Raw genomic sequence first — 72,089 nt, forward strand, 5'->3', positions numbered from 1 at the left:
TGTGAAGAAACATTGCTAAAAGCAAAATCTCAAAAGCAAAGTGTCATAATAAGTGTATTTCTTATCAAATCCTCAAGGGATTCAAATACATGAATGATTCAAATGCAAGTCCATGAAAGGTTGAAAGAGCCTGAAGCTCACTCATGGAATCAAAGAGTCTAAAGCTAGCTCATATGTACTCATTTCGTTCTAGTCAACGAGATCTAAATTGCCTTAATGAGTACTATGACGAGACTACTATCAAATTCGAATTATGATTATAATGTTGCAACATATTCTAACTTTCGCAAAGTTATGAATTATTTAGAGCTCTTGAAGAGCTTATATGAGACATATCAATACACAAAGATATTGATGTGTATGGCTAGGCATGCCATAATGATTTTCAATGTTTTAAGCTATACAAAGTTAAATGTGTCAATTTCTTTATATTGTTTAGCTATTACTCAGTGAATGAATTTGAGCATATGAGATTGTTTCTAACCTTATTATATGAGGTAAGACTTATTGAAAATCGTCTAGCTTTGTTGGTATTGCTTAAACTTTGCAGGTATGAAAATTTGTGATGAGCCCCTATATGCAAAGCACACATGGTCTCACTTCAGTGATAGACACATCAAACCACTATACATGGTACATGTAGCTTATCGCATACATAATTAAGGCTTGCAACAATCAGGGGAAGATTCTCATCAGGGGGAGCATCCAGAAGCATGCTACCTAGGACATATGCGCGTTGTGCTCTTTTTGTCCTTCGACCAGGGTTATTTTTGTCCCACTGGGTTTTTGTTACCTGGCAAGGTTTTTAACGAGGCAACAATAAGCGCATCCAATATCATCATTCATTAGTGGACATCCAAGGGGGAGTGTTGTAAATATTATTATTTATATGGCTGTCCACGTAAATACTCATTAGTTATGTACTTTGATGCAAACCCTACCTCTATATAAAGGAGGCTAATGAGACTGAATGAGAACACTTCTACTTCCTCCCTACTATTCTCTCTCTATCTTCTCCCTACTTTATAACAAAAACGTATATTGCCCTCCAATAGATGTCTATTACCCCTAATAGACATTTAAAACTTTTTTTTCTCTCCTTCTTTACTCATTACCAAAAAAAAGAAAGAAAGAAAAACATTGATTTGGGCACCTAGAAAATGATCTGGGCACCTAGAAAATGATCTGGGCACCCACGTTTGCAGGGACATGGGCGGGTGTGCTGGAGGTCGAAATGGACAATTGGACGGTGCCCATGTTGAGAGAAGAGATTGCCCAACTTGATTGAACCTCCGAGAAGCTCCTGCACTCGAAGCCGACGAGCCTGACCTGAAACCAGCGTTGGAGAAGGAAGGCTGGCTTCGACGCCCGCGACATCGGATCTCAGATGCCAACCTTTATGCGGCAGGGCCATGACCTTCACGATCGGCCTCGCTGGAGACGGCTTCCAATACGACAACGGCAGGGAAGCTGATCATAGAGGTCAGAGCTTGAATTTTTCTCGCCGGGTTCGGAATCCGGCAAGGGGGAGAGAGAGAGAGAGAGAGAGAGAGAGAGAGAGAGAGAGAGAGAGAGAGAGAGAGAGAGAGAGAGAGAGAGAGCTGTGAATCGTGACTGGAGAGAGGGGAGAGAGAATTGCATGGCAGTGTTGTAGTTTATTAAATAAGTTGAGGGTATATTTGTCATTTCTCTTTAAATTATGTTAATGGGAATAAAAAGCTCTTACTTGGGCAAGTGAGATAATTTTCCCTCATTTTAGTGGTTTACGTCAAGGACCCAATAACAAAACTATCAAAACATTGCAGCCTGTAATTAAAAAACAATCAAAGGGCAGATGCGAAATTGTACGTGGTGGAAGACCAAGGGTAAAATCCTCATTTTACTGTTACACAAACAGTTGTGAATAGTGTACAGTTATAATATAATATAATATGCAATAATTTTGTGGAAACATTTTATAGTTGGCCCCAATAATTCATATATTACCGTACTGGACTAGTAGAATGCATGTGCTGGAATGAAGAAGCCTACGGAGGAGACTTAGGAGAAGACCAGCATTAATAATTCCTCCATAGAAATCATTGACAGACATGAATAATTGTATATATATATATGTACGACTTGTCTTTTCATGTGCAAGAAAAATCCAGTATATATGTTAGGTAATAGTAATGTGTTTGTATCTTTTGTGGAATTAGCTAGCTAGATAGTAATATGTTTGTATTCTTTGTGGAATTAGCTAGCTAGCTTGCTATCTAGTCAACATTCCTCTGCGAATTAGTGTACCACTCGATCTATAAAGATGGCACATGTAACTCGCAAGTTGGGAGGCATTACACTTAATTGCTTCTTTTCTTAGCTTAACGACTTCGCTGTACAATGGGAAAGGCAAATATACTTGCCAAAAACTCTTCCATGCTTTCAAAAATGCTACTTTTTGGAATACTAGTAATGGCTCATATAGCAGCAACTACAGGTCTCACTCTCTCTCTCTCTCTAATATATATACCCCTGTTTTATACACTTCAAGTTACGGAATTCGCAATCATTAAATAGTATATCTTTCATTGTATCTGATGCAGGTTCCAAGATTGGTGTTTGTTATGGAACCTTGGGAAACGACTTACCGCCAGCACAGGAAGTAATATCTATGTTCGACCAGTATAGAATTCAGAAAATCCGTCTCTATGATCCTAACCAAGGAGCTCTCCAAGCCCTTAGAGGCTCCAACATCGAGGTCATGCTTGGTGTTGAAAATGAACGCCTTCAAGACATTTCTTCTAGCCAAGACAAGGCTAATTCCTGGGTCCAAAGTAATGTCCTAAACTATGGCAATGTCAATTTCAAATACATTGTTGTAGGAAACGAAATAGATCCTACAGGTCCACAAGCATCGTTTGTTGCCCCTGCAATGGAAAACATTCAAAAAGCAATTACTTCGGAGAATCTTGCCAGTAAAATTAAAGTCTCCACTGCCATTTCCACTGCCGTCCTCAAAGAACCCTCTTACCCTCCATCAAACGGAGCATTCCGTATCGACCATTTACCATTTCTTAATCCCATCATCGCCTTCTTAGCACGCAACCAATCTCCACTGCTTGTTAATCTATACCCTTATTTTACTTACGATCAAAACCGTCAGATTAATATCGAGTATGCTCTTTTTACATCTCCATCACCAGTAGTGCATGATGGCCAGCTTGCGTATCAAAACCTGTTTGATGCTATTCTCGATACAGTTTACTCGGCACTAGAGAGAGCTGGCAGCGGTTCCTTGGGAATCGTTGTATCGGAGTCTGGTTGGCCCTCTTCCGGTGGGGACGGAGAAGTGACTACAATTGAGAATGCAAGAATTTACAACTCCAATTTGATCAATCATGTGAAGGCTAATGGGACTCCAAAGAAACCTGGAAGCACTATAGAGGCTTATGTGTTTGCCATGTTTAATGAGAATCAAAAGAAAGGTCCAGAGATTGAGAGACATTGGGGGCTCTTCTACCCAACCAAACAGCCTAAATATCACATTGACTTCAATTAAGCCAAAATTCTAGTGCTTTCTGGAATCATGGGTTCTTTTCTTATGTAATTCAGTAACTATAATAAAAGGCCAACTAGTAGCAATGATAGATCTTTTATCATTTATGGCCTTGCCACTGTATAATTAAATCCAGATTAATGCGGAATTGTGGATGACATGTTCTAGCTCTAAGGACTCATCTAAAACTCGTGCCACCGTGGCGCTGTCACCTGTGGTGTCTTTCTCTTGGTTGGATTGTGGCTTGGGTAGTGTTTGTTTGGGCGTCGTCTTTCTTGCCTTCTGCTTGTCATGGTTCACGTTTGATGCTTTCTATCAATATAAACTTCTATCCGGATTCTGACTTTGGCTTGCATACAGAGTTTATTATGTTGAAGGATATCGACATAATGTGTGCCTCTACAAACTAGGGTTTAGAGTTGTAATATGAATGTGTTCTAGGTATTCAATTGTAATCTGATTCTATTACCTTTTTGGGTACCTTGTAACTCCCTATTTAAAGGACTCCTATTATCAATAATATACACAATTCTATTCTCCTACAACACGTTATCAGCACGAGTTCTAACCCTAGCCGAAAAAGAAAAAACCCTAAACATCAAAATCTGCCGCAGCCTCCCTGCCAAAGCTTTCCTGCCGAGCCTGCAACCCTCCCCTGCAGCCTCCTGCTGCATCTTCTTGCAACCTGCTGCACACCACACTGCTGCTCCCTGCACACCACGCTGCTGCTCTCTGCGCACCCTCCTGCACACCCACCTGCACACTGCAGCACAAGCCTCGTTGCTGCCTGCTACTGCCCGCGTGTTGTTGCTGCTGCACCAGCCCACGCACACCTGCTCACCAACCCTCCTAGGGAACGCCCGCAACGTGCACAACGTGCACCTCAATTAAAGGGAGGCAACCACAATGATGAGTGTCATCGATGTGGATCAATTGAGCATTGGTTCAAGCAATGCAAGGCAAGCGAGGAACTAGCTGAAAGATACAGGGCATACAGGGACCTGAGAGAGCAAGAAGTGTACCTTGCAGAAGAAGAAGAAGATGGTGGAGATGTCAATCTCACCATAGAGGACTTCAAAGCTGAAGATGAAGCGCACAAGGATGCAGCAGACTTTGATTAAATTAGTCCTTTTATTTTTCCAAGAACTTTTGTAATGGCAATTTGCCTTAGTCAATAAATGACAATTGTATTAACTCTTTCTTATGTGGCGGACCCAATAAAATGTGATGTCTAGGAAAGTCATTGAGATTATTGGTACTTAAGAGAGTCTCGCTCCACCAACGTCTCTCTCTACTTTCCTGGTCATATTTGATTGGAGATTACCAAACGGATAGAGTGACTACAATGTGTCTTACTTTGATTTTATTTTGGATTAGATGTAATCATTGGCTATTAATAAAGTGTCAATTCTTTTACTTAATGACTTGGACATACCTTAATTCGAACTTTATAAGAGCCAATGGTTTTCATGTGGAAACACATTATGAGAATGGACAGAGTTCCTTTGCATCACCTCTAATGACTACGGACATAAACGAGTATTAGAGAAACTTATGTGTCGCTCTAGTGGGTTGTATGCAACCACTATTTGAGTTATTGAATCCAACCATGTCATGAGAGACGACTTATGGGATTTTGACACATATAGGCTTTGACATGATGATCCGTGTATTAAAGACTTTACACGGACATCCATTTTCAGAACGAAGAAAAGTAAGAACCAAGAATTGGTTCGATGAGCTGCACATGCGCCTCATGGCGCCATGATTGTGCAAAGACCGGCCATACATGGCCGGCGCCGCCTACCCCCTGCGGCAAATACATGGCATTGACGCCATAAACTCCTCTCTCTACTTCTCAAGTCTATTGTGACATTATGGCTTAACCAAAACCTTCATTGGTTGATTATAAAGCCCATGTTTCGTTCTGTAAAGCCTGTTATTTAGGATTGAGACCATCCTATGCAAAGGAGATTGAGGAAATAATTCCATTCTTACAAAGAATCTAAGGGAATTCTATGGATTTGATCAACCAACTTGCGGATCGTATAGATGTTTTATGGTGTTGGTTGATACGCAAACACGCTGGTCACGTGTTGTGCCATTATCCACTCGTAATGCTGCTTATACTACACTCCTAGCACATAACATATGGCTACGGGCTCACTACCCAGATCATCCCATTCAGTCAATTTGACTTGATAATGCTAGAGAGTTTACATCGACAATTTTCGATGACTATTGCATATCATTGGGTATTGATATCAAATATCATATTCCCATGTACACACCCAATTGGTCTCGCGGAAAAGCCACCATTAAACGACTACGATGGTAGCCTGAACATTGGTAATGCGCACCAATATTTCCGCTTGGGTTATGCAATATCGCATGCAGCTATGCTAATTCGTCTACGACTCATAGCAGCCACTCAACTTTTATTTGCGTTACAGCTAGTGACTGGGTTCGAGTCTAATATCTCGTATTTATGCATATTTGAGTGTGCGGTTCATGTGCCAATTGCGCCGCCACAGCGCATCAACATCAGTCATTGCAACTGACAGGACCAGCCCCGGATTTCACCCTGAAATCAGAAGAGGCCCTGTGGGGCCCACTTTAGAAGAAATTCTACCAAAAATTTGACAGAACTTCCCCTAAAAATGGACAACCCAAAACCTGTAGAAAAACATCCACACTTCTAAATCATCCATTCTTATTCTCCTGGAGCCACCCTGCTCCCTATATCACAACATCTCACATCTCTCATTTCATAAACAATTCTGAATTTAAGAATATTAATCTCATAGGTTATCAGAGCAATCTAATGTACAGGCGTACAAGAGAATAGAAAACAAGATAAATGACCGATGCTTTTATAATGCTGAAGCTATGACAGCTATGCCTCAACCCCAAGTACGCTCGACCTCAAGCTAAACTGGCCTGCAAACTGGGCATTTAAAACCGAAGGGCCCAGGGGAAAACATTTAAAATCCGTTAGAGTGAGTGGACGAAAAATAAGTACTTTCAAATGTATAAGTAAAACTTAATGTTTTCCCAAGTTATTCTCTAAAATCTCGCATGCAGTAACAATCTTGAAAACACTCTTAATCATCCTCTTTACTGAAATCTCAATCACGTAACAAGAACATCTTGAAACCTCTTAAAATCTCATCCTCAATCCTTATAAAAACATCCTTTTCATGAGGCTCGTTTGATGACTAGAAAGAACTGCTGTCTAGTCACCTCATGCCATCTAGGAGGGACTGCCACCCAGATGACGCATCGGAAGGGACTGCCAACCGGAATAGGAGGCGGTGGATAGAAGGGACTGCCAACTAGCCACAAGTAGTAGACGGGACTGCCGACTAACCACAGGTAGTAGACGGGACTGCCGACTAACTACCTCATGTCATCTGGAAGGGACTGCCAACCAGGTGACGCATAGGATGGGACTGCCAACAGGGCTGTAGTCTGGAAGGGACTGCCAACCAGACTATTACCTAGAAGGGACTGCCAACTAGGTAAGATATGCATGCGCCAAAACTGGCCTCCTTAATAAACTGAATAGCCTCCTCAAGAAACTGAAAATAACCTCAAAATCTCAATAAATCCTCGAAAGCATCCTCGAAAGCATAAAATCAAATACTCTGTAAATCAATAATTGCTTTCGGAAAGAAATCTCCATCTAACTCAAGTCTGATAAGTGCGGAATTCAAAACCCAATAAATCTCGATAAATCAATCATGCTCAAATATTTGCTAAATCCTTCGCACTCGTATATCTTCATAAAAACTGATATTCGAAAACAATAATTCTCATAATATTTTCTGAATCAGTCACTTCCCGAAAATCATCCCTCAACTCAATAACTCATGAATGACTATCTCAAAAATCTACTAAAAGCCCTCGGGAAGGAATTTCAATACTAACCTCGTAATTCATAAATAAATCTCGATAAACTAAATCTCATAAAACCATAAAACTCAATAATTCAAATTATAAATTAAATCTCAATCGGAAAATGCTAATATACTGCATGCACAATTAATTTAAAATAAATGTCCACTCACTGTACTGTTTAGGCGACCATGCATACGAGTTCCTTCGTCGAGCAATAGCTCGGTACGACGCCCTGTACACAATTATTTTCCGTGAATAACTATTCAACAATTAAATACGATTCTCAAAATTAAATCCTCATAAATCATCTCGCCACTTCTTCTCTGATTCAACCCAAATTTTACATCTAATACCAATTCCTTATCTTAAAGGTTCCAAGTCAGAACCAAGAGATATCCGACGGTCGGATTCTCGTAAATCGATAATCGAAATCCTAAATTCCCAGAAATTCAAAATCAATTAAAAACTTCTCCAATTCCAACCAAATTCACATATTCAACCTCTACAAAAATTATAGGATTTAACTAGCTAAAAAAAATAAAAAAAAACATAATATAAATCACTGTTCATACACCGCACTATTCACCGTCGCACTATTCATGCGGCGGCCAACTCCTCCTCCGGCCACCAAATTTCATCCACAGCATCATCTCAACATTTCCAATAACTTTCTCAACTGTGACAAAGTCAGAAAATACCTTGAAGTGGCCGAACAATTAAGCACTCCGAAGTACAGTGAAATTTTCCAATTATGCTTTCTTCCTCCATGCTTCGATCTGGGTTCTGAAACTTGGTGAGCATGAAGAGTGGCTCAAGGCGCTTCTAATGGACCTGACTTTATGACCGGAGATGGCCGGAAATCGGCGTTGACCAATTTGCTACAGTAAAAATGTTGGCTTCGATCTCCACATTTCCGGCCAAATCGTCGCAAACAACTCCCACATGCGTGATAAGGAGGAGGAGACGAGTCTATCGATGCTCGCAGCTCGCCATTTGGTGGCCTAGAGGTGGTGAAAGAGGAGGTTGCAGAAGAGAGAAAGAGAGAGTTGCAGAAGAGAGACTGAGAGAGCACGGGGGAAGGAGAGAGAAAAGAAAGAAAAGTTACCCGGCCACAGTAACTTTTCAAATTTATACCAATCTACCATAAACAGTAACTTCCTTATTTCGCTTATAACTTTCGTATACGAACTCCGATTTTTACGTACCACATATGCACGTGCTCGGCTTAACGTCTTCTACAACTTTCATGAAGGAAATTTTCTCAAATTTTGACCCGAACAAAAAGTCAACTTTTAGGGCCCCTTAAAAGCATTGAAACGACAGTAAAAGTGAAAGTAAAAGTCGTTTACCGTCCAAATGACTAGTAAACCGGTGAATTCGGGTTCGGGACGTCACAGCAACGAATGCATATATATATATATATATATATATATATATTTGTTGGACATGAGTCTCCAACTATAAGTCCGCTATGTAGAACCCTTGCCAGGCGATCTCTATTTCGCTGGATTTGCGAATTGTCACTTTGATGAGACAGTCTTCCCGTCGTTAGGGGGAGATTAGAACGTCAATGTTCAACAGGAATGACAGGAATTGTCGTGGTCTGTCCCCACTATGTCTCATCTTGATCCCCTAAAAGTAACGAGATCACATATACCTGCAGCAAACATGCCTGCAAGGATTGATGTCTCCACAAGAGGACATGGTGCCACCCAGAGAAGATGGGTACTGCACCACTACCATGGATGGTGGTATGGTGAAGCCACAAAAGTGGCATAATGGCGTCATAGGCCATGGGTTTTGCTAGAGAGAGTAGGAGATCCATAGGTTCGATGGATTCTCGCCCTAAGAAGAGAGCGAGTCTGGCACAACTTGATCCATTGATCATTGATACTCAAAATCCGTCTCATGAGAATATTTTGGATTGTGGTTATGTCCAAGAGACATCGTTGGGGGACGCCTCAATGTTAGAACCAATTCCTGAAATATAGATATCTCTACGAACTACACTAGTGTACATGAGGACGTGGAATTATTGAGACCAATGACATCGAACCTTACTCCGTTGAAGAATGTCAACGTAGAGAAAATTGGCTTAAATGGAAAGATGCGATCCAGGTTGAATTGGATTCACTAACGAAGAGGCGGGATTTCGAGCTTGAGATGCCAACACCTCCTAACATAAAACCTATTGACATTAATAGGTCTTCGTTAGATAGCGTGATGAGAAAAAGAGATGGTAATCTCGCCTTATGGCGCAAGGTTTCTCACAACGCCCTGGAATCAACTACGAGAAGACATATTCTCTCGTAATGGATGTCATTGCACTCCACTACCTTGTCAGTTTGGTAGTTTCCAAATAACTAAACATGCAGCTTACTAATGTGGTCACTACGTATCTCTATGGGGATCTAGATACGGAATATAATGAAGGTTCTTGTGGACTTCATTTACCCAAGTCAAGTGGCTCTAGACCACGGAGCGCATTTGCAACAAGGTTGAAATGCTCACTAAAATGACTACTTGATTGGGAAGGGAAACGATGAACTATGCCCACGCGTTTCCATGACAAGTTCCGGATTTGCAATTGTTGCTGTTTATGTTGATAAACATAATTGGAACCCTTGAGAGTTAAGGGAAACCGCTGAACACCTGAAATCCAAGTTTGAGAGGAAGGACCTTGGGAGAACACGGTTTTGTCTTGATTCAGAACTTGTATACCATGTCAATAGATGCTTAGGCATTTTGATAAAGTCAAAAATGTACTCCCATGGTCGTCTGTAGTCTTGGCCCTAAAAAGGGATCCGTTTCGTCCCAAGGATGATGACGAAGACGTGTTAATAGCGGAAGTGCTTACTTATGTACAATAGGCGCATTATTGTACTTAGCACAATACAAGACCGGACACCTCAATTATTATGAACTTGTTGGCTAGACATAGCCTTGCGCCAACGCAACACCATTAGATTGGTATAAAGACAATCTTTCGATATTTGAGAGGTACGATTGATATGAGCTTGTTCTATCCCTACAGAGAAAAGAGATGACGGAAGTGTGGGATCGGACCCCACAAGGCAAAATGCCACCTTCCGTGCTCCTCCTCCCCTCCATCAAAATGACAACAAGCACTTCTAAATATTGAAGTGAACCAAATCCGATCAGAGGATAATGTAGCGGACTTATTTACTAAGTCGTTACCAAAATCCACCTTCGAGAAACATGTGAAGAGCATCGGATTGAGAAAGTTATCCGAACCCCCATGATTGTAGTAATCAGGGGGAGATATTGACATCCCTGATGTCTACATGTTCGATCTCGAAGAGTGAAGGACGTGTTGTGCTCTTTTTGTCCTTCGACCAGGGTTATTTTTGTCCCACAGGGTTTTTGTTACCTGGCAAGGTTTTTAACGAGGCAACGATCAAAGCGTCATCACCAAGTTTGAGCAGCACAAGGGGGAGTGTTGAAGGATATCGACATAATGTGTGCCTCTACAAACTAGGGTTTAGAGTTGTAATATGAATGTGTTCTAGGTATTCAATTGTAATCTGATTCTATTACCTTTTTAGGTACCTTGTAACTCCCTATTTAAAGGGCTCCTATTATCAATAATATACACAATTCTATTCTCCTACAACATATTATTATTATTATTTTTTTTTTAGTCACTAAAAGTAGCTAGATTGACCACTTCATATCAAAAGAAAATATGAAAGAAACTTATAGCTATCACCGTCTGAGGTGTTTTATTTTTTTATTTTTTATTTATTTATTTATGTATTTTTTAAAGAAGATATCACCGTTTGAATATATAACGGGAGAGAAAAGGAAATAAACATAGGGCTCCTTGCATTCAAGTCCTTGTTGCATAAGGAGATGAATGAAATACCACTTTTCAAGAACCCAAGATGTTAAGAAAGGGAGATCAATTTCCAGTCCCCGTATGAATTCCAGCTAGAAAACATCTATAGCAACCGCACCACTGTCAGGTACAAGTATAAAACACCCTCCACAATGTTTCTAGGAATTAGGAAACAAGAAAAACCAATTCTCTAATTGCGTTCTTTTGCTCTATCTTCCTTCCCAAACCCCAAGGAAGACATGTTCATGTTGGGGCGGGGAAAAGCTTCCAAGTGTGAGTACTCAAAAAAGTTCAGTCGGGGCTCGAGTGCTTCAAAGAGGAAATGTCTGCTATTTCTACGCAGTTACGGAGAGAGCTTGAGAAGCAAGATTACAAGGCACTAAACCTCCGGATCGAACAAGAACTACACATCAGAGACGAATCTTCGGTGTACACTTTCGCCATCAAGCAAGTTCTGCAAGCTCATCCTCATGCTCGTACTTCTTTTATATTGAAAGCAATGTCGTCAAAGAGACCTAGCTGAAGCAGTTTCAAATCTTGTCTTTAACTTGCTTCTTCAAGATTGAGATGTGGGGTGATTCCTGAGTTTGAGGAGATCAGGGACTTATTCAGAGAGCATTACGAGGAGAGTTTTATAGAAATTTATAGAAACTGCTGTGAAATGGTTGCCTAGGAATCATCTTGTAAACCCTACCTTCCAGAAGAATATTCTTGCTCTCCTCCAGACTCAGTGGTTAAACCCTCTTTCACTAGTTCTTCTTCTGCTTAGGCACTAGAGAGATCATCATCAGCAGAGAAAAAGGACGATGACAATATCGCAAGAATCAATTACAACTTATTACCTTCCTTTCTCCTAACCATGTCAACCTCAAATTGCCTGATTGGGATGATATATATACCAAGTTCAGTGCTCTCAAGAAGCCTAAGTATGTGAACCCGAAGTTGCCAGAATATGATGATATTATGGCCAAGTTTAATGATCTTAAGATCCTGAAGAATGAGAACACTCCTAATAACTACCAGTTGCAATTAGAGTTACAGGATGATCATGACAATAATGATGATAGAGCAATATTCGATTATTCATGGTTCTCTATTGAGAGAAGCTGCAAAAATTTGATAAGTCCACCCCGATGTTATTAAGGCAATCACCTAACATAATCGGAAGTAATGGGGTTTACAAGCGATAAACCTTAAAAGACATAATTTTGGAATCCACCATAGAGAGAGAGAAAACTCTCTAATTTTTATTAAATTTGATATGAAACATAGCATGGTGATGCTTATATAGGCATCCAAATCATAATCTAATCATAGTCATAATCTAACAAGGAACCCTAAGTATCCAAATTAAAAAGGAAACTAAAAACTTAAAAATAAAAGAATCCTAAAACAAATGTAAAACTAGCCTAAAAATATTAAACCCCAAATCGGATAATTAAGACGATATTTTTTTGCCTAAATCTATTAGGACTCACTAAAGTTAGTCGTGAACATCTCGTCGTTCACATTCTAGAAAGATATCATGCATCTCAAACGGACATTCTGGCCAAAAGTTAATCGAATCTAATTCTCAATCAAGACCTAACTTTTTGCACGAGAAACCCGAAAAGTCCAATACCAAATCTTCTTGAATATTCCAGTGGCTAGTAACCTCATTACGCATGAGTTACCTATTTTTCAATCAGTCTTCTTGATTCTACGCCGCTTCTTATTTTTATGGTTTTCCGGCTAAACCGAGCCCATTCTCATCCTCCATCATCACCCCATATTGAATCCATAGCTTATTAGTTAGATTGTATTTATATATCATTTTTTTTTTTTTGAATATGAATTGATATTATTAGAAATCGAAGCAATGAAAAGAGGCCAGAGTCTAACAGAACTTACATAAGAAAATCTGAAATAGACCGGATAACCTATCTAAGTCATACCTAAACTCATTAAGGTCTAAAGGGACGCTCGCGAAAATAGCAAGCCAACAAACTAAGTAAGAATAATCTCGCTTTTCAAGGAAAAATCAATCGTCTAGTCTAATCTGCCAACACTCAATTGTGGTACACATATCAACTAGATACATCTTAGAGAAGCATATAGAAAGCACTCCCACTTGAGAAGGCATGAATTCAGAATGTCTATATTATAGAAACCCTAAGCAAGTACTTTCTCCTTCCCTTTAGGGTCAGAGCTAGTATTTGCCTCAGGCTTATCAGCATCCTTACAACCTCAGCATCAAGTTGGTCTTCTTGCTCTTTGCCTTGTCTGGTTCTCTGTCGTCTTTTGTATTTTTTCCTTTTCCCACTATTCCATACGGTAACTTGTTCACACTGCCAATAGGGCGGCCTCTCTTATGCGTTGGTTGTTCAGTGTTGCCTCATCATTTTCTCTAAGTTGTTGCTGCCACTACAAGAAATTTGGGTATATGCAACGGGTTTATATGCAAGGAGTCAAAATTCCTTGCATTTAGTTTGATAATACCAAGAATTATAGAAGTCCTTGCATTTAGCTTGGAGATAATGCCAAGAACTCATAAATTCCTTGCATTTTGTTTGTTAAAATATAATAACATTAAAAGTCTTTGTATTTGCTTTTCATTTCCTTGCATCGGTTGAGCGGGATTTTTTGGCGCTCTTAGGTTTGCTCTTTAATCCTATTTTTTTTTCACACTCTCTCTCTCCCCGTCTTTCTCCATCTCTCTATTCTCTCTCTTCTCTCCCATCTCAATTCCTCTCATACCCAACCAAACCAGTATCTAGGGTTTCTCCACTTCAAAATCACCCTTCGATCCACGATTTCCCCTTATTAGAATCCTCTTCTTCCCCTTTCCAATTTCAATTTCAAATTCGATCGCAGCGATTCCCAATTTCATATATGAAACATGCCCTTTGCTTCGCGTTTTCGATTCCCTCCCAAAATTTCACTTCCCTCCTCCCCCAATTTTTGATTTTCCTCGTCAATTGAAACCGTCCCCAAATAGAGAAAGATGTTTCATTCACTCTGGGTTGACAGATTCTGGGCGCCGCCAAGCTTGGGTAGAGAGTCTTTGTTGTGTTCTCTCTCTCACGCAATTTCTTGGTCGCTTCCTCTAACACTCGCACAAACTCACCTTTATCTCTCTCTATATATCTCTCATCTTTAATCTATCTCTGTATTCTAGGATTTCAATTTAACCTAATTTTTTTGTAATTTCATTGGAATGGACTCTAATTCGTAGAGCAATCTCTTCTCGTCCTCAAACGCGAGGCGGTATCAATCTCGATCCGTTTCGTTTTTTTTTTTTTTTTTTTTTGTCTTTTACCGAATTAGAATTTTTTAATTTGGGTTTGATAGGTGCTGATGGGTTTTTGTGGGTGATTGCAGATCTGTTCGGACACGAGGAAACATAAGAAGACGATGAGATAAAGGCTGATTTTTTGTGCCCCTTTTGCGTGGAAGATTTCGATGTCATTGGGGTATAATTTTGCAAAGAATGGGGTATAATTATGCAAGTTTTTGTTTTATTTTTATTTTTTTTCAATTTGAAGTATGAAGCTTTGTGCGTAAATTGGTTGATTGGAACTTGCTTTGTTGTTAGCATTGTGTAAAGATGCAACCTTTCAAGTTGTGTTTTATTATCTGTAAATGAACCAGTAAGTTTTTGGGTGGCTTTTAGTTGCAGTTTAGGTTAGAAAGGAATGAACTTTGGACTGTTTGTTTCATTGGTTTGTGATTTGGGTAGTGTTTTTCTTTCCTGCGATGTCCTTCTACTGTTTTGATGGTGGACAAGGCATGCTAGTGGCTTAGTTCCCATTATCAATTTTCAGCATATTTGACTTCTGTTCTTTGAGGTCCTTATTTGTGTATTTATAATATATTTGTGAAGATGAACCATGGATGACATAAACGCTTGTCACATTTGTTTCAAGACGTACGACCTGAATGTGGACCTTTTGGATGTTCATGCAGACAAAAGCACATTTCATCGTTTTGATAAGTTCAATCTGAAGTACAACCACTGTGGTCAAAGTAGGCTCAGGGAGATTTTCCTTAAGCAGGATAATCTTATCCAAGGTATAATTGTTTATTGGCTTACTTGCTCTTTTCATAGTTAAGTATTGGATTCTCAAGCCATGGCTTTTGAGATGTTATTTCTGTCAAGTCTTCGAGGCATTAATTTTCATGATTATCTTTTGTTGAATAGGCCGTTTCCTTGCTAAGCTGACAAAGCAAGTGTTTTCTGATCTTTCTGCCAGTAAATATCAGGTGCTTTTATGCTCTGCTACTTTTGTATAGGTTTTAGTGGTTTTATTTCCCTTTTTTTTAATCATCAATTATGAAGAATGCTAGACTGCTAGTGTGGATTAACGGTCCAACTATTAATTAATTCACACATACTTTAATTTCCCAATCTGTTGGATATAAATACTAGTGTTTATAATAATTTAGATATCTGGATCAAGTTTAGGTTTCTGAATTATCCTTCCTTGCCTCTCTGAATGTTCATTGATATGGAACAAATGACCACTCCCTCTCCATTCCTTCTTGTTTGTTTGTCTTTCTTATTTCTCTACATGTCCAGATTGGCTCCTTGCCTGATGCTCTGTTTTTATACTGCAGATGGCTGAGCACAGAATATCAAAATATGGCAGGAAGCAAAGTGAGTGGGACCAAATGGCTAGTTGGATAGTGAACAATGAATTGTACAGTGAGAATGTTGTATGGTTGATATAGGTAAATGTAAGATTACCTTTCAGAAATAGGTCATATGAATTTGGGGTTCTGGTAACAATGTTAGATTTAGGGTTTAGGATTCTGTAAAAACTTGAATTCTTATTACGCAATTTTTGTCTTCTTTCAGCTGCCACGGCTGTACAATATATACTAGGAAATGGGGATAGTCACATCATTTCAGAACATTCTTGACAATATCTTTATACTGTTGTTTGAGGTTACCATAAATCCAAATTCCCACCTGCAGTTGCAGGTTTTTCTGAAACAGGTTAGCTATCTCTTCGTTAAATTTTCTTTTTTATTGAACTTGTAGCTTAGTTAGGCTAATATACACGCTCATGATTGAATGGAAGTCTTTAAATTACGCTCGGTATTATAACTGGGTTTTACATCAAGTATTCCCCTTGATGATAAAGTTGATGATCGGGAGCGAAGCTAGTAAGCTACTGGTTTGTGTATGTGAGCAAACTACAATTCAATCCCTTGGTTCCTCATCATTTTCTGCACAGGGCATGAATATGAGCAAATTACCTTACATTTTTCTATAAAATTCATGTTGTCTCTGGTTCATATTTGTTCTGGTTTTAGGTAATCTGTACAGATGTATGCATGTTTGTAGTTCGACTTAAACAAATCTAATTTTCTGGTGATTGTATAGGTGATGAAGATGGAGGTTGACTACAAAGTAAGTTCCCTTTGTACCTTCCTCTTACATATTTATTTTCATTTTATTTTGAATCAATTAATGCTTGCATTTTTATTTGCTAAACTAACTGTTGTAATTTAGGTGGTATTAATCGGATTTTCTGTAGACATTGGATACTTATTAGGAGATCCACACGAGCATTGCAGGTCTGTCGAACAAGGAAATGCAGAACCTTCAAAGGTAGCCGAACAAGGGCAGCTTTTGTCTTTATTTTTGGATTTTGCTTGCTGGATCTTGCCAAGTTAGAAGGAAGAGCTGAAATTCAAGAAATTCACTTGCTTCTTCGATTCCTGCTGAAGGAAGGACTGCACCTACATATATATGTTAATTATGCTGGTAAATAGTTTCTATCTCTCTACTCAAAAGTTCAAAATTTGAGTTTAATTTTTCTATGATTTAATTATAGCTTAGGTCTTGATTTGGTTTTTAATAGTTGGTGCTGGTACTATTGCGACCCTTGTTTGTCACTATAGGACGAGTAATTTTCAAAGAGTTCTGTCAAAGTTTTGTGAGATGCACATGATTTCAAATAATGAAAGTGTGTTTTTGTGCATTTGGTTTAGGTCTGCATTGGATTTCAAGGAATTAGGGGCTAATTTTGGTTCAGTTTTAGTTCTGAATTGTGATTCTATTGAGTATTTCAATGGGTTCCAAGTTCAAACAATTTTCAGGTTCTACAAGTTTTGGTTTTGGATATATTTGGTTGACTGGTATGCACTTGCCAGTTTGTGACTTTCTGGGTTTGGGGTTTATGTTCTTCCTTGTTGCACCTTCCACAAAGGACTGCACCTTTTTCTTCTCAACAATCAAAGATCAAATTGCCACAAAGTAATCATCTCGTTAACCATTTCCAATATTCAACTGCCATATTACATCACATGCATCCGTTAAAAACTCTGCCATATTACATCACATGCATCTTGAACAACAAAGTTGCCATTGTCAAGAAGCCTTGCTGTATATTCTAATTAAATTCTTGAACAAATACCTGCTGCAGGACAGTTACTAGGAAGTTGAGGCGGAGGATATGGAACCTAATTAGTACATTTGATTGACTGGTATGTTATTTTCGCTTTGCAGGTTTTCCTGTTTTTCCATTTGGTTTTGGAGCTCAAAAGTATATTTGTTTCTTTTTTTGCTGGGTTCTGATTTTCTTTACTGTGAGTGACATATTATGGGTTTTGCATCACTCCAACAGAAAGATTTCTAGAATACCCATACATGTCCAGTGGCTTCTCATCTCAGAGGTACTAAATCAAAGGAGAGAACCAACTCAATTAATCATTTAGAATGTTTGTTATGTTTGGCTAAATTTAAATCTTATCAATGCTTTTAACAGGAAAACCAGTGTTGGATTGGGGAACTAGGGAAACGGATTGCCTTTTGGAGCTGTAAGAGGACTGTTATACCTTCATGAGCAGTGTGACCTGAAAGTTATCCACAGGGATGTGAAGGCATCAAATGTACTTGATGACTACTGTGAAGCCATAGTCGGAGATTTTGATTTGGCAAAGCTTTTGGATCACCAAGATTCACATATCACCACTGCAGTGGTACCATAGGGCACATAGCTCCAGTCCTCTGATAAGATGTCTTTGGATTCGGTATTCTTCTCCTTGAACTAATCACAAGCCAGGCAGCTCTAGAATTTGCCTAGTCAACTAACCAAAAAGTAGCCATAATTGATTGGGTGAGCAAACAACACAAATCCTGTATATTTATTACGAAAATAGTACTAAATAGTAACTGATTAGTCCAATTTTATATGATTTACATTCGAGATTTATTTGATCACAGGTTAAAAAGCTGCATCAGGAAAAGAAGCTTGAAATGCTAGTGGACAAGGATATTAATACTAACTATGATAGCATTGAACTTGAAGAAATGATTCAAGTTGCACTCGTGTACTCAATACCTTCCTGGTCATAGGCCCAGAATGTCTAAAGTACGTGGTCAGAATGCTAGAAGGTGATGGACTTGTCTCAAGTTTTTGTTTCAAACGCCTCTAAGTGTTGTTTGTCTGCATCTGAAAGTAGAAGTGTTCTGTGGTTAAGTGAAAGAATGCTAAATCGCAATTTTTGATGTATAAATGAACTAATTGTTTTTAATTCAAGCAATAAAAGAAAAGTCTGGAATGAAATTGGGGTATTTTATTTTATTCAGTTTTGTTTTTTTTTTTAATTTTTTTAAAAAATAAATGCAAGGAATGATATGCAAGGAATTCTCCTTGTATATCAGTATTCCTTGTATATCAGTTAACCATAGTTAACCCCAGGTGTTTAATTCCTTGCATTTGAGATGAACAATTCCTTGCATTTGTGAACTCAAATGCAAGGAATTTTCAAGTCGTTGTATTTGCTCTTTTGCAAGGGCCTCTTTGCAAGGACCCAAATGCAAGGAATATTCCTTGCATTTGGGTTAATGCAAGGAATTTCCAGTTTTTTACAAGGAAAAAATTCCTTGCAAAAAGCCATTTTTCTTGTAGTGTGCCCTGTGATAAGTGTGCCATTGTGTCATGGCTCTTCTAGTTCCCTAATCTGCACTTGCCTTAGATGGCAGTGCATGACTACCACAGATTGAGGAAGAAATGCTTATGATATGTTGCTCGGTACTTGAGCCTTGAAAACAAGGGTTTAGTTATTTACCATAACCCTGTTGACATTTGGGTTTGGTCCTTCAGTCCCACATAACACCATTAGGGCAGTGGGTTGCGCCACCACTCCAACCTGTGCATCATTGTCCTCTATCAGTTCCGGTCCTGAACAAGGAAGGCCGACATGGGTGACAAGGCCACATGTACTACATCGACCAAAAAATTTGTCGTACCGGAACTGGATCATGAACAGTACCTCATCCTCCACCCAGAATCGGCGTTGGAACAGCAGGGGCTTCACATAGTCGATCTTGACCTTGATGCGTAGAACCCTGTTTCGAAAAGTCAGTCTATCAAGCTCCTTGAAGTCTCCGAGCGTGCTATCAGTGAGGCGCATGTTGCACTCCAATCTGAACGCCAGCGATACGCCTTGCAGTGTCATCTAGTATGATGATGTCTTCAGGGGCACCTCTGCTGCCGGACTAACACCTTTGTACTCTGCTAGGGCTATTAAAGCTTTGTTGTATCCCCACGGCCTACCTTTCTAAACCCTAATAACATCAGTTGGGTCTGTGAATGAGAGTAAGACCCTATCATCTTCTCTAACCTCTTCGACATAAAGTTTACCATTGATTCTCAACGCAGATCTGAACATGCCAAGGAATGAACTACGAGAATACTCTCTTGCCGTAAGCAGCTTACCAACCAAGAAAACCTTTGGTTGTCTCAACCCCTTTGACAGACGCAGGTCCACAGACTTCTTCCCATTGGTCAAGGCTAGGGAGGAGGCAAGGCTGGTGGCCATTGCATCAATCGCATCCATTAATGTTTATAGAGAACTACGCAGTCGAATGATAGAAGAAGAGAGCGGTTGCGGCTTGAAAAATAGTATTGATATATCATGGGGCTAAATACTGGTTACTACCCTGTGGTTTAGGTCCAAAATAAATTCAGTCCCTGGATTTCTAATTTCATCAAAAACACCCCTGCAGTTTCAATTTTGATCTAATAGGTCCAATCTATTAGTCTTCCGATAATTGAGTCATTTAACTTGTTGACGTGGCTCATAAATGGCCAATATTTTATGATGTGGTGTTGAGGTGGCATGCATAGTCAATTTAGGAGTGGGTCTCACTTTTAAAAATCTATCAAATAAAAAAATTTTCCATCAAATAATCCAACTATAAGTTGAACCCATAACAGAATACTAACGAATTGGATCTATTAGATCAAAATTGAAAGTACAAGGGTGTTTTTGATGAAATTACAAGTCCAGGGATTGAATTGATTTTGGACCTAAATCCCAAGGTAGTAGCCAGTATTAAACCCTATATCATGTTATGTTTTAGATTAAATGAAGATTTAATTTATATAACAAATTAATCCCTATTCATTAATATCTAAGCTTTCCAAGCTCAATATTTAGTTGCTGATCATTTAAGTTCACTTGTTCAACTCACAATATTTGGTCAGATTTTACTGGCCAGCATCCTTTGCCTGGAGATATAGTCCTCTTAAAGTTGAAAATGAACGTTTAATTTTGATTTGACTCAATTTTATTTATTTATTTATCGTTATTTTTTGTGTATATGTAGAATAACTCAATTTGTTCAGCTACAGGTTCAACAGCAGTGTAAACCTTTAACTAGATTCATTTCCTTAATAAAAAAACAGATCGCTTTCCCAAACTCTAGATAATGTTCGTGTGGAAGAATAAGGAGATTACACAATAGAAAAAGTAACAAAACAACTTAAATTTGGGTGGTTCAATACAAATAGAATGGAGGCTGTTTGGGTAAAATCGCTGTAAAATAGTGGTTAGGTTGAGAATACTCTTCATGTGCCGAACAAATTAATAGTAGACCATATATGCATGCTACTCGGTTGTGGTATCAGAAACAGATTATCGATATTAAATCATATCTTGTTCACCAAGAATGGGCTTATGGGTGATTCACGTATTGGACAATAATTAGGCCTTAGAACAAATAAGTAGGGGGTGAGTGATTTGTTTTTGAAACATATGGTCGATGTGAGAATTTGTTGAGAGAAAGCTCCAAGTTAGATCGCATGTACGTAATGGATTGTGATGAGTCGCATTATAAATAAGTAACAAAAGCAAAAGATTTAAACATGAAATATTTTGAATAAATCTCCGGCAACAAGAAGTGAAGAAAACCAATTAACTGAACTCCCTCTGTGTTATAATTAAAACACAGTAGAGAGTGAGTGTTTTTTTTTTGGGTAAAATCCTCAAATGGTACCCGAATTATCACGAAATGCACTTTTTGGTACCTATAAATTTTTAGAGAGTCTAGTGGTACCTGTACTATTCCTCCGTTAGCCCTTATAGTACTTCCGTCCATTATTCCGTTAAAAAAGCCTACGTGGCGACCATGTGAGACTTATGTGAGTAAAATAATAAGGATAAAATGGTCTTTTCATTCATATATAGAATTATGGTATATAGTATATTGAAGGTCTATAATTAAAAAGTAATTTGACACATAAAAAAATAAAAATAATACCCAATCTAGTGAAGACTTCACTATTCTCGGGTTACTTGGGGGTAATTAATTTAAGTATTTTGTTTGTGTTTAGTTATTTTTTATAAAAATTTAATATATATTCATTTGGTCAACTAATGAGATAATTTTTTCTCAAACAATTAATAGGATTAACCAATGGAAGTAGTAAATAAATGTAGATATCACTAATTAAATTCAATTCTAGTTTTTTTTTTTTTTTTTAACCAAGTTTAATTTAGTTTTATAAAAGATTTGTAAAAAAAAATATAAAAAATAGGATTTTTACGATTTTATCCCTACTTTAACAGAATAATTGACGGAAGTACTAAAAGGGCTAACGGAGAGATACTACAGGTACCACTAGACTCCCTGAAAATTTGTAGGTACCAAAAAGTGCATTTCGTGATAGTTCGGGTACAATTTGAGGATTTTACCCTTTTTTTTTTAATGGAGAAATCAAATTGAGAAGAAACTACAAACTAGAATTCTAGAAAATTGATTTGAAATTATATTCAAATAATATTTTAATAAAATTATGATCATACATATTCTCAAAGTTTCATAATATAATGATTAATCAAAATCTTTAGTTATATAATTAGACAATGATTTTATTTTATTTTACTTAATCAAAAATTTACTCTTGAGGCTAGGGGTAATGTATAAAAGAAGTAAAAACAAAAATTAAAAAAATTAATGTGTGGGGTGAAAAAAGTATATATGTAAGGTGAACAAAAAATATGATAGAGTACGTAGCAATAGCCGCTCCTGAAATTAACTTCAGCAAGTCTTTTATTAATTATGACTACAGGCTTATTGGCATTCATTTCTTGATTATCATACACGTATTTTGGCTCTTGCTAGGTTTACGGTTACAACCTAGCTTTTATTTACCTTGCTCGTCCGTGCATAAAAGAAATGCCCCTATAATCCTAGAAAAATCTTAGTTGAAATTGGTAGGATAAACAGGATCTCCGGTTGGTAAAAAGAGCTCGAAATTCTTCTTAGTCTCTGCTCCAGTTTTCTCATTCTCATTGAACATGGCAAATATGTAAGTTTCTATAGGACCTTCAGGTTTCTTCGGAGTACCACCCTTGACATGATTAATCACATTTGAGTTGTAGATTCTCGCATTCTCTATTGTTGTCACTTCGCCATCACCAACAGCGGAAGGCCAACCCGTCTCCGATACAACAATTTTCAAAGAACCGCCTCCGGCCTTCTCTAAAGCGGAGTAATGTGCATCCAAAAGTGCATCAAACAAGTTTTGGTAGCCAAGTTGTCCATCTTGAACCAGAACTGATGGATATCTGAAAAGAGCATATTGAAGGTTAATATCTCGGTTGTCAATGTAACTAAAGTATGGGTACATATTAACAAGCAACGGAGATTGGTTTCCCACAAGGAAACCAATGACAGGATCAAGAAAGGCTCGAGAATCCTGCTTGAATTATCCTTTTGATGGAGGGGAGGATTCTTGGAGGACTATAGGATGAACCGCTGTCGAGACTTTAATTTTGTTTGCAAGACCGGCCTTAGAAATTGCATTTTGAATTTTTTCCATGGCAGGGCCAACAAATTGTGCAAATGGACCTGATTCTATTTCATTCCCAACTGCAATGTATTTGAAATTGACATCTCCATAGGTTACCACATTGTTTTGGACCCAATCATCAGCGCTGGCTTGGTTAGAAGATATGTCCTGAAGGCGTTCGTGTTCGACCCCAAGCATGAGCTCGATGTTGGAGCCTCTAAGAGCTTCGAAAGCTTCATGGTTAGGACCATATAGCTGCATCCTTTTGATGTTATATATGTTGGTTGTAAAGTGATATTACTTGTCGTGGTTCTGGTAGATTGTTTGCTACAGTTCCATAACAAACACCAATTTGGGCACCTGCATCAGATACATGTACATTAGCAATCGAGAACAAGCTATATATATATATACACACACACACACACACACACAAAATTTCTCAGGTAAAAATATCCTTACCTAAGCTTATGGAACAGATTTTCAGTTTTTGGCCACTTTTCGATCACATATGCACATCTTAACCATTCAGTAGTTTTTAGGTTCTAATGTATAGATCATCTCTGCAAAATTTCCACCAAATTGATGATCGTTAAGGCATCCAAAACTGTAATTTATACGAACGGACCGAATCTGTCAAACTGAAACCGTTCGTGTACATTGTTGTAATTTGCAGTTTTGAATGCCTAAACGATCATCTATTTGGCTGAAATTTTGCAGAGATGATCTATATATTAGGACCTAAAAACTGAACGGTTAAGATGTGGATATGTAATCGAAAAGTGGTCAAAATATGGAAATCCGTTCCATAAGCTAAGGTAAGGATATTCCTAGCAGAGAAGCCCTATATACAGTCATTCTTAGGTAAGGATATCCTTACCTTAGCTAAGGAACGGATTTCCATAACTACAAGGAAAACCCCCTTTAGAGACAAAACTGTTTTGTCGCCAATTAGTACAATTTTGTCACTAACTAGTATGGGTGACAATGATTTTGTCGCTAAATTTGTCTCTAATACAGCGTGACAGATTCTCATTAGTGACAAAAGGTAAATTTTGTCACCAAAAAAGATCATGGACAAAATCTTGTTCGTCTCTAATCTACTCCATAGTTGTCTCCCTTGCTGTCTAGAATTCCCGGGAATTCATGATATATGGCGGGAAATTGACTAGATCCCAAATATAATATTTTCTTCTTCAGTTTTTATTAAAATTAAATAACTGAAACGAAACCAACAACCAATTTCAAACCAAAAAAAGAAAGAGCATTATGGAACACAATTAAACTTCTTTTATTAGATTAAAAAAGAATTTTACATTGTACCCATCAAAGTAAAAAGAACATTCGACTAAAAACAAAACAATTGTATTCAAACTTCATCTCCCTCTTTGCTCAGCAAAGCCTCGTCTCACAAAAGTGTGTCTATGATTAATCATGCAACCTCACAGAAACACACTTGTTCGTTAGCGTAAGCCATAAGATGGGAGCTTTCATCTATCCTCATGTAAGATCCTTGTTATAGCATAAGAGAAGCCAGGTCGGAAGCACACATTCGAAGAAATGCCCATGTAACAGATGACAAGTACTTAGGATATCTCTGAAATAAACAAGGTAACAAATAGTTTACAATTTACTCATGGTAAAAAGGAACAAATTCAAGACATCATTGAACTTTACACGAAAGTTATTAGGCATAATTAAAGAAACAATGGAGGAAATTGTACATAACTAAATAGGTGGGAGAAAAAAAGCAAGAAGAAGAAGAAAAAAACAACTCAATTAGAGTCTGCAGGCTATCCAAATCAATGAATCATAATTAGTTAAAAATGCTTGTTTATTTATTATTTAATGGTGTCCTAACATACAGCCAAAATGACAATGGTTCAGTAAGATGAGTGACCTGGAAAATGTGTGCAGAGAAGGCTGATGCATGAGAGCTTTTCCTTAAAGCGATATGCGTACCACTTCAATTGAAGCATGTAGAACCAAGTGCCTGTCAATATAGACAAGAAAACCTATAAATTAAAAACCTGCCAAATTAACTTCAGATTCTTTTATATGCAATAGCAGATTTTTGCCCCATGGATGAACAAACATGAATAGGTTCAGCCTACAGTCTAATGAGTAAACTTTCACCCAATAGATTCAACAAATGCTACGAACCATAACTACTAATAAGACAAAGGTGGGACTACAAAAAGACAAACACAGTTCAATGCCATGGGTTGAATATGATCTAACGGTCTTAAAATAACATAACCATTCACTAAAAGCAATTAATTAAGATATAATTTTATTTTTATGATACAAGCAGCACAATTGGGAATAAACAACAGTAGAAGTGCAAGAAGAAGCATACTATAGCCGTATGTCTTCCACATCCCTTGACTGCATGCTCAATTTAAAATACCTTCAAGATTAGTGTCATAAATAATTAAATCCAGAGGAAGAAAAACTGAAATAACATGTAACCAAGAAAGTCCCTCAAAAACCCGATAGAATATAAGTTGTTTTTCGTAAGTACACATTTCTACATTGTTAATCAAATTGGGCATAGAAATTGTAGTGGTGCTTATTGCTTTAGCAGAAACTACATGATGGTACAACCAAAAGAGCAAAGCAAGAAAAGGAATAACTTAGGAGCAATCTGCATTCATATAAAAGTCCAGTCATTGTTTAGTTCTTAGTGATACCTAGTGAACAACAAACAAAGGCAATCTGATAATGTCAAAACACAAAAGTTTGAGTACCTTTTGCTGGTAGCTAGGACCTTCTGTCCTTTAGAGTAGAACAACAAATTCAAGTTGGCTCTGCACAAGCATTTGCCAAAATTAATTAAAAATATTTACATAAACAACTAAGAAATTCTTATGAAAGAATGTTCTATTAAGATTCTTACCGATTCAGTTTAGACATCTAATTCAATTTAGGAACAAAGTGCTCTGTTCATACAACAAACACCACAAACTAGGTATAAATTAAACATGCCTATGTGAAATTTTATATTAAATTAGCTACAATCTGTATCTTCTAAACTTCTAAAATGCCCATGTGAATTGTTTATGAATTAAACATAAAATCAGGGTATTCATAACAAAACTGAGATAAAAGCATGAAAAAGAATTAACAGCGATCAACTTTTATTAGCACCATCAACATAAAGAACTCCAGTTAAGCTAAGATAAGCTAACCCAAAAAGCTACAGTTCTTACAGAAGTAACAAAAGCTTTGGCTCCCTTAGATTTATCCGGAGTGGAACTATGAGAAGTGTCCACATTACTAATGCCATCATATGACTGAGGATGAATCCCCTCGCCAAAGCCAATAGGACTTTTCATATAAACTGCATAAAGATCCCAATTTGGGTGAAATTTATGATTTTCAGTTACATGATCTCAAAAATTTTGTGCATGAATAAAGAATGATAAGAGTTACCTGAAGTGGATACATCATCCTCCTGCTCAGTTGCTCTAGAACACACAATTGACAGACTGTCGACCATGGCCACCACCTACAATCCAAATTCAATGAATATAAATATGTAAAATCGGGGATGGCTATCCCACTGTTAGCTAGAACAGCAAATTGAAGGAAAGAGAAGGGAAAGACTTGTGCGATGGTGAAGAACAAGATGGTGACAGTGAGGACTAGTCCATTTTGGGGCTGGGGATCGTGATGAAACCCTAGGAAGGTCTGAGTCGGATTTCAGGGGAATGTGAATGCCGTTGTTGATGACGGAAGCCCCGCCCATGGCTAAGAGGAAGAGAATTGGCGCCAAATTCAAATGGTAACAAGAGCCCATCCCAGCACTTCAATTGATAGCAACACTGTGATCCCTGGAAAACCTAGAAAGAAAACAGAATCGAAATTTGATTTGGGGCTCCAAACCATCCCACCAAAATATACCCAAACTAAATCAAATCGCACAATAACAAAACTACAATTGACGAATATGAGCGAGGAAAGGAGAAAACAATGGCAATATCATTTTCCATGGAGGTTGATTTCTGGTGGAGGCCGAGGTTGAGCGTCAGAGAGCAGGCGAGCAGTTGAGAGTTGAGACGGGAGAGAGGAAGACGTGATGAGTGGGGAGCAACTGTTCAACTATTCTACTTATTTTCTAAACACACCAGCACCAGACGACGTCGTATTCTTTTCCGCTTTCAGTGACAAAAATAGTTGTCCCCCATTTTGATAATTTTGTCTCTGAAAAAACAGTGAATTATGTTTCTTTAAAAGACAAAACTTTAGCGATAATATCAAAATATCGTCACCATGAGAGGTTACGGAGACGAAATCTAGGTTTGTCACAAATAGTTTTGTCTCTAAATGGGTAATTTCTTGTAGTATATATATTTTGGCCTCTTTTCGATCGCATATTCACATCTCAACCGTTCAGTTTTTAGATCCTAATGTATGGATCACATATGCAAATTTTCAGCTAAATTGATGATCGTTAAGGTATCAAACTCGATTAAATCAATGAACAAACCGAACCTGTCCAACCGGAATCGTTCATGTTCGTAATTGTAAATTGCAGTTTTGAATGCCTTAACGATCATCAATTTTGCTGAAAATTTGCAGATATGATCTACACATTAGGACCTAAAAACTGAACGGTTAAGATGTGGATATGCGATTGAAAAGTAGTTAAAATATGGAAATCCGTTCCATAAGCTAAGGTAAGGATATCATTAGCAGAGAAGGCACACACACACACACACACATACAGACATGCATACAAGGGCCTTCTAGTAAGAGATCTCTTTTTTTTTTTTTGTCTTTTCTAGGGATAGGATATTAGGCCTACTTTTCGATCATATTTTTGCATCTCAACCGTTCAGGTTTTAGGTCCTAATGTGTAGATCACTTATGCAAATTTTCAGCCAAATTGATTATCGTTATCGTTAAGGCATTCAAAATGACGATTTAAGATTATAAGTATGAACGGTTCAAGTTTGACAGATTTGATTCGTCCGTTGATTTAGTCTAGTTTGATACCTTAACAATCACCGATTTGACTGAAAATTTGCAGAAATGATCTGCACATTAGAACCTAAAAGCTGAACGAATGAGATGATGAAATGTGATCGAAAAGTTGGTCTAATGCCCTATCCCTAGAAAAACCAAAAAAAGGAATCCCTTAGTGGAAGGGCCCTACACACACACACACACACACACACACATACACACACAGGGCCCTTTTAGTGAGGGATCCATTTTTTTGGTCTTTTTTAAGGATAGAGCCTTAGACCAACTTTTCGATCATATTTTGACATCTCAACCGTTCAGTTTTTAGGTCCTAATGTGTAGATTACCTCTGCAAATTTGCAGACAAATTGATTATCTTTAAGGCATTTAAAATTGCGATTTACAATTATATGTATGAACGGTTCAGGTTGGACGAATTCGGTTCGTCTATTGATTTAATCTAGTTCGATACCTTAACGATCACCGATTTGACTGATAATTCGCAGAGGTGATCTATACATTAGGACCTAAAAACTGAACGGTTGAGATTGCGAAATGTAATCGAAAAGTTAGTCTAATGCTCTATCCCTAGAAAAGACCAAAAAATGGATCCCTTAGTGGAAGATACATATATAAAAGTAAAATGTTTCTGGTACTGTTGAATGAATAGTAATACAGTGATTTTCCGGATTTGCCCCCAAAAGAGATAGACATCAATCCTCCTCTAAAAAAGAAAAAGATCTCGCTATATGCGTCTCAACATCATCAGAGCCCCAAAACAGTGAACCGATCCTTCTACACCATATGTGTTTCATCCCTTAACAGTAAACCGATCCTTCATTTGCCCCCAAAACGCTTTTGGATCTCTCTCAGAGCGAAGAGTACTGCTTTGGTTTGTTTGTTGATCCACAGTTATTAGTGCAGAGAGGAGCTGTTGCTTGCGATTTGGGATCAAGGTAATTGTGGTCAGATAATCGAGGTTTTGTTTTTGTTCCTTCTTTCCAATTGTCTTTGACTATGTCTTTCTTTTCCAGTTGTTTGCTTTTGATTCGTCATCAGCAAAGTAATTAGGTGGGCGAATTCTGGGTTTTTACCGACGATTGCTCAAATTTTTTTTTTTTTCATGCATGTTGTTTTTTGTGCAGGAATAGATTCGGCGAAGAGGATCTTTGCTTCAATTATGAGGCTTGCAATAGGTCTGTGATTTTTTGCTCTATTTCTGCTCATTTAGGATTCTTAAAAGACTCTTAAAAAAAGGTGATGGAGAAGACCTATTTCTTAATATACCCTTCAATTTTAAGGCTTGCAATAGGTTTTGATTTTTTGCTCTATTTCTGCTCATTTAACCCATTGTTTGCAATGGTTTTTTTTTTCATATTCTATTGTTTCATGATTATTTTGTTGTTGTTACATAATGAACTGAGTTTTGCTAATGGCTTCAGCGTCTGTGTGATTTGGTTTGTTGTGTATTCAATGAGTTACCATGTCCTAAAGGCTTAACTTCTGCCATTTTTGCTGGAAAGAGCTGTTAGAGCAGTTTAGTGTCTTTTTATGCAGAACTTGGACCAGGGAATTTTGTTGTTGTCTCCTTATCTACCATTTGAGTTTTTTTGGTCCTATATACGACTTGGGCCATAGAAATGGAAAATGCTCATATTAAGTTTGATTGTTCAGTGCTTAAGGTAGCAGTGATATGCTTGCTATAAAAAATAATTGAACTTTAACAATCATAGAGTTGATCGATTTGCCTTTACACCGTATATTTGAGTGCTGGCTCAATGGTACTCAGAGTTGATTTTAGCAAAAAGTGTGAAAAAAAATATATTTGATATGCTCTGTATGTTTAGGCAAATTATATATTTGGTTGTTTCGGAGTATTTATGGTTTTGGGGTTATCAGTACATGGTTTTGGGGTTACCAGTGAGTGCATTGGTGCTTTGGAAAGGCAGCATGGAGTCCAAGAAAAGCTGTTTGGTTATGGTGGTTAATAGAGAGCAGGGATAGCTATGGGCTTTTGTGGTGGAGTTGTGTAGTGCTTCTGTATTTGGTTGATCAAGTAGAGAATAGATGGATTGATCACTCAAATCACTTTAATTTAATAGTTTCAGCTTTGACCCCAAATTCCAGCCCCCACTGAACCTATTTTCCAGAAGGAGGGGTTCCTGAATATTGATCCTACTTTCTGTCTATTTTTTGTTCCCAACCAAATAATCCTGAAAAGAATGGCTTTTTTTTTTTTTTTTTTTTTTTTCTATCCCAAATAAATCATACAAAGAGAATGAATTTGTGTACCAGCAATTAGAAATGGCTAAGTAACATATCTACTACTCTTTTCATATATATTACAATTCATTTTCTCCAAATGACTGAAATAGTTGGATTAATTTTGTCATCGTTCTTTCCAGGAATTTATGCACTTGCAACTGTCTCGACTGAATCAGATGAGAGAGTTGTAATGAATCAAACCACATATTACTACACCAGCAAGCAATGTCCTTATTCATTGCTTCATAAATATGTTCGGTACCAAGTTTTGGCAAGTAGCACAGCTGCATCCTAAACACGTATTTTTCTGAGTAAGTTCTGCTTTGCTATGTATATGGTTAATTGTATTTCTGCTTATGTGCATTAGCAACTCTTATTGTCAGTGATTCTTCAGCTTCTATTGTCTCTATTTTTGACTTTATTGCCTTGATGTTTTATGTACAGCACAGATATGGCATGGAGGCCATCTACTTTGATGGTGTAAGGAACCCAAGACGACACTAACTGGAAACGAGAGCATTGGATGTATAGCTACTCTCTCTATGTTTCTAATATAACAAATTTTGATTAAGTTTTTCCAGTTTGAAACAGCTCTTGGAATTCTCTGTTTTTCCGTTACTTGCTACATATTCAACTGTTATCCATCCTTATTCCCTTCTGCTGCATTCTTACTTTGTCTTGGCTAATTAGGTGACCATTTGTGAGGACTTGATAGCAGTAAATAGAACAAAGAACCAGCTAAAGATGCGGAGTCTAAACTGCTATCGTCGACAAGTTTTTTGCGAAGTTTAACCATTTTTTGTAATATGCACATGTATACCTACTTGGTTAGCATGTGTTGAAATCTAGCTAAAGTATCCGACTTCAAATAATGTGTAACATATATGTAATTTTGAAATCTGGCTAAAGTACCAGATTTTATAACATGTAAAATAATGTGTTTTAGTGTACCTAATATTTATATACTCAAATTGAATAATGTTGATAATATACCCGCAGCATCGCGCGGGCTATCTCGCGAGTATATATGGTAAGGAAACAATGACTAAAATTAACATGCACGTTAAATAACGATACATGAGAGAGAGAGAGAGAGAGAGAGAGAGAGAGAGAGAGAGAGAGAGAGAGAGAGAGAGAGAGAGAGAGAGAGAGAGAGAGAGAGAGAGAGAGCGAGCGAGCGACCTGTTGTGGTAAAGGTCGCCATTAGGATCCCAAAAAGTAGTAACTTGGAAACTGCAACTACATGGGACTTGGCCATCTTGTGTATTAAAAAGGATGAACAAAAAGGATGAACTTAGCAAATTGCATGTTTCAACAAAATTTTGAGGTGCCATTTTGTAAGGAGAGAACTCAAACATTTTTGAATGCACTTCCACAATTAATCAAGTGCTAGCATTAATTAACTTGACCCAGATTTCCACAAATAAATACGAAGTGTGAGTACGTATTTCACAAGTTGCAGAGCAAGCCTAACTTATCAACGATATAATTGGTTGAACAAGTCTAGTTTCTTCCCCTTTGGACAAGTTGAAGAAGACTTGTTCCTAATTAACTTGCCTCCATCGGAAGCTCCAACCGCCAACCAAAACATAGAAACATGAATGATGCTATTAATAAAAATTGGGCAATGAAATCTGGGTAAAAAGTAAAAAATTTAGAGGAAAATTGTTAAAAAATCCGAGTGAAATGTTGAATGTTCATTAATCCATGCATCAACTATTGTCCTATAAGAGAGGTAATGGAGAGATTATTAATCCTTTTACAGTTTAACGTACCTGTATAACACGGTTATTGCCATCACTGTCTTCGATTAATTAATTCCAACTTGTAATACCACTCTTAGAAAATGTTAAAAGAAGAAGAAGAAGAAGAAGAAGGCGGCATATAGAAGTCTGACGTACTATTTAAGTCCAACGTTATGTTGAATTGATCTGATAATTTACTTTCTTGTCTTTTCCTTTTTGAGTCCCACTTTCGTTTCTTATGAGTTAGGAATGCTTGATGCATGGTTATCAGAAAACATTAAGCATGAGTTGCGGTGTTTCCTAATAAGTGATTGCGCGCATCCATATCCATTATCGCAATATGTACGTATAATGGTGTGGAGACTGTGGACCTTTGGAGTGAATTGCACCCATATCAATTAATTATACATGAACTCTAGGACAGAATGACAGATAGATATTATTGTGGGGCAGACTTGTCTTCTGAGAGTGTACTGCCCTGTTAGCTAGTAAGATTTTAAGGATGAGATCACGTACTATGCCTACGTGCAAGCTAATGAGCACCACGTATTGGCTACTATCCCCGGCCTAACTTATGAGACAATTGAATTCTCCTGTTATAAGCCTCACATGCACAGCTGTGGCCGACAATATATATTGCCGCTAGATAGCACAACTAGATCAGAGAAGAATCCATTGCATTTATGATAAGCGAGAGTTCTAATTAATTTAGAATAAGCTTCTGATGAACAGTTGATTGAAAGTCGCTTGCAAGCAAGCAAATGCAAGGGTTGCAATAGATCACTTCCTCAGGAACTTAATTGGTAGGAGGCAAGAGGCGTTGATCCAACACATCGGGATCCTTCAGTTGAATGCGTTGCTCTGTTGAAGTTGATGATGGACATGACCAAAAATAGGAGATGGGATCTTCAGGATGCTTTCCTATAATCATTTCCAATGCTACCGGCCACTCAAAGCTATAAACATCAATTTCTCATTTGATTCCATATTGTGTATCCAAATGTGCCTGCAAATGTACATAATCCAATTAGAATCATTAGGCTTCAAAAGCCTAGCCGTACCAAAATCAGAGACATTTAGAGACCTGATGCCTTAATTAGAAACATATTTTTACGTAATTCAAACTGTTTGATAATTTCTAGATACAAATGGGCACGGTATTAATGCTGATGAAACATTATTTGGTGTAGAAGTACGAGCATCCCATCCTATACTAATTCGCAGATGCAATAGACCTGTGAAATAACTCAAGGCAATGCTTACGTAACTATGCATCTTCAAAATGAAATAGCACGCTCAATCGCTCAAAGTCAACCCACATCTTCAAAATACGTAGGTTGACTTAATTTATTAGGTGACGTACTGACGTACGTCGACTTAATTTATATTAGGTGACACAAAACATGGATGTGTAGCTGTCCAGCAAAAACAAAGGTGCATACAGTAGCGAGCTCTGAATACTCGAAAGTAATTACAACAATACGATTGAAACTGGAGAGTACGCTTATGTCATTATTAGTTTTACGCGTACATCAATCATTAAGTCATTATAAATTGTATGCAGTGAGATGTTGTTAGAAAAATGACTGGTATTTCTCTATTATTGGAACCATGAACGCCAACATTGAAACCAAAATATTTCGACATATCATATAAATGATGTCATTCGACAATAGCTGGGTGTCAAATTCCAGATTCAAAAAGATCGATTATTCCTTTATTTTAACATATAAGGAAAAGATATCTCTGTCGTGATATTTCATTTCTAGCATAATATTAGATATATGGTGCCCACTATCTAAGATCGAGGTTATGAGTTCGAGTCACCATGGAGGTAGGAGTGAAATCATTTGATCATCTTTATAAAAGAAATAAAAAAAAGATATATGGTGTATGACTCTTATGGGCAGAAAGTAATAGCGTAGTTAGGTCCCCCGGAGCAAGTGAATGTGCCTTTCTTGTCATCATAAGCGTAGCTGTAAGCCTCAGGGCATTGTTGACTAAACTTCATAGAGTAGTCTGTAGGAGGACATGTCTCTGGCTTTTCATTAGGTGGAGTGCAGCAGTACTTGGGCTCATTGAACTTCGTGCACGCGCTCATGCAGCCAACCACGCTCCCGCCAGCCCCCGTTACTTGTAGCTCACTCGGACACATAGCATTCACGTTGGCGCTGCAGCTAGAGCTCCGACAGTCCCCTGGAGCGTGACCGCCTTGAGCTGCTACGGAGATGGGCAAGTTGAAGCCGTCAACAAGACTAACATCGTAGAAATCTTGACCCCCACCTGCTGGGATATTAATTTCCACCAACGTGGCTGGCTTATTTCCTCCTTTTCCGTTGCATGAGACCTGACCGGATGCGCAATCCCCTGGTTTGTCACAAGTGAACATTCCTAAATTGTCCGTGAAGCAATTGGTACGGCCCCAGAAGCGGCCATACCATGGAATCGGAGTGTCTATGGAATTGCTAGCTTGGGGTGCTAACTCGAACCCCGTCGATGCTAACTGAGGTTTATCATCATCAGAAGTTAGGGTTGCTGGCCAGACCTTGAAGGCGCACTTGTTTGTGAAAGAAATTGTTGCCGGATGTGCGCCTGCATGCATTAAGGAAAAAAAACAAATACAAAATAAATAATTACCACTACGAATAGTACTGAAAGTGTGGTAATCACTAATCAGTCTAGCAAGAAAGAAGAGCACACGAAGGAAATAAGAATTGTCTGTTGACCTGGAAAGAAAAGGAAGGCGAAGGTGAGGTAGAGAAGCACTTGGATTTTCATCATGATTGAATATCTCGATCTGTTGCCCTAAATACAGCCAATTGTGGTTGCAATTTGATGAGTGAGGTTGTGGTTTAGTTATATTTATAGAGCTAGATTTATAGACTATTCTTCTTTTTTGGTCAACAAGTTAGACCATCTGAGGTCGTTGCTTTTTGTAATTATGTTATTATACTCTTTTAAGTTCGGAACAAATTAGGCTAGTATGGCCGGTGGTCGATCTACAAGAGAAAACCCCTTTAGAGACAAAAGTATAGGAGACGCAACTCATGCGCGTCTCTAATAACTATTATGGGCGACAAAATTTGTTGATTTGTCACTTAAAAATCGTCATCATAAGTTAAGACTTGGCGAGACAAAATAATAGTGAATCCTATTTTGTCGCGCAAAGATAAAATAAATTTTTGATCCCTATTCTTTTTATAATTTAGGCGGTTTGGCTTCGTTCATTCAGCGGGAATTCTCGGCGGCATCATCAAAATTTTGAGAGAAAAAAAACAAACCGCCAAAACGTCGTGGTAAGGGAATTAAAATAGGGTGAGATTCCCCACCTCCAACAAATTCACGGTTTCCCAGATGTGCACGACTTGGAACCTCAACCTGCAAGCTACTCCCACCTTCGACCGGCATCTCCGCTCGGCACCATATCCATCATCTTCTCTCTAATTGGTCTCTTCTCTTCACTCATCTACCCCAAAAGCCCAGACCCCAAATCATCAACCTAACCTCTTGTTTTTTGATCGATCAGGTAAAAGAATTTTAATTTATAGCTGGTTTTCTTCTTATGTTTTGACTCGTTATTTCAATGGGTATTGTCAATTTCCTTCGAATTTAATTGTAATTGTGTTTTGATTACACTATACCAGTTCGGACAATGGGTTCTTATATACCAGTTCGGATGATGCGTTCTTATGCTGGTAAGAAAAACGATGGATAATTGTTTGAGACGTGAATTCTTGTTTGCTGTAGACTTTTCAATTTCAATTTTGTGATGAATTTGGTCTTTTCGATTTCTGTTTCATATTAAATTGTGTTGGGTTGATTTGGTTTTCCCTTTTATTGAGTTCCAACATCTGTTTCATATTAGTTCTGTGGAGTTCTAGATGGCAGATTGATTCTTCTTCTTCTTCTTTTTCAGAGTAAATTGTGGTCTTCTGGTTTCTGAGGTAGTGATGTGGTGTTGCTTGCTTATGTCAAAAGACAAATCAAACTTTGGAGGATTTTAGCATCGCTTAGAGGGTACACAAAACAGATATTTGTGTTGATTTGAACCTTTATTTCAGATGTTAAGGATGCTTGTCTCATTGTCTATATTGATTAGTTTCTCTAGGTACATACTGGCTAAGGTTGATTAACATGATGGGAGTTCTCCGACTTAAACTAACAGAGGCGTAAGACTACACTTATCTAACTCTACTAATTGCTCCTATAGTTGGCTATGACTTGTCTACTTTTGATGCATTTCTAGCATAGCCTGAAAGAAAACTTCATCACTAGCTAGCTTCATTTTCTTCCCCGATTACACACTATATATTTTTGTTCTATTCATTCCTGCAGCTGCTGTTTGAAGTATCATAGAAAAAGAAATTGCAGAAATTGTTGTAGTATCATAGAAAAAGAATCCAGGTATACTCTAAAGTTCCACATATAGTATATTATACCTGCCTCTCACAATTGTAGGAATTCAACGGAGTTCTTGCAACACTATGTCTGGTTTGTTGTTGTTACTTTCTTAAGGTTTCTGTGTTGTACATATCCAAATAGCAATTTTCTCGGTCTCATATTGATGTTTTTGACCCAAAGATATGGAGTACATTTTTAGGGTAGATCTATTGGTTTTGGAGGAGGGACTCGGGAAATTAAGACTTATCTTGTTTAGGCTTGTTGTTACTTTTTTAAAGTTTCTGTGTTATATGTTTCTTTATTGTACTACAGCTACACTTTTATCTTGTTCTTTCTTTTGTCAGCTAGTTCTAATTTTCAATTTATTTTTCTTTTGTCTTGATTTGTTCCAGGTTTTGTTAGTCTCCATAGTTCAACTTAGAATTTGCATTAGTATTACACAAAAAGTGTCCATGTATGCTCTAAAGTTCCACATACAGTATATTATATCTTCCGTTTTTTTTTTTGGCATGGTTTAAGTATCTAAGACCAGTACTCTTGTAGTGTCAAAACTCAGAGGAAATGGACATGTATATAAAAGAAAAATAAGCAAAAACATTATATGATTTTGAAATGTAAAGGGTTTCTTATTGAATTGCTTATTTGTTAGTTGGATAATGATTATTTTGCTAACATGTATTCAGACTTTAAATTCTTGAAGAACTTGGACTTGTCAAGGCTTCGGCATTACTAAAGTGGAGACTATATTCCTACATACACTTGTTTGTTTTTGTGACTTATGATAAGCAACCTTCTCGTTCTTACTTTTCATTTGAGTTGGTACTGTCAGTCTTACTTGTCAATTTATGTTACTGCAATTTTGAAGTTCTATTATGATCTGTTGCTTTTTCTTTCTCTTTTCTCTTTGGGTCTAGTTGTATGTTCATATTACTTGACATTTGGTGCTCAAATATTTTATGGACATCATTTCAATATTCTTATTTTGTAACTACTGATCTCAATCCATTGTTTGCTGAACTAATTTGAGCCATGTGATCTTTTAGGTGAATGATAACTCTCCTGTGTTCATCTCTGATATAATGCTTTTCAAGCTTCTATTAGAACCGAAGATTACTAGTCTCTTAATTGAAGAACTAGATGAACTGTAATTAATCGTGCTAATGCCTTTCAGACCATATAGAAAGCTTATGTGCAAAAAATTGTGCCGAATAGTTTTATTACTTGGTTTTTGATACATTCTTGTAACTTACCATGCCACTAGTACGTATGTTTAAGCCATCTAATTTTTTGCATTCCAAATATTTATTTTGATGAGATAGCTAGAAGTTCCTGTCTCTGTGCAGATAGATATCTTGACAAATGAGGTTGAGGTCGAGGTCATGAAGAGCAGTGTCATTCATTGTTTGGGCAATGGTGATAGGCGTAGGGATAAGGATGAGGTTGAGGTTGTGAAGAGCAGAGTCATTCACTGTTTGGGGGATGGTGATATGCACCGGGATACGGATGAGGAAGAACATGAAGATGAGAATGCAGATAATATGTATTAGGAGCTACTGTTTCTAGGCCACATATGCTAGTATCATTTTAGTCCTTAGTTAGAGAACTTGTTTATGTTGTCGATTTAATACATTGAAGCTGGATCAATGCTACATTTGTCATCTTTTATTGGAGTAGTGAATGTTTCAATTTGGCTATTGCTTATTTCAATCTTGTTTATTATATCAAGTAAACTGATATAAATAATCAGTAATATTATCTATTAATTAAACAAAAAAAAAATGTAATTAGTTTCTTTTTGTATGGTAAGAAAATGGGCGACAAAATCTGTTTGTCACCCTTAATCACGTTACCCCGATTTAGAGTTTCTTGGGCAATCATGAAAGATTTTAGGAGACAAAATGCAGTGTATAGGGGATGAAATGAATTTTGTTGCCTTTATGATTGGGTGACAAGATTTACCGTTTGTCACTAATGAGAATCTGTCACGCTGTTTTAGAGACAAAATTAGTGACAATCATTTCGTCACTCATATCAGTTAGTGACAAAATTGTACTAATTGGCGACAAAACAGTTTTGTCTCTAAAAGGGTTTTTCCTTGTAGTATGACCGGAAGAAGCGACCAGGCATGAATGTATAGAAAAAGCATGTATATCAACTTCGATATATTCATATTTGGGTTATTATCACAAATGGTACCTGAACTTATCATCTATTTTATTGATGGTACCTAAACTTCAATTTTGATCACAACCAGTACCCAAACTTTTCAACTTCTTTTTAAATGGTACCTAAGGCCACATTCAGTCACTATTCCAGCCAAAAAAGCCAAATCTAAAAAAATAAAAAAAATAAAAAAAATAAAAAAAATTCAAGTTCAAGGCAAGTCTATTACCAAAAAATCATCACTATATATGATCGCAACCTTTGAAATCATCAAAAATCATCACCATGATCGCCTCACATGCCGTTTTTAGTGGGAATATTGACCAGAGGTGGCTCTAGATACCATTTAAAATGAAATCGAAAAGTTCGGGTACTGGTTGTGATCAAAATTGAAGTTCATGTACCATCGATAAAATTGAGGTATAGTTCAGGTACCATTTGTAATAATAACCCTTCATATATCTGTCGGCAGTAGGTTTTGTGAAACTGATGCGTCATAGATGGACTAGTTCCCAGTTTATGAAGCAAATGATGAAAACGTAAATGGCGAGCTAGCTCTAAGTCCAGGCAATTCATTATGTGGGGTGAAATTAACACACCCATTTTTACATTCTGCATTCCCACTCACTTTTGGTTAATTGAGTTTCCAAATTTGCCCCAAAATCAACAACAATTTAACCTCATACCAGTCCCTAGAAAATGCAAACTAGAGTCACCAAATCCTCAGGCATCTTTGGTCGTTGGTCTCCAAAATATCTTGAATCTTCATCGTCTTTTTCTTCGTTTATGAGGATCGCTGTAGAAACCATCGACCCAAAGCAGAATAAAGACTAGATGTCATTGAAGATTAACAAAGCACCCTACTGGTTTCACTCTCTTCTTCAATTTTGTTTCACAAAACCAATCTCTTGGTCCAAAGAAACCCTCTCTTAGTTTTTAGCTCTGTATTTCTTTGTTTGATGCAAATGTTTACCTTGGCTTAATTGTATCAAGGTAAAGGAGGTTTCAAAATACTGTAATCAACTAAACTTACAAAAAAGATGAAAAATATTGACTTCGTGCTTTCAAAAACCAATTGAACTTTTCTGGGCTTATGTTAATGGAGAAAGGGAATTAAGGACTGGGTTTCTAAGAAAGTTAACAAATAGTTTAGAACAGTAAGAAATTTAGGTAAGGTGGTTTTGTTTGTAATTGTATTCCAAGCTCAACTTCTTTAGTAACACAGATCAATTAATAGAGGTTTGTAGTTCTGTACTACAAGAACCCACTTTTGTCTGCTGCGTTAACTATGTCGTCAATTTACATTTCTATGTTAGAAGCAGAGATGGGATTCGAATCTCATTTGTCACCAGGCCTTTTGCACAATGCCAATCTCTATATGTCTATTACCAGCTTGTGCTAGGCACTAGGGTTCTGATCCACCAGAATGACAATGTGTTTGACAAATGTATATCAAAATTATTGCCAATGGAATAATATGCATATAGAAGCCAAGGACTTCACCTCAGCCCAAGAGTGGGAGCCCTCTGTGGAGTTCTGGTCATTTGAAGAGAAGGCTGATTGGATTGTGTGATTGACACGGATTTGCCATCAACCAATTTTGAAAGCAACCTCAGAACTGAATATACAGAGATGTTCTACCGGAGGTAGAGATGAGGCTATGAGAGAGAAGCATTGCACGATTGTTTTGGGCAAAATTGGAATTTCAATCAATAAATTAATACAAAAATCAAAGTGGGAGTACAGAATGTAAAAAGGGGTGTATTAATTTCACCCCCCTTAATTATTCCACAGAATAATGAGCCTACCCACAGACGAGAGACTCCCGTATCTTTCCTCCGATCCACAAAAACTATCGACAGACATGAACGAATTTGCACCACTCATCTTTGTGGGATTACTGACGTTAGACGATATTCTCCCGCACGACTTGTCTTCATGCAACAAAAATCTACGAAGAGAGTAGCATGGTTTATCGAGAAGGCTTTGCATGTTTCTATGGGCCTTTTAGACTACAGCTTTATAAATTTCAATTTTTTCTTTTCAATTGAAGGACAAAATTGTGGATTGATATGATAATGACAATTCTCAATTCAAATATCAAGAGTGAGACCTATTACCAAGCACTCTGTGATAAATGTGAAAAAATAATTTGGGGTTCATATCTAAAAATAATATATTGTGAGTTTTTTCTTTCTTTCTTTCTTATAGTGGAATATAAAAAAATATTAGAAATGTAATCTTAAAAAGCTAAGATTAAGAAAAACATTGTAGAACTTAATTTATTTTAATTTTCTAAATAGTTAAATAAAATTAATTTTTATTTGTTCAAATTAAGATTTTAAAATCGTGCTTTATAGTGGGTAGGCACGAGCACGGCCCGGTACGATATGGGCTCGGGCCATGGGTCTGGCCGAGCTTAATGTTTAAGTAAATGGGCCGGCACGAGCTCGACACGATAATAAATGGGTCAGGCCAAGCACGGCACGAAGCACGACTAGGCCCGTTTGCCACCTCTAGTTAGGGTTCTGAGGAAACTTCCTTCACGAAAGTTGTAGAGCGCGTTGATACGAGTTGGTGGACAAGCGGAACGCAGAAATTGGAGTTCGTATGAAGAAGTTATGGCTATCGGAAAAAGTTTCTATTTTGGTATATATGGGATTTTTCCGGAAAAAATATCAGAAAAAACAGAGTTTCCATTTTGGGAAACTTTTCTCTCTCTTCGGTCCTGACCCCGGTTTCGCCCCTCTCCCTTCGCCGTCATCGTTCTCCCTCCTCCGGGCACCATAGGATGCGATTCAAAATGGGTTTTGCTCGCCACAATCCCATCTTGAGGTCTGTGGAAGAATTAGAGCAAGAAACTAGTTGTCGAGGGCGCTGCAAGGCCGGGAAGTTTGGCGGCGGCGATGAGTCGAGCCCAGTTCGGAACTTCCGATTCCGGTCGCCATAGCTTGTGTTTCTTGAGGGCTTTTGGAGCCCAGAGGATGTAGATGCTTCTCCCCAAGGTGGTTTGCAACGATTCAATGTGTGGAGGTCGAATTTTGAAGATTGGGATTCTAGGGTTCTTCAAATTTCTGAACTTTCGAGGTAAATTCTGGCCATATGGCTTCTATTCAGACTTTGTGCTAGTTACTAAAGTTGTAATTGGAGTTGAGATGAAGATCTTTTGTGTTGGAAGTTTTGTCAAATTTTGATTATTGGCCGGCGGCGGTGGCGCCTCCACTGTGGTGTTGTTTTCCGGGGGCTTCCGACCACCTCAGGGACAAGTTCTGTCCCTCATTGTGATCTACTCGTCGATAAGAGCATTTCGATATATAGTTTGTAATTTTTGGATATCGTATGAGCGTGTTATGATTTTTAGGGTTTTAGGGTGTTCGATTCGTTTCGGTTTTGGATCCGTGAGGATTCGGCAGTCCGATTGATTTGTAGTTTTGATGTTTTGACTATAGAAGTGTTCTGAAGACCTTAGGTGGTCTCCGATGGGGTTTAGTCTCAATTGACATATCTTTCGGTTTATAGTTCACGTATTTCGAACTTTAAAATGATTGTGTACTGTGTGTTGTATTGAATGTTACCCTGATGTGATTAGGTGATTGACGGAATTGTGTGAGCGGAGTATGGATGATTTTGTGCTTGTCTTGGTTTGTGTGAAGACGTATCAGGAATTGGAGGTAAGTAAATCTCACATTGTTTTGGGTAATAAATTAGTTGAGTGATAGTTAGTAGAATAAATTGTTAGCTGTAAAATCATATATGTCACAAAATAAATATTTTTAAAAAAATATATGAACTTGATCGTCAACGGTTCATGGGTAAGTAAAAAGAAGGATTTGTTACAAATGATTTTCGGTTTGAGTAGATTGTGAAATATCGTGGGAATTGTTTGGGGAAGTGAAAAATATTGTTTTGCGTGATTTTATCACTATTGGGTTGAGAGGTGATTTTGGAGAAAAGAAATGAATTTGAAAAGGGAAGTGACTGTGTTGTAGATTTATGTTTGAAAGGAGTGTGTATGATTTGTGAAAATGTGGAGGTGAGCAAACAATACTTTGAAAAGGTTTTCAATATTGTTTTGAGAGTGGTGAATTTATATATCTTGTGATGATAGCCACAGTGGCGATAGTTTATATTGTAATACCAAAGTGGCGATAGTTTATGTTGTAATACCAAAGGGGCGATAGTTTATGCAGTAATACAAAAGTGGTGAAAATTGATGTGTTGATTGTTAGGAACAGGATATGGATTGTTGTTGAGCGATTGATGTTTGACATTGTTGATGTGGTGTTTGGTGTTATTAATAGATGTATGGTATTGACTTTTAGTTTATTTCTATTATGGACTTGCTTGTCTTCTTTTGTAATCTCCTGAACTAAATTACATGCAGGGATTACTGTTTTCTGAATTGATTGTTTTTAATGTAATCTCCTGAACTAAATGATATGCAAGGATTACTATGACTTCTATTGATTGTTTTTAATGTAATCTCATGAACTAAACTATATGCAGGGATTACTATATATGATTTGCTTGATGAGCTTTTGATGTGATCTCCTGAACTAATGCACATGCAGGATTACTTTTTATTTGATTTTGAATTATACGTGCTTTATATTTTCGAGAAGTGGTTGTCGAGATTTCAATGTTTTTGAAAGGTCACTGAGGTGATAATTATTCGGTTGAGATAAATGGAGGATGATTTTGAGTTGTTGGAGTTTTTAATGTTTTAAAATGTTACTTGAGTTTAATGGTTAGTTGAGCCTTTGTAAAATTAAATGCATCAGTTGAGAGTCAAGAGCATGTGGGTTTAGAGTTTGAGATAACGTACGTGAGCATGATATGGTATGATTTGAACATGATGTTTTTGTTGTGATAATTGCATAGCGATTTTGTTAGGTTGAGATGGTGTAAGCATATGTTTCTTCTTTGTTGTTTTGAGTTTACTCATACGAGCTTTCACAAGCTTACCGGGTTTGTTGTTTCAACCCGGCGCACTATTCCATGGTGTAGGGTTCATTGTGCAGGTTAGAATATTGAATAATCGTCGTCGAAGCTGAGGTGTACGTTTGGTAGCGTGGACGTCGATGGGTACTCTTCGTTTTAAGTCTTCCTCTGTGGAGTGAGTTGTGGTGGGCGTGTTTACTTATTGAATTGTCATTCAGTTTAATTTGTAAACTCTTGGTAATGTAATATGTGACTCTAAAGAACGAGTCGGTATTTACATTGTGAGCTCAGTTGTTAGTTTCTTAATTTAAATGAAAAATTTTCTATGTGTTTTTCTTGTGCTTGTTAAGTTATCGCGTTTCGGATTTAAATTTATTTATTCAAAATTCGGGGCATGACAGTTTAATTCTATGATCAAATACTCCCAATGTTAAAAATTTCAAGAAGTATAGCACAATCGGGTTATATGGGTTCACTTCGTGTTGGCGGGTTGACCCGTGGCCGACCTATTTATTAAATGGGTCATGGATTAAATGGGTCATGGCGGGTCGACCAATAGTGCGGGTTCAATCCGCTTTTTAATCGTGCGAGTTTTGAGTCATGTTACCAGGTCGTGTCGGAATTGACAGCCCTATATAAAACCATTAAACATCTTTTGTAGTTGTCTCCCAGTAAGTGATCGAGTGAGTAACCAAGTCAAGACGTTGGTGGGGGAGTCCACCAAATATGTCGACCGTTTGATTGGATATTTATGATGTATCATCACAATACGTATGTAACAAATGGTGTGGACCTTTTGATTGCTGGATCAAACTGCTTTCTTCTCGGAAATTCATCTTCAATATCAGTTAATTAATTATTCATGAACTCTAGGACAAATAGGTATTACAAGGATAAAACCACCACTTCATTTTGACACGGGATGAATAGTAGTGCTAGGGGCTTTAAATATACTATAAATTGCCAACACACTACATCATATGAATGGTGTGGGTTATGTGATCAAAATTTTCTCTTATCTCACTCCTAATTCTAATTTAATTAAGGTCTAATTTATATGCTTGGATTCTGTGAGTAATTTAATTGGGAGGGAGGGACAAAATGGTAAAACAGGAATGAGGGGTAGAACAGTAATAAATATAACATTAGGGGCAAAATAGTAAATCAATGGCTGATGGTAACTTCGTAATAAGCAAACAAACAGGAGCAAATGGGTAAATCAATATGAAAGTTACTGTTCATGAGGAGATAGCGCGCTTTGGTATAGGTAATTATTTCATAAGGACCCATTTAATCAATATATAGGTCGTGTCATGTAAGATAAAATGACTCATTTAAGGGTTAACAATGTGACCCATTTAACTAAAAAAATGCATAAATTGATTAAATTCACTAAAAACTCCACAAGACGAATAATATAAATAATTAAATATGATTCATAAATAATTAAATGCAATAATTATAAAGCAAAATATTTAAAATTGTCTAATCCTATGATCAAATACGCCCAACGCTAAAAATTTCAAGAAGTATAGCATAATCGGGTTATATGGGTTCACCTTGTGTTGGCCGGTTGACCCGTGGCAGACCAAGTTATTAAATGGGTCATGGCAGGTCGACCCATGGCCGACCCGCTTTTTAATCTTGCGGGTTCAACCCCCATTTTTTCGCGCGGTTTAGAGTCGTGTTATCAGGTCGCGTCGTAATTGACAGCCCTATCTAAAACCAATAAACATGATTTGCAGGTGTCTCCTAATAAGTGATCGAATGAGTAAAGAAGTCAAGTCGTTGCTGTCAGAGTCGACCGTTTGATTGGATATTTATGATGTATCATCACAATACATATGTAACAAATGGTGTGGACGTTTTGATTGCTGGATCAAATTGCTTCCATCTCGGAAATTCATCTTCAATATCAGTTAATTAATTATTCATGAACTCTAGGACAAACAGATATTACAAGGATAAAACCGCCACTTCATTTTGACATGGGATGAACATTGCTAGGGGCGCTAAATATACTATAAGTGGCGGTTTGAGTTATGATCACATAAATCTTCCCTTATCTCACCCCTGATTCCAATTTAGTTAAGGTCTAAATTATATACTTGGATTCTGAGAGTAATTTAATTGGGAGGGAGGGACAAAATGGTAAATCATGCATGAGGGGTAGAACAGTAATAAATATAACATTAGGGGCAAAATAGTAAATCAATGGCTGATGGCAACTTTGAAATAAGCAAACAAACATGAGCAAATGGGTAAATCAATATGAAAATTACTGTTCACAAGGCATTAACTTGCTTTGCTATAGGTAATTATTTAATAAGGACCCATTTAATAAATAGGTCGTGTCATGTTAAATTAAATGACCCATTTAGGGGTTAACAATGTGACCCATTTAACTAAAAAAAATGTATAAATTGATTAAATTCACTAAAAACTCCACAAGACGAAGAATATAAATAATTATATATAATTCATAAATAATTAAATCCAATAATTATGAAGAAAAATATTTCAAATTGTCGAATCCTATGATCAAATACTCCCAACGTTAAAAATATCAAGAAGTATAGCATAATCGGGTAATACTGGTTCACTTCGTGTTGGCGGGTTGACCCCTGTCTGATCCATTTGGGTCATGGATTAAATGGGTCATGGAAGGTTGACGCACGGCTGATCCGCTTTTTAATCGTGTGGGTTCAACCCGTTTTATTTCGTGCGGGTTTCAAGTCATGTCGGAATTGACAACCCTATCTAAAACCAATAAACATGATTTGCAGTTGTCTCCTAGTAAGTGATCGAGTGAGTAACCAAGTCAAGTCGTTGGTGGCACAGTCCACCCTATAAGTCGACCGTTTGATTGGATATTTATGATGTATCATCACAATACGTATGTAACAAATGGTGTGGACCTTTGGATTGTTGGATCAAATTGCTTCCTTCTCGGGAATTCATCTTCAATATCAGTTAATTGATTATTCATGAACTCTAGGACAAACAGATATTACAAGGATAAAACCGCCACTTCATTTTGACATGGGATGAACATTGCTAGGGGCGTTAAATATACTATAAATTGCCAACACACCACGCGCGCCATATGAATGGTGTGAGTTATGTGATCAAAATCTTCCCTTATCTCACCCCTGATTCTAATTAAGGTCTAAATTATATGCTAGGATTCTGTGAGTAATTTAATTTGGAGGGAGGGACAAAATGGAAAAACAGGCATGAGGGGTAGGACAGTAATAAACAAAACATTAGGGACAAAATAGTAAATCAATGGCTGATGACAACTTCGTAATAAGCAAACAAACAAGAGCAAATGGGTAAATCAATATGAAGGTCACTGTTCACGAGGAGATAGCGCGCTTTGGTATAGGTAATTATTTGTTTGGGACCCATTTAATAAATATATAGGTCGTGTCATGTTAGATAAAATGACTCATTTAAGAGTTAGCAATGTGATCCATTTAACTAAAAAAATGCATAAATTGATTAAATTCACTAAAAACTCCAAAAGACGAAGAATCTAAATAACTATATATAATTCATTAATAATTAAATCCAATAATTATAAAGTAAAATATTTCAAATTGTCTAATCTTATGATCAAATACGCCCAAGGTTAAAAATTTCAAGAAGTATAGCATAATCAGGTTATACGGGTTCACTTCGTGTTGGCGGGTTGACCCATGACCGACCCATTTATTAAATGAGTCATGGAATAAATGGGTCATGGCAGGTCGATCCACAGCTGACCCGCTTTTTAATCCTACAGGTTCAACCCGCTTGACTTTGTGCGGGTTTTGCGTTGTGTCTGAATTGACAAGCCTATCTAAAACTAATAAACATGATTTGCAGTTGTCTCCTAGTAAGTGATCGAGTGAGTAACCAAGTCAAGTCGTTGGTGGCAGAGTCTACCAAATAAGTCGACCGTTTGATTGGATATTTATGATGTATCATCACAATACGTATGTAACAAATGGTGTGGACCTTTTGATTGCTGGATCAAATTGCTTCCTTCTCGGAAATTCATCTTCAATATCAGTTAATTAATTATTCATGAACTCTAGGACAAATAGATATTACAGGGATAAAACCACCACTTCATTTTGACATGGGATGAACATTGCTAGGGGCTTTAAATATACTATAAATTACCAACACACCACACCATATGAATGGTGTGAGTTATGTGATCAAAATGTTCCCTTATCTCACCCCCGATTCTAATTTAATTAAGGTCTTAATGATATGCTTGGATTATGTGAGTTATTTAATTGGGAGGGAGGGACAAAATGGTAAAACAGGCATGAGGGGTAGAACAGTAATAAACAAAACATTAGGAACAAAATAGTAAATCAATGGCTGATGACAACTTCATAATAAGCAAACAGACAGGAGCAAATGGGTAAATTAATATGAAAGTTACTGTTCACAATGAGATAGCGCTCTTTGGTATAGGTAATTATTTGATAAGGACCCATTTAATAAATATATAGGTCGTGTCATGTTAGATAAAATGACCTATTTAACTAAAAAAATGCATAAATTGATTAAATTCACTAAAAACTCCACAAGACGATGAATATAAATAATTATATATGATTCATAAATAATTAAATGCAATAATTATAAAGCAAAATATTTCAAATTTTCTAATCCTATAATCAAATACGCCCAAGGATAAAAATTTCAAGAAGTATAGCATAATCGGGTTATACGGGTTCACCTCGTATTGGCCGGTTGACCCTTGGCCGACCCTGTTATTAAATGGGTCATGGCAGGTCGACCCGCTTTTCAATCGTGCGTTTTAACCCGCTTTATTTTGCGCGGGTTTTGAGTCATGTTATCAGGTCGTGTCGGAATTGACAGCCCTATCTAAAACCAATAAACATGATTTGCAGTTGTCTCCTAGTAAGTGATCGAGTGAGTAACCAAGTCAAGTCGTTGGTAGCAGAGTCCACCAAATAAGTTGACCGTTTGATTGGATATTTATGATGTATCATCACAATACGTATGTAACAAATGGTGTGGATTGCTGGATCAAATTGCTTCCTTCATCTTCAATATCAGTTAATTAATTATTCATGAACTCTAGGACAAATAGATATTACAAGGATAAAACTGCCACTTTATTTTGACATGGGATGAACAGTGCTAGGGGCTTTAAATATACTATATGTTGCCAACACACCACGCCATATGAATGGTGTGAGTTATGTGATCAAAATGTTCCCTTATCTCACCCCCGATTCTAATTTAATTCAAGTCTAAATTATATGCTTGAATTCTGTGAGTAATTTAATTGGGAGGGAGGGACAAAATGGTAAAATAGGCATGAGGGGTAGAACAGTAATAAATATAACATTAGGGGCAAAATAGTAAATCAATGGCTGATGGTAACTTTGTAATAAGCAAACAAACAAGAGCAAATGGGTAAATCAATATGAAAGTTAATGTTCACGTGGTATTAGCTTGCTTTGGTATAGGTAATTATTTGATAAGGATTCATTTAATAAATAGGTCGTGTGATGTTGGATAAAATAACCCATTTAGGGGTTAAGAATGTGACCTATTTTACAAAAAAAAAGCATAAATTGATTAAATTCACTAAAAACTCCACATGACGAAGAATATAAATAATTATATATAATTCATAAATAATTAAATCCAATAATTATGAAACAAAATATTTCAAATTGTCGAATCCTATGATCAAATACTCCCAACGTTAAAAATATCAAGAAGTATAGCATAATCGGGTAATACTGGTTCACTTTGTGTTGGCGGGTTGACCCCTGGCCAACCCATTTGGGTCATGGATTAAATGGGTCATGGCAAGTTGACGCACGGCTGATCCGCTTTTTAATCGTGTTGGTTGAACCCGTTTTATTTCGTGCGGGTTTCAAGTCATGTCGGAATTGACAGCCCTATCTAAAATCATTTAACATGATTTACAGTTGTCTCCTTGTAAGTGATCGAGTTAGTAACCAAGTCAAGTCGTTGGTGGCGGAGTCCACCAAATAAGTCGACCGTTTGATTGGACATTTATGATGTATCATCACAATATGTATGTAAGAAATGGTGTGGACCTTTTGATTGCTGGATCAAATTACTTCCTACTCGGAAATTCATCTTCAATATCAGTTAATTAATTATTCATGAACTCTAGGACAAATAGATATTACCAGGATAAAACCGCTGCTTCATTTTGACATGGGATGAACAGTGCTAGGGGCTTTAATTATACTATAAATTGCCAACACACCGCACCATATGAATGGTGTGATTTATGTCATCAAAATCTTCCCTTATCTCACTCCTAATTCTAATTTAATTAAGGTCTAAATTATATGCTTGGATTCTGTGAGTAATTTAATTGGGAGGGAGGGACAAAATGGTAAAACAGGCATGAGGGGGAGAACAGTAATAGACATAACATTTGGGGCAAAATAGTAAATCAATGGCTGATGGCCACTTCGTAATAAGCAACCAAACAGGAGCAAATGGATAAATCAATTTAAAAGTTACTGTTCACGAGGAGATGACGCGCTTTGGTATAGATAATTATTTGATAAAGAAAGATGGATATTATTGTAAGGCACCCTTGTACATCTTCTGGATGGAAGGCCCTTTTATCTGGTATGACTGTGGATGATATTATTTTGCCTATGTGTAGGAATGAGCACCACGTACTGGCTACTACCTCCGCCTAACTTATGAGAAAATTGAATTCTCATGTTATAAGCCTTACATTGCTTCGAGGCAAGGAAGACTTGGAATAAAATGAGAAGGAAAATGAAAGGCAAATGAACTAGTCTTGTCTTCAAGGCTCCACGTGATCTCAAGTAAAGATATTAAGTGGGAGGTAGATGAGGTAGTTCTATAATCAATTAGTGCACAGCTCGATCTGGCCGACAATAACTATTGTGCAGCTACAGAAGCTGAAAGAAATGAACCTAAACTACAGTAGAGTGATTGGGGAAATTCAAGAGAAGCCCGAGTTCTAATTTACAGTAAGCTTCTGGGAGTAACTAGTCTTGCACCTGAATTAGAATTAATGGAGATTAATATTTATATCTGGATTTTGAAATGGTAATGTTTTAAGACAAACACGAATATATTCCAGAGACACTTTACAACATTAAAGAGTTAATGCAGACATATTTACATTTTTTGAAAAGTGAATTCATTGAAACTTTTAACCATTACAATCGTTTAAAATGGCATCCCGAAAAACCTTGGGAGCAGACACAAGCCACAAATGGCTTGAAGCTAGAGCTAAGCTAGAACAAACCAGAAGGTGTACTACACCAACGAGTAGTTCATGTACAATAAGATACTGCTCTAAATCACTTATAGATAAACTAACAGAAAACTGAAGATAAATTCCCAGTCTCCTCAAGATAATTACCAACAATGAGACCATTGCCATGACCTTGAGGTTTGGAGACCAAATCATCAGAAGCTGTAACTCGGGCATGCAAGAGATCGGTAGATGCCTCAAGACCATGTTCATCCCAGCACAATTAACACTGCTCGCCAGGCACGCAATTGTGGTACTCACAGTGTGATTATACTGAGATCTGTTATAGAATATAGCAATAAGTAGTCTGCCTGCACTTAAGCACAACACACCCGAAATATGAACAACACATTTGAGCAAATAAGTACCCAAAGCACCTCCTGGATCCCAAATCCAAATATGAGAAGAAATCAATCCCAACCACTGGGCTCTGTCTCTGGCCCAAAGCCAGCCATGCCCCCAAGCCCACAGCCTTATACTGGGCACCCAGAAATCTGATATGGGCACCCAATCAAGGTAGGACCAGGCGCCGAAGCAGAGGACTGGTACCGTCGCTGCCCTTTGTTGCACCTCTAATCGCCGCACGCCCGGAACCAGCCCCCCTGCAGCGCCTCCATCCCAGATCGCGCCTTCACCGTCAAAGGATCTAGATGATGACATCCTCGGCCACACAATCTGACCATCCCCGTCACCATCCCAGATTGCGCCTTCACCGTCAAAGGATCTAGATGATGACATCCTCGACCACACAATCTGACCGTCCCCATCACCGTGCCGACGTCTGGTGGTCTACCCCACCGCCATAGTAGCCGGTCAGCCAAAAAAACCATCAATTCTCATCTGTTGGACCAGAGGCAGCACCAATCTGAGGTCAGAGATGAACATCGACTCAGGTCTTCGCCACACCTGCCAACGCTGAAGAGAAACACGAGCAAAGAAACCACCAGTGCCCTCATCATCACCATCTACGACGAATTTTACATTGAAAGAAGCTAACCCAGATTTCTTAATCTGACATTGACCGACAAAATTGTGTAATATTTAAAGGACTAAATTCTGTTTACTACCCTGTACTTTCAAGGGTTTATCAGTTCAGTCCCTGCACTTCTAATTTAATCAAAAAAGTCCTTGCAGTCTCCAATTTCATCAAATCGATCCAATTCTTCACCACTCCATCAATTTTCAGGGAAAATTTTGAAACTACCTATCTGCATTTACAACACTGACGTGTCGGCGGGCAGCCTAGCGATGGACAGTTTGAGAATTTTCCCTATGAGAAGGTCCCACGTTAGCATTTTAACAGCGAAAATTGAAGGAATAGTGACAGATTGGATCAATTTGATGAAATTGGAGAGTGCCAGGACTTTTCTAATTAAATTAGAAGTGCATGGACTGAACTGATGAACCCTTAAAAGTACAAGGTAGTAACCAGAATTTAATCCTTAAAGTAACAACTCCGGGGAAATTTGATGAATGATTGGTCGAGATTGTGGATTTGTTCACAAGCATACAAATGCAAGGTTTGCACCTGAGACCACTTTCTCAGGAAGTGAATCGCTAGGAGCGAAGAGCCGTATGATCAATACATCGATCCTTCAGTTGAAAGTGTTTCTCTGTTGAAGTTAATGATGGAAATGACAAGAAATATATAGGAAATGTGATCTCCGGGATGCTTACCCATGATCACTTCCAATGCTACCACTCCAAGCTATAAACATCACAGTTCACATTTGGTTCCATTGTTTATGCTAACTCTAGAGCACTGTATCCGAATGTGCCTACAACTATAGTCTAACTAGAATCATTAGGCTTAAAACACGTAGCCGTACCAAAATCAGACACATGCATTTTTAATTAGAAACACACTAGCAAATTTATGGGTCATCATGGACCGGGCTAGGGTCGGCCCTACCCTAAATTTTAGGGCTTAGGGTTGGGCCCAGCCGGGCCTAGTCAAAGTCAACAAAATTTAGGGTCGGGCCGGAGCTTAAATATGTCAAAGCCCAAAAAGCCCGATTCGCTAGGGCCGACCTTCATAATAGGGCCGAAATGGGCTGAAAATGGCCTTATTTTGTATAACCAAAAAAATAAAAATATATTTTTTTTCCTCAAAATGTGGCTCAATGATTATATAGGTAATACAAGACTCATTGTTTTTGTTAATCATATTTAATACACACACACACACACACATATATAGAAATTAACTTCTAACATTTATTAATTTAGTTAAGGTGGTTATATTCAATTAACTATCTCTCTAAATCTATCAATATTAATTGTTGTGTAACAAGGAAAATAATAGTTAAAGAAAACAAAGCCTATGTAATAGAAAATAATAAAAATAATATATAAATTTTAGGGTTGGGCCGGGTAGGGTTTTTAGGGCCGGGCTGGGCTTGGCCCTTACAAGCTCAATTGGACCAGGTCGTAGGGTAGGACCGGGCTTCATTTGCATGACCCTTACCATACCCTATTTGAGAAAGGGTAGGGCCGGCCCGCCCTAATGTAAGGGCCGGGTTGGGCTTCGGCCCTACGGGTCGGGCGGGCTTAGGGTCGAAGGGCTAAATGATGAGGCCTAAGCAAATTGATCATGTTGGAGATGAAAGATCCCACATTGGAAAAATGACAAATAAAATATAACTTATAAGTGGGTGGATCACACCCAATTGTATCGAGGCCTTTTGTAATTAGAACCCAACACCTAACAGGTGGTTAAGTTGGGACAATATCAGCATAATGGTGGGCCACGGGCCACTCTTGTACCGATATCAGAGCGGGTCCCTCTCCAATTGCGTCTCCAATTGTCATAGGCTAGAATTGGGGTTCCTTATATTGCCGTGGGAATATTCCGATTAGATTGTTACCAAGTGTCCAATGTAGGCATTGGATTGTTATATTGACCAAGTATCCAATATGAGACTTGTGTCCAAATTTCCAATGTGGGAATTGGATTGTTAATTAATTTCACGTGTAGACCTAGAGCTAGGTTGCATATGAGAGGGCGTGTTGGAGATGAAAGCTCCCATATTGGAAAAGTGACAAATAAAATATAACTTATAAGTGGGTGGATCACACCCAATTGTACCGAGACCTTTTGTAATTAAAAGCCAACCTAACAGGTGGTTAAGTTGGGACAGACAGTATCGGTACAATGGTGGGCCACGGGCCACTCTTGTCGCTGTTTAACAGATCCGAGCGATACTGCGGGAATGTTTGTTTGTTTGTTTGTTTTTTTTTCTTTTCAAGTTTCATATATAATAGATGAATATTCACAATTTAAAAAATATCGGCGCTATTTAGAATATGATTTGTTTTGTTATTAATAATAGATTAGAAATAAATACAAACAATAATAAACTTTTTGCATGATTTGTAGAAATTTACAAATACAGAACGAAATTGTTCTCCCTTAAAAAAAAAAAAAAGGGATAAAGTATATGCCAGAACTGTAATTTCAATCAAAAGCTAGGGGCAAAACCGTCACTTCACTAGTATATGAACAATAATGAACAGTGCAGCTTTAGTATATGTAATTGTATGTAATTCAAAGCTAGTATGGCCAGGGATCAGAAGAAGCTGCCAGACATGATAATATGGAAAAAGTATAACGACGTCGATATATCTGTCGCGCGGCAGTAGGTTCTATGAATCTGACGCGTCATAGATGGACTAATTCCTAGCTAGTTTATGACGCAAATACTGCAAACCTAAATGACGTTTGCATGCCTAGTTAGCTAGCTCTAAGCCTCTAATTCCTTAACTTACTTAGTCATTTTATCATCACAATTAAATTTTGTTGAATAATGGAGCCTACGTACAGATGAGAGACTCGAGTAGTGAGAGCAAATCATGCATTTGAATGAATTTGCACCACTCATCTTTGTGGATTTACTGACGTTTATAAAGTGGTTTCACTGGAAATGTTTTGAGTGGGTTCACCATGAACAAATGGAGCTACCTTCCAAGCAGTTTGTAATAGCAGTCCTATATGCATTATTGAGTCTGTAATATCGATTGATCAAGTCCACACAAAATGCCAAACCCTAGCTAGCTGTATCAAGCTAGCCTAAGAGGTCTTCATTTTCCTCAGGAACTGAAGAAATAGTGTGCCTCGTACGTTAAGGAAGGACCAAGCGAGATCAAATAGCGTAGTAAAGACTAGGAAATAAGTCTAACTGGTCGGGAATCCCCAAAGTTAGCCCTAAGGGCATCTCCCACCGTAGGCTATAATCCCATTTATAGTCTAAAACATCCTCCCACGGTAAGCTATTTCCCATGGATCAAGAAAAAAATTTGGTCTTCTCAAATTTGTTAGGCCAAATTTGGGCTCAGATTTGGTAAGCCAAATGGTAGGCCCTGCTGACTTTGTTTTTTTGTTTATTTAAGAACATGAATTTTACATTTAAGAAAAATCATTTTTCCTATATACATGGATTATTCATAATGTTACTAAATATTAAAATTACATCATTGTAAATATCTTATTGAGATCTTCAATATGAGCCCAATATTTGATATGTTTAGAATTTTTAAAATAAATGTGTAATCAATAATTTTATGATATACTTATTTTCATTTAACTAAAACGACTAGTTTTATTGATAGCCTCGTCAAAATCATACTCGAAAATATATTCTGAGCTGGGAATTATAGTCATTTTCAAATTATAGCCGTTGGATGTGATGATATTTGATTTTTGGCTTACGGAATTTGGCTTACAGTGGCAGCACTGCTTTTTGTTGGTAGGCCAAAAAAGTATATTAGAGGGAATATTCTGTTTTTGGTAGGCTAAAACCATTTGGCTTTTAGCCTACCATGGGAGATGCTCTAAAGGCTCAAACCACATGTCATTTCATATGCTTTGGTCTAGCTATACTAAATCTATTTACCGGCCTATCCAATAATTGTGGAAAAGTTTGTGAAAATAGCTTAGTACTATCCAGTAATTCGAATATTCCTGAACTGTATAATGTGCTACTTGTTGGTAACATATATGGTCTAATTGCCATATTAATAGGAAAATTAAGAAATCATTTATGTAAATAATATACCAATAGAATGCATAAATCTAAACAATCCAAAACAAATAAAAGTTAAAAAAAAAACCTTAAATACTATGGTCGAGTCTAGAACTTGGTTCTATGTCCTTAGGACGAAATTGCTTCCCCATCGGTACTTAAAGATTTCAATGGCAAACGTCTTCCAGGATACAACGACCTTCTTCTTGTGATAGTAGCACTCTAAACCTCAAGAACGACGAACTTAAATTGTGTATGAACTCTCTCTTGAAGAGACTCAATTAGTTTTCATGACACTAGGAAACACTCATATGCAAAAGGACAGGAGGAAAGATGAATTCAAGAAGTGATCTTTTGAATATGGTGTAACAAGTGTTTTATAGATGTAAAGTGATTTTTGGAGGAGATATGACTTTTCATCAAAAATGCCTTTTGTGAACAGTTGTTACTTTTCGTTGTATAATCATTTACGTTTATTCAATTTCACACATTTTCACTAAATTATTTATCCACAAATTATAAAAAATTAATAATTTAATATTAAATTTTCCAACACTACTACAATTCTATAAAGCGGAAACTTACAAGAAGATCACCATTCCTCCACAAAAATCATGTTGACAGACGTGAATCTGCATCGCTTGCCTTTCTACAAAAAAGAAATCTAGTAGTACTACTGCAACCTTATAGGCTGGTTGTACCATGTTATGTATTCGTTTGTGGAAGCAATTCATAAAGTTCTAGAGCGTTATTGACCGAAGAGTCTTGGTTGGGTCCACCTACATCAAGAGTTAATTTTACGTATTGTTTACACTCCGAATTACACTATACTTCATGTACACCTTAGTCCATACTAAAATTTTCTGTTATCGACTTGCATTCCCCTCCATACGTAAGTGAACTAATTACGTTTTTCGATATTACCATTCTGATTAAACAAAGGGATTGGAGCCCAGCGGGACCAGCTCATTGTTTTAGTTCTGAGCGAGCAAGAGTCTTGTAGGCATGTCATTTCAAAGAAATAATTCAAGTCCTAGTCTAGAGTGTTGTCATGTGTGAGACCCTGAAAAACTAAGAATTCTATTCTATTTGGTACTTGGGAAATTTGCAGAAATCAATTTGGGAATGGCATTGTACTAAAGCAAGTGACTTCCGGAGAAAATAATGTTTGAAGTCTCCATCAGTCAGTAGAGGTTTTCGGTGTTAAAAGTTTTTTTTTTCCCCCTTTTTTTTTAGAGATTGAAATCACTAAGTAACACATGACATTTCTCTGGACCATTAGGTTGGTCAAACTGAATCAAAAGAACATGATCATTAGTTCAGACACGCGTCCTTCACCTGTGATAACCCCCACCTTTCTTTAGAACCTTCTCCTTTGCTTTCTACTTTGATCAAACCTTTTCATCCCTGGTGAAACTCCATTTCTGTTGCAAAAGTGACTCAGAAGAGTGCCAAATCTTCTGGTTCATTAATTCTTGAATTGAGAGAAAGTTACAAGGTGAAAGTCTCTTCTGGACAAGCCCTGTCAGCCAACTTCAACAGCTGAAAACTGCCACTTCTGCAGTTCACATCACCACGACTTTTTCATGAAAGTTGTTCGAAATTGCGTCTTCTATACTGTGTTCGAAAATCATGATAATCCAACGGTTAATTAGTTCTCAATCAAGGTGAGACCGCTTACAGTTCAGTGAAAATCCTGTTCTGATCGAGATACCACTGATATTTGATTCTAATTCGCGTTTGCATGTCCAATCCTCTTTCAAATTCAGTTTCTACTCGGATTGAGTCATGTTTCTCCATCAACATTGAGTTAATTTCACGAAGTTTACATCTCCATCTTGAGTTCCCACACAATTGATTTTACAATTGGTAAGTTTTGCCTCAATCTGTTGAATATCATCTTTTCCCCTACTTCCTGAACCAATTTTCTTGAAATTTTAGTATGTTGTATCTTAACATGTCAACTTAGGATCTGGAAAGTTTCAAGTTCATTGCTCTTAAAATGAATTTTTACTAATTTTCTCAACTTGAGCTGTTCCAACCCTTATATCTCTTTATCTTGTGTCCTACCTTGATAGTCCTTGATTCTGTTGAATCGATTCCCAATGGTTCAAGACTATTTGGCTTTCCATATGAGAACCTTTAAATTCTAGATGTAAGTAGTGTTACATATTAGAAGCAGATAAAGAATCTAGACACCGAGTTATGGATTTATAGAAAATGGATCATGGGAATGATAGTTTGTGACCTTTATTATTAGGAATGGGGACATGCAGTGGACTTCGATCACCAAAGGAACAATGATGGAGGTGGTGGCTAGTTTGTCGATATGTTTTCCATTGCTAAGCTATCAAGCTGCTTCATATTCGATTCTAGGTAGGGAGGCTTCACCCTAGTTAGTGCTCTTTTGTTTTCTACATTGTTTTTATGGTTTGAAGTGGTTTTTAAGATTTAACACTTGAGTTCATGAGATGACTTGAGAGTGAGCGGGGTATAGCGACTTCCTTGGGTTTCGATCCCCTAAACCTCCGGGGGGCTGTACGGACGGGATAGTGTCTGACATCGTTTGAGGTGTGACACTAGATCTAGGTGGTACGGCGTAAATGGACACGTACTCTCGCTACTCTTCACCTATTGTTGAAGATTTAAATCTTCGGTGAGGATGTAGTTGGCTAGTATTAGACCGGTCATCAGGTTTGATTTCACTCGGGTACTCATTTGTTTTCATATGGTTTCACATTGGGAGTTCTTTATTTAATTTTTATTATATTTTACTCAACTGGTGCCAATTACCATTTGGTTTTAAAACCTAGATAGGGTTGATGTTTGAGTAGCGAGGACGAAAGCTCACCCTTACTATAGTTGGTTTTGCAGGTACTGTGCACAAGGATTGAGGAGGATTTCGGGACTGAGCTGGGTGTTACATTTCTTTTTACTTGACTCTTCGGTATATTTACCTTCACATTTTATTTACCTCTACTAAATTGTCATTGTTTGAGTGAGGTGAATGTTAACTTGTATTTGTGAATCTTTGCTGAGCTTCTTAACTTCGTATTCAAATGGTTTGAACCAAACTAGAATTATTTTCAATGTTATCCTTTCAGTTTTGTGTCAATTGAGTAGTAATGTCTCTCTTGACATCATTTAGTTATAATGTTCTTTTAACAAACAAGAATAAAGTTTTCAATTTCACCTCGCTTTAAACTCGACGTTTTCCGCGAACTCTTGCCATTTCATTTATTTCTTTTTTTAGTTAAATGTCTTGCGTCTCTTTAGGACATGAGTTAAGCTTGCTTAGCTTGTGCTTCTAAAGGTTCGCGGCACTGTAATGTAACCAATTTGGAGAGGTGTAAATTGGGGCGTTACATCATGGAACAAAAGTTTAGGTCTATGGAAATTCAAGACTCAAAGTTCAAACTATACTGATACTAAAGACAATATTCTTCACCTTACAAAGGTAAGAAATTAATAATGTAATTAATAAATCGCAAAATTCAATTAACAGTACGTCTGTTTATCGGTCTATAATCTATATATGCAATAATTTTGTGGAAACATTTTATAGTTGGCTCCAATAATTCATATATTACGTACTGTACTAGTAGAATGCATGTGTTGGAATGAAGAAGCCTATGGAGGAGACTTAGGAGAAGACCAGCATTAAGAGCAAGTTCATCCGTGGGTCACCAGGTCACTTACTATGCACTACTTTTTATGTGTATTTTCACTATCTGAGTCACGAACACAGTGTATTTCGTGTCTTGGGTCATTTTCTGGGTCACTCTAGTAACCTACAAACTGACCTGGTGACCCAGGTCATATTAGAAACTGTGTCCGTGACCCAGAGAGTGAAAATAAATACTAAAAAGCAGTCAATAATAAGTGACCGGTGACCTAACGGATCAATTTGCTCTAATAATTCCTCCATAGAAATCATTGACGGACATGAATAATTGTATATATGTACGACTTGTCTTTTCATGTGCAAGAAAAATCCAGTAGCACTATTTACTATTGTAACTACATATGCGGGGTAATAGTAATGTGTCTGTATCTTTCGTGGAATTAGCTAGCTAGATAGTAATATGTTTGTCTGTTGTGGAATTAGCTAGCTAGCTTGCTATCTAGTCAACATTCGTCGTGTGAATTAGTGCATCACTCGATCTATAAAGATGGCACATGTAACTCACAAGTTGGGAAGCATTACACTTAATTGCTTCTTTTCTTAGCTTAACTACTTCACTGTACAATGGGAAAGGCCAATATACTTGCCAAAAGCCCTTCCATGCTTTCAAAAGTGCTACTTTTTGGAATACTAGTAATGGCTCACATAGCAGCAACTACAGGTCTCACTCTCTCTCTCTAATATATATACCCCTGTTTTATGTACTTCAAGTTACGGAATTCGCAATCACTAAATAGTATATCTTTTATTGAATCTGATGCAGGTTCCAAGATTGGTGTTTGTTATGGAACCATGGGAAACGACTTACCGCCAGCACAGGAAGTAATATCTATGTTCGACCAGTATAGAATTCAGAAAATCCGTCTCTATGATCCTAACCAAGGAGCTCTCCAAGCCCTTAGAGGCTCCAACATCGAGGTCATGCTTGGTGTTGAAAATGAACGCCTTCAAGACATTTCTTCTAGCCAAGACAAGGCGAATTCCTGGGTCCAAAGTAATGTCATAAACTATGGCAATGTCAATTTCAAATACATTGTTGTTGGAAACGAAATAGATCCTACAGGTCCACAAGCATCATTTGTTGCCCCTGCAATGGAAAACATTCAAAAAGCAATTACTTCGGAGAATCTTGCCAGTAAAATCAAAGTCTCCACTGCCATTTCCACTGCCGTCCTCAAAGAACCCTCTTACCCTCCATCAAACGGATCATTCCGTATCGACCATTTGCCATTTCTTAATCCCATCATCGCCTTCTTAGCACGCAACCAATCTCCACTGCTTGTTCATATATACCCTTATTTTGCTTACAGTCAAAACCGTCAGATTAATATCGAGTATGCTCTTTTTACATCTCCATCACCTGTAGTGCATGATGGCCAGCTTGGGTATCAAAACCTGTTTGATGCTATTCTCGATACAGTTTACTCGGCACTAGAGAGAGCTGGCAGCGGTTCCTTGGGAATCGTTGTATCGGAGTCTGGTTGGCCCTCTTTCGGTGGGGATGGAGAAGTGACTACAATTGAGAATGCAAGAATTTACAACTCCAATTTGATCAATCATGTGAAGGCTAATGGGACTCCAAAGAAACCTGGAAGCACTATAGAGGCTTATGTGTTTGCCATGTTTAATGAGAATCAAAAGAAAGGTCCAGAGATCGAGAGACATTGGGGGCTCTTCTACCCAACCAAACAGCCTAAATATCACATTGATTTCAATTAAGCCAAAATGCTGATGCTTTCTGGAATCACGGGCACTTTTCTTATTTCTTGTGTAATTAAATAACTATAATAAAAGGCCAACTAGTAGCAATGATAGATCTTTTATCATTTATGGCCTTGCCACTGTATAAATCCAGATTAATGCGGAATTGTGGATGACATGTTCTAGCTCTAAGGACTTACCTAAAACTCGTGCCACCGTGGCGCTATCACCTGTGGTGTCTTTCTCTTGGTTGGATTGCGGCTTGGGTGGTGTTTGTTTGGGCGTCGTCTTTCTTGCCTTTTGCTTGTCATGGTTCACGTTTGATGCTTTCTATCAATATATGCTTCTATCCGGATTCTAACTTTGGCTTGCATATAGAGTTTTTTTTTAATTTGTTGTAGGAGAATAGAATTGTGTGTTATCATTGATAATAGGAGCCCTTTAAATAAGGAGTTACAAGGTACCCAAAAGGTAATAGAATCCGATTACAATTGAATACCTAAAACACATTCCTATTACAACTCTAAACCCTAGTTTGTAGAGGCACACATTATGTCGATATCCTTCAACACTCCCCCTTGTGCGGCTCAAACTTGGTGATGACGCTTTGATTGTTGCCTCGTTAAAAACCTTGCCAGGTAACAAAAACCCTGTGGGACAAAAATAACCCTGGTCGAAGGACAAAAAGAGCACAACACGTCCTTCACTCTTCGAGATCGAACATGTAGACATCAAGTCTCCCCCTGATGTCAATATCTCCCCCTGATTGCTACAATCATGGGAGTTCGGATAACTTTCTCAATCCGATGCTCTTCACATGTTTCTCGAAGGTGGATTTTGGTAACGACTTAGTAAATAAGTCCGCTACATTATCCTCTGATCGGATTTGGTTCATTTCAATATTTAGAAATGCTTGTTGTCATTTCGATGGAGGGGAGGAGGAGCACGGAAGGTGGCATTTTGCCTTGTGGGGTCCGATCCCACACTTCCGTCATCTCTTTTCTCTGTAGAGATAGAACAAGCCCATATCAATCGTCCCTCTCAAATATCGAAAGATTGTCTTTATACCAATCTAATGGTGTTGCGTTGGCGCGGGGCTATATCTAGCCAACAAGTTCATAATAATTGAGGTGTTCGGTCTTGTGTTGTGCTAAGTACAATAATGCGCCTATTGTACATAAGTAAGCACTTTCGCTATTAACACGTCTTCGTCATCATCCCTGGGACGAAACGGATCCCTTTTAGGGCCAAGACTACGGACGACCATGGTGCATCTTTGACTTTATCAAAATGTCTCTTAACACGGTATACAAGTTCTGAATTTAGACAAAACCGTGTTCTCCCAAGGTCCTTCCTCTCAAACTCGGATTTCAGGTGTTCAGCGGTTTCCCTTAACTCTCAAGGGTTCCAATTATGTTTATCAACATAAACCGCGACAATTGCAAATCCGGAACTTGTCATGGAAACGCGTGGGCATAGTTCATCATATCCCTTCCCAATCAAGTAGTCATTTTAGTGAGCATTTCAACCTTGTTGCAAATGCGCTCCGTGGTCTAGAGCCACTTGACTTGGGTAAATAAAGTCCACAAGAACCTTCGTTATATTCCGTATCTAGATCCCCATAGAGATACGTAGTGACCACATTAGTAAGCTGCATGTTTAGTTATTTGGAAATTACCAAACTGACAAGGTAGTGGAGTGCAATGACATCCATTACGAGAGGAGATGTCTTCTCGTAGTCGATTCCAGGGCGTTGTGAGAAACCTTGCGCCATAAGGTGAGATTACCATATCTTTTTCTCATCACGCTATCTAACGAAGACCTATTAATATCAATAGGTTTTATGTTAGGAGGTGTTGGCATCTCAGGCCCGAAATCATTCCTCTTCGTTACTGAATCCAATTCAACCTGGATCGCAGCTTTCCATTTAAGCCAATTTTCTCTACGTTGGCATTCTTCAACGGAGTAAGGTTCGATGTCATTGGTCTCAATAATTCCACGTCCTCATGTACACTAGTGTAGTTCGTAGAGATCTCTATATTCTCAGGAATTGGTTCTAACATTGAGGCGTCCCCCAACGATGTCTCTTGGACATAACCACAATCCAAAATATTCTCATGAGACGGATTATGAGTATCAATGATCAATGGATCAAGTTGTGCCAAACTCGCTCTCTTCTTAGGGCGAGAATCCATCGAACCTATGGGTCTCCTACTCTCTCTAGCGGAACCCATGGCCTGTGACGCCATTATGCCACCTTTGTGGCGTCACCATACTACCATCCATGGTAGTGGTGCAGTACCCATCTTCTCTGGGTGGCACCATGTCCTCTTGTGGGGACATTAATCCTTGCAGGTATGTTTGCAGCAGGTATATGTGATCTCGTCACTTTTAGGGGATCAAGATGAGACATAGTGGGGACAGACCACGACAATTCATGTCATTCCTGTTGAACATTGACGTTCTAATCTCCCCCTAACGACGGGAAGACTGTCTCATCAAAGTGACAATTCGCAAATCCAGCGAAATAGAGATCGCCTGTCAAGGGTTCTACATAGCGGACTTATAGTTGGAGACTCATGTCTAACAAATATATATATATATGCATTCGTTGCAATGACTCATGTTGATGCGCTGTGGCGACGCAATTGGCACATGAACCGCACACTCAAATATGCATAAATACGAGATATTAAACTCGAACCCAGTTACTAGCTGTAACGCAAATAAAAGTTGAGTGGCTGCTATGAGTCGTAGATGAATTATCATAGCTGCATGCGATATTGCATAACCCAAGCGGAAATATTGGTGCGCATTACCAATGTCCGGGCTACCATCGTAGTCGTTTAAGGGTGGCTTTTCCGCGAGACCAATTGGGTGTGTACATGGGAATATGATACTTGATATCAATACCCAATGAAATGCAATAGTCATCGAAAACTGTCGATGTAAACTCTCTAGCATTATCAAGTCAAATTGACTTAGTGGGATGATCTGGGTAGTGAGCCCGTAGCCATATGTTATGTGCTAGGAGTGTAGTATGAGCAGCATTACGAGTGGATAATGGCACAACACGTGACCAGCGTGTTTGCGTATCAACCAACACCATAAAACATCTATATGGTCCGCAAGTTGGTTGATTAAATCCATAGAATTCCCGTAGAGTCTTTGTGAGAATGGAATTATTTCCTCATCTCCTTTGCATAGGATGGTCTCAATCCTAAATAACAGGCTTTACAGAACGAAACATGGGCTTTATAAAGGTTTTGGTGAAGCCATAGTGTCACAATAGACTTGAGAAGTAGGTAGAGGAGTTTATGGCGTCAATGCCATGTATTTTCCGCAAGGGGGAGGCGTCACTGGCCATGTATGGCCTATCTTTGCACAATCATGGCGCCATGAGGCGCATGTGCAGCTCCTTGAACCAATTCTTGGTTCTTACTTTTCTTCGTTCTGAAAATGGATGTTCGTGTAAAGTCTTTAATACACGGATCATCATGTCAAAGCCTATATGTGTCAAAATCCCATAAGTCGTCTCTCATGACATAGTTGGATTCAATAACTCAAATAGTGGTTGCATACAACCCACTAGAGAGACACATAAGTTTCTCTAATACTCGTTTATATCCGTAGTCATTAGAGGTGATGCAAAGGAACTCTGTCCATTCTCATAATGTGTTTCCATATGAAAACCATTGGCTCTATAAAGTTCGAATTAAGGTATGTCCAAGACATTAAGTAAAAGAATTGACACTTTATTAATAGCCAATGATTACATCAAAGTTTCCAAAGTCTAATCCAAAATAAAATCAAAATAAGACACATTGTAGTCACTCTATCCGTTTGGTAACTCCAATCAAATATGACCAGGAAAGTAGAGAGAGATGTTGGTGGAGCGAGGCTCTCTTAAGTACCAAGAATCTCAATGACTTTCCTAGACATCACATTTTATTGGGTCTGCCACATAAGAAAGAGTTAATACAATTGTCATTTATTGACTAAGGCAAATTGCCATTACAAAAGTTCTTGGAAAAATAAAAAGGACTAATCTAATCAAAGTCTGTTGCATCCATGTGCACTTCATCTTCAGCTTTGAAGTCCTCTATGGTGAGATTGACATCTCCACCATCTTCTTCTTCTTCTACAAGGTACACTTCTTGCTCTCTCAGGTCCCTATATGCCCTGTATCTTTCAGCTAGTTCCTCACTTGCCTTGCATTGCTTGAACCAATGCTCAATTGATCCACATCGATGACACTCATCATTGCGGTTGCCTCCCTTTAATTGAAGTGCACGTTGTGCACGTTGCGGGCGTTCCCTAGGAGGGTTGGTGCCACCACCACGACCCATTGAGCCACCATTACGGCTGGGGATACCACGACCCCCTCTCCCACGTGTGGCATTACCACCACGTGTATCCACACTAAACTTGCGGTTTCCTTCCTGGTTAGGGCGGTTATATGGGCCCATACGTCCCTCATGTCCCCCATTCTTAGGGTACCGCTCCTTGCGCCCTCCTTTGGGTGCATTATAATTCGCCTCATGAACGCTCTTAGTTCCAATGGGCCTTGAATTATAATTCCTCACGAGTATGTTATCATGTTTCTCAACTATAGATATAATATTAATAAGCTGATGGAACCTCGTGATCCGTCCAGCATTGACTTCAGTACAGTATTGCTTTGATACCACAATGGCTGAAACGGGGAAGGTGGAGAGAGTTTTCTCAATTAGCTCTTGCTCTGTGACAGGTTGTCCACAGAATCTCAACATGGATTGTAAGCGAAGAGCCTCTGAATTATATTCAGCAACAGACTTGAAGTCAGCAAAGCGCAGATTGTTCCATTGAACCTTCAAGTCAGGGAGGAGGGAATCTTGGACATTGCCAAAGCGCTCTTCTAGCGCTACCCATAGCTCTCTTGCATCCTTGATCGACATATACTCAAATCTGAGTGCCTTGTCCATATGGCGTCGCATCAAGATAACTGCTTGAGCATGCTTTGTAGATGTTCGGTTGAACTCAATATCCAGGTTAGGTGCCTGGATTATGGGTAATATTCCCTTGGAAGTGAGATGATTCTCAACATCGGTTACCCAACTGTGGTAATCTGAGCCTGTTGAGTCAAGCATGGGAAAGTCAAGTCTAGGTTCATTCGACATCCTGAAAATAAGAAGAGAAAATATATTAGTTTCGGAGCTAAACTTCCACGAAAACTAAAATAATAAGATTTCCGAGCTATGCTACCAATAAATCAATTTCCAAGAATCTCTTTTGGATTAGACCAACAATGATGTTTTAACATGGTCACAATTTGATGCTTACGGACTCTCTTAGTCCAAGCATTGTGAACGCTCTCAGTTCACACGAACACTCTTAGTTCGTTTAATTATGAACACTCTTAGTTCATACGAACACTCTTAGTTCGTTAAGCGTGAATCCCCACAATTCCGCTTTGTTAAATACTCAAAAACCATTTGGCAACATATATTCCAATATTTGCATAAAATAAAAGGAATTTAAATACAAGAAAGCAACAACCTTAATTATAAAAACTTACGTGATTTTGCTTGAGGACACGCGCGTGTTGGAGCAGGCGTGTTTTTTTTTCTTTTTTTTTTCTGGGCTTTCCTCCCTTTTTTTTTTTTTTTTTTTTTCTGTCTTTCCCTTTTTTTTTCTTTCTTTCTCTTTTTTTTTTCGGCCTGGTCCCTTCTCTTTTTCTTTCGGTCTTCCTCTGGTTCTTCTCCTGCAGTTCGCCGGTGTGTAGAGGGGGGCTGGTGCGCGGGCTATGCGGAGGAAGGCTGATCAGAGGCTTGGGCTGCTGCAGATAGGAGGCCGGGCTGCTGCTGCTGCTGGTCGGTGGCCTGGGCTGGTATCGCTCGGTGGGCTGGTGCGCGGGGCTTGCAGGTGGGCTGGTGTGCGAGGCTTGCAGGCGGGCTTGTACGCAGCAGCTTGCAGGGGGCTGTGCTGCAGTGAGCCTGCGATGCAGGGATGGACGCAGGTGCAGGGGCTGGAGGCTGCGGCGAGGTCGGCAGGAGATGCAGGGGAGTAGCAGGGGGCTGTGCTGGTTCGGTAGGGTCTTGTGGAGGCTGGAGGCTGCAGCTAGGGTCTTGTGGGCAAGGTGAGTTTACGGCAGATTTTTGGGAGAGAGAGTTTTTAGGTTTTTTCTCTTTTGAGCTAGGGTTAGAACTCGTGCTGATAACGTGTTGTAGGAGAATAGAATTGTGTGTTATCATTGATAATAGGAGCCCTTTAAATAGGGAGTTACAAGGTACCCAAAAGGTAATAGAATACGATTACAATTGAATACCTAAAACACATTCCTATTACAACTCTAAACCCTAGTTTGTAGAGGCACACATTATGTCGATATCCTTTAACATAATTATTATTATTATTTTTTTGGTCGCTAAAAGTAGCTAGTAGCTAGATTGACTGCTTCATATCAAAAGAAAATTGGAAAGAAACTTACAGTTATCACCGTCTGAGATGCTTTAAAAAAAAATAATAATAATTTCACCGTTTGAATATATAACGTGAGAGAAAAGGAAATAAACATAGGGCTCCTTTCATTCAAGTTCTTGTTGCATAAGGAGATGAATGAAATACCACTTTGCAAGAACCCAAGATGTTAAGAAAGGGAAATCAATTTCCAGTCCCTGATGAGTATGAATTCCAGCTAGAAAGACATAGTTCTGGAACGATGTTATTAATGCAATCACCTAACACAATCGGAAGTAATGGGGTTTACAAGCGATAAACCTTAAAAGACATAGTTCTGGAATCCGGCCACCAAAGAAAGAGAGAAAACTCTCTAATTTTTATTAAATGTGATATGAAAACTGATCTTAATAGTATGATGGTTCTTATACAGGCATCAAATCATAATCTAATCATATTCATAATCTAACAAGGAACCCTAAGAATCCAAATTAAAAAGGAAACTAAAAACCTAAAAATAAAAGAATCCTAAAACAAATGTAAAACTAGCCTAACAATATTAAATCCCAAATCGGATAATTAAGACGATATATTTTGGCCTAAATCTATTAGGACTCACTAAAGTTAACTTTCAACATCTTGTCGTTCCCATTCTAGAAAGGTATCATGTGTCTCAAATGGACATTTTGACCAAAAGTTAATCGAATCTAATTCACAATCAAGACCTGAATTTTTGCTCGAGAAACCCGAAAAGTTCAAAACCAAATCTTCTTGAATATTCCATCGGCTAGTAACCTCATTTCGCATGAGTTACCTATTTTCAGTTTTCTTGATTCTATGCATGTCGCTTCTTACTTTTATAGTTTTCTTACTAAACCGGACTCATTCTCATCCTACATCATCACCCCATATTGAATCCCTATCTTATTAGTTAGATTGTATTGATATATCATTTTTTTTAATAGGAATTGATATTATTAGAAATCAAAGCCGTGAAAGCAGGCCAGAGTCTAACAGAACTTACATAAGAAAATTTGAAATAGACCAGATAACCTATCTAAGTCATACTTAAACTCATTAAAGTTTAAAGGGACGCTCGCTGAAACAGCAAGCCCACAAACTAAGTAAGAATGATCTCGTTTTCTAGGGAAAAATCAATTGTAGTACACATATCAACTAGAAACATCTTAGAGAAGCATATATCAACTAGAAACATCTTAGAGAAGCATATCAACTAGAAACATCTTAGAGAAGCACTCAATTGTAGTACACATATCAACTAGAAACATCTCAGAGAAGCATATAGAAATCATTCCCACTTGAGAAGTCTTGAGTTCAGAATGTCTAGATTATAGAAACACTAAGTACGTACTTTCTCCTTCCCCTTAAGGTCAGAGCTAGTACTTGCTTCAAGTTTATCAGCATCATACAACCTTGACATCAGGTTGGTTTTCTTGCTCTTTGCCTTGTCTGATTCTCCATCTTCCTTTGCATTTTTTCCTTTTCCTACTATTCCATACAGCAACTTGTTCACACTGCCAATAGGGCAGCCTCTCTTCTGCTTTGGTTGTTCAGTGTTGCCTCATCATTTTCTCTAAGTCGTTGATGCCCTGTGATAGGTATGCCATTAAGTCATGGCTCTTCCAGTTCCCTAATCTGCACTTGCCTTAGATGGCAGTGCATGACTACTATAGATTGAGGAAAAAATGCTTATGGTGTGTTGCTTGGTACTTAAGCCTTGAAAACAAGGGTTTATTTATTTACCATAACCCTGTTGACGTTGGGGTTTGGTCCTTCAGTCCCACATAACACCATTAGGGCAGTGGGTTGTGCCACCACTCCAACCAATGTATCATTGTCCTCTATCAGTTCCGATCCTGAACAAGGAAGGCCGACATGGGTGACAAGGCCACATGTACTACATCGACCAAAAAGTTTGTCGTACCGGAACTGGATCATGAACTGTACCTCGTCCTCTACCCAGAATCGGCATCTAAACAGCAGGGGCTTCATATAGTCCATCTCGACCCTGATGCATAGAACCATATTTCGAAAAGTTAGTATATCAAACTCCTTGAAGTCTCCCAGCGTGCTATCAATGAGGCGCATGATGCTTTCCAATCTGAATGCCAGCTATACACCTTACAGTGTCATCCAGTATGATGATGTCTTCAGGGGCACCTCTGCTGCCGGACTAACACCATCGTACTCCGCTAGGGCTATCGAAGCTTTGTTGTATCCCCACGACCCACCTTTCAATCTAAACCCTAATCACATCAGTTGGGTCTGTAAATGAGAATAAGACCCTATAATCTTCTCCAACCTCTTCGACACAAAGGTTGCCATTGATTCTCCATGCAAATCTGAACATGCCAAGGAAATAACGATAAGAATACTCTATCGCCGTAAGCAGCTTACCAACCGAGAAAACCTCGGGTTGTCTCAACCCCTTTGATAAACGTAAGTCAAGGCTAGGGAAGAGGCAAGGCGGGCGGCCATTGCATCAATAGCAGCCATTGATGTTAATAGAGAACTATGCAGTTGAACGAAAACCCTGACCCTAGGTTAGAAGAATAGAGCAGTTGCAGCTTGAAAAATAGTATTGATATATGATGTTACGTTTTAGATTAAATGAAGATTTAATTTATATAACAAATCTCGATTCATTAATATCTAAGCTTTCCAAGCTCAATATTTAGTTGCTGATCGTTTAAGTTCACTTGTTCAACTCACAATAGTTTGTCCTCGATCCTCAGATTTTACCGGCCAACATCCTTTGCCTGGAGATATAGTCATCCTAAAGTTGAAAATGAAGGTTTAATTTTGATTTGACTCAATTTTATTCATTTATTTATCGTTGTTTTGCTTGTGTGTGTGTGTGTAGAATAACTGAATTTGTTTAGCCACAGGTTCAACAATAGTGTAAACTTTTAACTAGATTCATTTTCTTTTGGGAAATTTTTTAAAAAAATAAAAAAAAAAAGATCGCTTTCCCAAGCTCTAGATAATGTTTGTGTGGAAGAATAAAGAGATTACACATTAGAGAAAGTAACAAAACAATTTAAATGTGGGTGGTTCAATACAAATAGAATGGAGGATATTTGGGTAAAAACGCCTTAAAATAGTGGTTAGGTTGAGGATACTTTTTATCTGCCGAACCAACTAATAATAGACCATATGCATGCTACTAGGTTGTGGTATCAGAAACAGATTATCGATATTAAATCATATCTTGTTCACCAAGAATGGGTTTATGGGTGATTCACGTATTGGTCAATAATTAGGCCTTAGAACAAATAAGCAGGGGGTGAGTGATTTGTTTTTGAAACATATGGTCAATGTGAGAATTTGTTGAGCGAGAGCTTCAAGTTAGATCGCATGTATGTAATGGATTGTAATGAGTCAAATTATAAATAAGTAACAAAAGCAAAAGATTTAAACATGAATATTTTGAATAAATCTCCCGCAACAACAAGTGAGCAAAACCAATGAACAACTAATTAACTTAACTCCCTCTGTGTTATAATTAAAAGACAATAGAGAGTGAGCACAGTGGGTAAAACTTATAAGGATTAAATACTTGTTACTCCTCATACTTTTCCCTGAAAAACAGTTTGGTCCCTCTCCTTTTAAATTAAACTGAATAGTTCTTATTCTCTCAAATTCTCATATAACAAGTCCAAAATGATTTGAAATGACTATTATGCCCCTAATTTTCTATTATTATTATTTTTTTATTGTTTTCTCTATTTTTTTTAATTTTTCTCCCTTTTTTTTTATATTTTCTCTCGCCCTCCCTCTCTCCCTCTCTCCTGGCCGCACAGTCTCTCTCTCTCCCTCGACCTCTCTTCTTCTTCTCTTCCTCTGCAACCACCGGAGAACACCATCTCCGGCCACCATTTCATCACGCCGCTACCTCCAATCGATCCAGCACCCAAATCCGACCCAAGCCCAAGCCTCACCATCGACATGCACCGCCTCCGGCCTCCACCCACGACCACCCAAGGCTGCGACGCTACCGCCTCTCTACCTCCATCGATTTCCAACCATCACCTCGTCTTATCGACACCACCGT

General features: G+C 38.0%; 4 protein-coding genes, 3 long non-coding RNA genes and 2 pseudogenes across 14 annotated transcripts; 6 read left to right on the plus strand and 3 right to left on the minus strand.

Moving 5' to 3' along the window:
- The first annotated feature begins 2,315 nt into the window (after positions 1-2,315).
- LOC112192007 (glucan endo-1,3-beta-glucosidase, basic isoform) lies at positions 2,316-3,705 on the plus strand. Its single transcript, XM_024331516.2, has 2 exons — positions 2,316-2,476; positions 2,583-3,705. Exons 1-2 carry the CDS (start codon positions 2,380-2,382, stop codon positions 3,536-3,538), a joined length of 1,053 nt encoding a protein of 350 aa, XP_024187284.1. The 5' UTR covers positions 2,316-2,379; the 3' UTR covers positions 3,539-3,705.
- Positions 3,706-15,163: 11,458 nt separating this feature from the next.
- On the plus strand, positions 15,164-16,204 carry LOC121052305 (probable AMP deaminase). The gene is made up of 4 exons (XM_040517033.1): positions 15,164-15,344; positions 15,475-15,536; positions 15,891-16,004; positions 16,132-16,204. The coding sequence occupies exons 1-3, from the start codon at positions 15,164-15,166 to the stop codon at positions 16,002-16,004; spliced, it is 357 nt and encodes a 118-aa protein (XP_040372967.1). The 3' UTR covers positions 16,132-16,204.
- On the plus strand, positions 16,162-18,719 carry LOC112192012 (annotated as a pseudogene).
- A 4,055-nt stretch (positions 18,720-22,774) lies between these two features.
- On the minus strand, positions 22,775-31,859 carry LOC112192008 (annotated as a pseudogene).
- Positions 24,707-26,176, minus strand: LOC121052253. The gene is made up of 3 exons (XR_005808680.1): positions 26,116-26,176; positions 25,266-25,358; positions 24,707-24,962 (listed from the first exon to the last, which is right to left on the minus strand). It is a non-coding gene; the product is annotated as an uncharacterized LOC121052253 (long non-coding RNA).
- LOC121052252 lies at positions 28,969-31,534 on the plus strand. 2 transcript variants are annotated; one of them, XR_005808679.1, is made up of 5 exons: positions 28,969-29,292; positions 29,482-29,532; positions 30,742-30,912; positions 31,046-31,126; positions 31,292-31,534. It is a non-coding gene; the product is annotated as an uncharacterized LOC121052252 (long non-coding RNA). The 2 variants fall into 2 exon arrangements; XR_005808678.1 differs by lacking the exons at positions 28,969-29,292; positions 29,482-29,532 and having other exon boundaries at positions 29,722-30,912.
- A 2,209-nt stretch (positions 31,860-34,068) lies between the features above and the next one.
- On the minus strand, positions 34,069-35,178 carry LOC112192010 (glucan endo-1,3-beta-glucosidase). The gene is made up of 3 exons (XM_024331517.2): positions 35,073-35,178; positions 34,236-34,938; positions 34,069-34,133 (listed from the first exon to the last, which is right to left on the minus strand). The coding sequence occupies exons 1-2, from the start codon at positions 35,125-35,127 to the stop codon at positions 34,247-34,249; spliced, it is 747 nt and encodes a 248-aa protein (XP_024187285.1). The 5' UTR covers positions 35,128-35,178; the 3' UTR covers positions 34,069-34,133; positions 34,236-34,246.
- Positions 35,179-35,529: 351 nt separating this feature from the next.
- On the plus strand, positions 35,530-38,466 carry LOC112195149. 7 transcript variants are annotated; one of them, XR_005807813.1, is made up of 6 exons: positions 35,531-35,872; positions 35,991-36,041; positions 36,263-36,363; positions 36,455-36,515; positions 36,682-36,750; positions 38,091-38,454. It is a non-coding gene; the product is annotated as an uncharacterized LOC112195149 (long non-coding RNA). The 7 variants fall into 7 exon arrangements; XR_005807809.1 differs by having other exon boundaries at positions 35,532-35,872; positions 36,446-36,515; XR_005807807.1 differs by having other exon boundaries at positions 35,530-35,872; positions 36,446-36,750; positions 38,091-38,466.
- A 21,066-nt stretch (positions 38,467-59,532) lies between these two features.
- LOC112191928 (glucan endo-1,3-beta-glucosidase, basic isoform) lies at positions 59,533-61,768 on the plus strand. Its single transcript, XM_024331414.2, has 2 exons — positions 59,533-60,536; positions 60,639-61,768. The coding sequence occupies exons 1-2, from the start codon at positions 60,440-60,442 to the stop codon at positions 61,592-61,594; spliced, it is 1,053 nt and encodes a 350-aa protein (XP_024187182.1). The 5' UTR covers positions 59,533-60,439; the 3' UTR covers positions 61,595-61,768.
- The last annotated feature ends 10,321 nt before the right edge of the window (positions 61,769-72,089 follow it).

Source organism: Rosa chinensis, chromosome 3 (assembly GCF_002994745.2).
Source record: "Rosa chinensis cultivar Old Blush chromosome 3, RchiOBHm-V2, whole genome shotgun sequence".
In the NCBI taxonomy this organism is placed as follows: Eukaryota; Viridiplantae; Streptophyta; class Magnoliopsida; order Rosales; family Rosaceae; genus Rosa; species Rosa chinensis.

Bases quoted from the DNA above. Each gene is read 5' to 3' on its own strand.
- LOC121052305 (XM_040517033.1), top strand. From the start codon at position 15,164: ATGGATGACATAAACGCTTGTCACATTTGTTTCAAGACGTACGACCTG. The intron at 15,345-15,474 runs GTATAATTGTTT...TTTGTTGAATAG, and splicing joins GCAGGATAATCTTATCCAAG to GCCGTTTCCTTGCTAAGCTG. The intron at 15,537-15,890 runs GTGCTTTTATGC...TTTATACTGCAG, and splicing joins TTTCTGCCAGTAAATATCAG to ATGGCTGAGCACAGAATATC.
- LOC112192010 (XM_024331517.2), bottom strand. From the start codon at position 35,127: ATGATGAAAATCCAAGTGCTTCTCTACCTCACCTTCGCCTTCCTTTTC. The intron at 34,939-35,072 runs GTCAACAGACAA...TAATGCATGCAG, and splicing joins CGCCTTCCTTTTCTTTCCAG to GCGCACATCCGGCAACAATT.
- LOC112191928 (XM_024331414.2), top strand. From the start codon at position 60,440: ATGGGAAAGGCCAATATACTTGCCAAAAGCCCTTCCATGCTTTCAAAA. The intron at 60,537-60,638 runs GTCTCACTCTCT...AATCTGATGCAG, and splicing joins TCACATAGCAGCAACTACAG to GTTCCAAGATTGGTGTTTGT.
- LOC112192007 (XM_024331516.2), top strand. From the start codon at position 2,380: ATGGGAAAGGCAAATATACTTGCCAAAAACTCTTCCATGCTTTCAAAA. The intron at 2,477-2,582 runs GTCTCACTCTCT...TATCTGATGCAG, and splicing joins TCATATAGCAGCAACTACAG to GTTCCAAGATTGGTGTTTGT.